Here is a 71,754-nt window from a genome sequence, read left to right as displayed (position 1 = left end):
AAGAGAGAGTTTTTAGAGAGAGAATGAGGAAGATGTGTATAAATATTTTGGTTGTATCATAAAAATATGGGGTGATTACACGTACTCTACTTGTGTTGTATGAGTGGAGAGTGTATTGTCTAGAGATGGTATACTATCATTTAATTTTAATTTTTGTATTTTTTTATATAAAAGAAATTAATATACTACAAACTTTTTCCGTTTTTTTTTTAATCGTTGAGAGTTACGGAGTATTACTAAACATGTTAAACGTGTCAATTGAGTCTAAGTTGGCCGGTCAATGTAATTACTTGTGAAGTTGTAATAGTAGTGTTATAACTTTTCACGAGCTTAGCATTGGTCAAGGCAAGCCCTTAGCGGTTGTTGGTTAATTTGGTCAACTTAGCAGTTTCTACAAGGTCTAACAATAAGTCTGTAACGATTGTTAGTTCATGATTATAATGTATATAATATTTTTATATTTGTTTATAGGAAAAATATATTGGAAATCAATAAAGGTTGAAAGTTAGAATTAAACATGTCAGTTAAGTCTGAGCTGGCCAGTCAATGTAATTACTCCAACTAAAAACGTTTTAACTTTTCACAACCTTAGCATTGGTAAAGGCGAGTATTTGGTTTTGCCGAGTCAAATTTGTTCAACTTATCAGTTGCTAGTAAGTCCACAGTAATTCAGTAACGATTCAATATACCACATATCCTATAATATCTCTCTTTTCATAATATAATTTACTATATTTTTATTCTCCGTAATTGTTTGTAGAAAAAATACCGTTAAATATAAAGGTTGACTTTTAAAAAATCAAATGTTAACTAATAAAAAATATGTGTGACATTTAGGAGATAATTTGTCAAATTTGTATGAGAATATCCCAAAATCTTATTTGCAATATTTTATTTTCAAGGGTACGTATAGCGCAAATACACTATCTTCTCGTGTATATTGTACGACTTTTCTTTATTTGTAATGTATTTTGTTGTCAAAAAAAGTAATATATTTATGGGGTGTATTAAGAATAAAATTATCATAAAAGTGGTAAATTTATATTTCCCGAAACCAATACTCCGTAAGTAGGATGTGATTATAGATCAAGAATATCATTGAATTGTGACTCAAAACTCAATGCACACGTTTAATCCAATAGCCGAATCGGTGCATATATCATTTCTCTCAAGGATTTCAATTATATCATATCATCAAAATAAATATCTCAAGAGTCAAAATAAGCAAACATGGCATCGTTTCGATTGTTGATCTCATCAATCTTGTCCCTATCTTATTTTGACATCCTATATATACTTGATTTGCAAACTAACAAAACAAATTTGTTTAATTTGTAATTAGCTTTACTTAATTAATTAAAATAAAATGTAAATCCCTTTATGTTACAAAAGCAACATATTTGAACATTAAACAAACACAAGCGCGCAACATTAATCAATAACTTAACTTTGCAAGAGATATATTTCGATCATCTCTATTATTGAATATTTGAATGCAAGTGATTACTTAGAAGGGAAAAACCTACATATACGATCAAACCATGTTATACTGTGTGCATCAAATGCATATGATAGGTTGCCCCAACTTAACTAGATGCGTGTTATAAGAAAGTAAGAATAATACTCGTTTGCTTATTAATTATTTATCATTGTCAATGTGATTTTTCTTACAAGTATCATTTTATAAATCTTTATTTAGAAAGCATACATCAATTGTTATGATCAACTTTATGCACATTACATACCACCATTTTAGTAGTCACTGCACAATTATCGTTGTATTGGACCTATAGATATCACAAATTCACAAGTGAATGAAACACAAAATGGACACAATGTGAACTATTAGTTTCAATTCTCGTGGTGTAAAGGGGGTCACAAAAAATAGTAACGTTGATAGGATACACCAATGAGTCTTGATGATTATCACTCAACCCATTCAACTACGTTCTTCTCAACTTAAACACGTTTATACTGCTTATATATATCTACTTTAATTCATATAACAACTAAGGTGTGTGTTTATATACACTATACATTGTATCACATTATACACTTTAGTTACACAAATACACAATCTTATCTGATTTTGTATGTAATTTTGTGAAACTATCTTTAAACCATATTACAATTTTAACATCATTAGAAAGTAACTATTAGATGCAAATTATTTGTTTCATGACATCATTCAAATACAGTTACAAAAAAAGTGATTGATTGATAATCTAATAATAAAAACAATATGAAAGTGGAGTATAGATCATTGGAACGTGTCACTTGTTAACATTTTGAAGTTGATAAATTAACAAGGCAAACTCTTTCAAGTTCCCACTCAATTGTCTTATTACATTACAAGAAAGGGGTCACAAATTTACATACTATGCTATATTATTAAATTATTGCTATACTATACTAGCAATACGATTTACTAGGGAGTTTGTATCTAATTATTTAATTAGAGTTAATTAATTAAGTAATCTTAAAATCACTGCGGTAAAATCTAATTAATAGAACTTAGGAAGAGTCAAAAAAGTTGCATTGGGCACCTTATACTAGACAAAACAGGGTCATCATTATACTAAGCAAGCTTACAACATGGAATTTAGCGGTCCAAGATGCTTATGTTAAAATGTAATACTACTAATTTTCAGTCAAATTAGAACCCTGTTACCTTGCTTAAAGCTGCATTATTAAATAATTAATTTACGTTGTTAATTTAATTTTCTTTTGGAGTGTTGCTAACATCAAGTTGTAACTAGTGTACGTCTAAGCATGCTTATGTTGTAAACAAGAATTACTTTGTCTACATTTATATAAAGGAACCAATCATATGGTAATAGTGACGATTAATTAGGGATAAATGATCATTAATTAATTGCATGGCAAACAAGTTTATTTAGTTAATTATATGGTTAGATTTTCAATAGTGGGGATAACTTAGAAAAAGTTTAATTAAATTGAGGTAGGTTTAAGAGGGGGAAAAAGAAAGTAAAAAATTGAATTGTTTATTGGTTAAATAAGAAATTATAAGATAATTTTTTTTTTTGGTGTCAAAGTAGGTAATATCATACTTCTTCATTGCATTTGTTATAATAATGATGTTTAAATCTAGAATTTTATGGAAAACTGTATTAGAACAATGATTTAAACCATGTAATTATATTCTCAATATGATTATTTCTAGCATTGACTTAGATAGTACCAATTATAAGAGCATCCTAGAAATTACTCCAAAAGTTTTTGTGATAAAAATAATTTAATCCGTTGAAAATAATAATTTATAAGCGATTAAGTATAACAAATTGAGAGATCAATGTGGATGTATTAATTAGTTTCGAACTATGTTGAAATTATGAAAATTATGTCAAAGTGATCAAAATTGTTGGGAGTTTTAGTGATTTTACATATGTTTTGTCACGAGTCATCACCAAATTAGCAATTGGAGAATGAAGTGGAGGTTGTGATTATGCACAAAATCCATTAAATATCATTCATTCTAAGATAATCAGTGGCGGAGCCACATTAGAACAAGGGGGGACAGTTGTCCCCCCATTTTCGGAAAAAAAGTTTTTTTTAAAAAAAAAAAAAATCAAGAAAATACAGTAAAAGGCTATAAATAACATATACTTACAGTAGATATCACAATATTGAATATGGTTTGGTGGTTGAGTCCTTAGTAAGGCTGTGGCTTTTTTGTTTTTTTTTTCCCCTACTTCTTGTTTTTTTTATTACATACTCTAATTTTCAACAACCTTTTTAATTTGATTTTTTATTTCCTATTTCTTGTTTTAGGATTTTTAATGTTATTTCTTATTTCCTACTTCTTGTTTTTAATTATCGCTTTAACTAAGTGTGCTTAAACTCAATTTTTTTTTTACATTTCTAATAAATAGATTACTATTAATTAATTGTTTGTAACTGTGTTTTAACGAAATACATATTAATAATATGATTGATTTGAAAAAGTTGAGTTTATTTTTTCGAATGTAACTCAAACCCTGGCCCTTCATAGCTACCATCAATTTGTTTTAACGATAATTATTTGACTTTTTATTTATCAATTATGTGATTACATAACAGGATTTACAAATATAAATTTATTCATTTTTGTTGGATAATTTTCTTAATATACAATAAAACTTTTTTACCCCTCTTTTTCCATATAGAAATAATTGGCATATGTGATTTCAAATAAATATTAAACAATTTAGGTTATCAATTTTTTTCTTGAGATTTTTGCCGAAACTTTAACCTCCAAAATTTGTCCCCCCGAATTATAAATCCTGGCTCCGCCACTGAAGATAATGAATTCTTAAATTATCCAATAATTTTGATATATAAGCCTCAATGAATCCTATGAAATATATGATGTAATGACGATAATAGTAGCTCACAGAGAATTGTTGCTTCTCTTAATTAAATTTGTTTAGCTAGACAATTATAGCATAAATTAAACTTAGTACTATAATATGAGATCCTAATGAGCTCTGTTATCAAACAGTAAACAACAAGTAGCTAGGTTACAAATATCTTACAGGCTTACACATTTTACTTGATTTTTACTCAAATAGAATTATTATTACTAATTAAAACTAAATTATACTGTTAGCAGCTTTCTTTTACTTATTATTGAAACCTTTTGACTAGCTCATAATATAGTTTGTTATTTGTTACATGATGATACAATATTTTCACAAATATATTTCTGGTTTTTGTATTGGTTTTAATTAAATTTATTCTATACTTGTTATATTTATAAGAATTGATTTGTGTTAATTAAAACTTTTATATCACATGTTGAACCTTCTTTTAGTAAGATAAGGTGATCGGACAAATTATCAAGTAGTGATCAAACAATGCAAGGTTTACCAATCCTACCATAGTACCATAATATGGCTTGCTTATTCCTATTTAATTTTATTATTCTCAACCCTCTCCCATACGATTTTTACTAAAACCGGATGTTATATTATTACAAAAACCATCCAAATTAAGTTGATAATTGAGATAATTCCTTTCCTCTTGACAATTATATATCCACTTTAGCCCTTCATTGTTTTGCCTAATATTCCCGTTTCCTTTTATGGTGTTCCAAAATAAGTTAATGGACATTGAATTCACAAACACATAAGGAGACAATCAAGTGATTACTAGATTCACGACCCTCTTTACTACTGATGAATCCTCATGTTTGTGAAATCACATTTCATCCATTCATTTCTACTCAAATACATAATGATCACTAGATACATAACGAGTATTAATGTACTTATCCTCTCAAACAAGAATTTTGCTGCATATACATCAATATATGTCTAGTAGGAATTACCTTGAACTAAAGGAATAACATTATTGTTACCTTGTTCAACCTCAAGGGTTTCCTCAACTCTCAACCCCCCACTACACAATTATACATGTATATATGATTATATGGTGGTCCAAGAAAGAATATATGTTCGACCTTAATTAGTATAAAATGGAATTTTACTATTTTCCATCACCTTGCATGAACATATGAACGACCTTTTTACATTGAAAATAAGAACATACATTACGTGTTTTAAAGCTGTAAAAGCTTACTCAACATCAATATTCATGATATATTACATGCTTTCAAGCAACCTTACACAGTTGGCCTAGTAAAGATCCATATTCATCGTACTCATACTTCAGTATGTACGTGAAACATCGTACGTCGTATAGTATCAAAACATATACCTCGTATTTATTGTAATATTCCTTGTTAATCTTAATTAGCGTGAATAAATATGTCTAACTAAAAGAATATCCTGTAAGATTCCTTTCACTACTTAAACATTAGACCAACCATATTATGGACGGAGACACGGAGTATAATTGTTATTAAAAATTATAGTATTTGTGAATCAGATTCTTGACCAGTTGTGAGCAAGAAAGAGGTACCAGTAAGATAATTTCTATTTCCAATTAGGTTATGATGTAAGCAAGCCAAGTCTTAGGGCTTCTCTTCAGCTTAATTTCAATTGAGTTCAATTTCAATCAATTCAGTTCAGTCCCGTTTCTAATTTCTTTCTCTTATAAACAATTCAGTTCAGCTCAGATCAACTCAACTCAATTCAGTAAATTATAACAGACCCTTATTTGATAGAGCAGTAAACACTAAGGTAATTAGGCCCTGTTCTCATCAGATTATTTTCAGTTCAGTTCAGTATTGCTCTAATAAGTAAATAAAGTTCAGTTCAGTTCAACTCCTAATTTTCTTCTCGCATAAAATACTCATTTCAGTTCAGTTCAGCTCATAATTTGTTTCTCTCATAAAATATTCATTTCAGTTTAGTTCAGCTCTAATAAATTCAGTCTAGCTCATTTCAATCAATGAGAATAGGCCCTTACTCGTATACTCGTTATGTTATACGAGTAATATACGACTCAGAATTTGGATAGTATAAGAGCAAAATGCATGCCAGTAAGGTTTACAAACAAATTTGTGTGTGGTCTAAGTCAAGACTTGAAATCAAATGATGAGATAAGAAAAATCTGAAAATACAGTAACTAAAATCGATTTTTTGCATGAAAAAGAGAGGATTCTGTACCTCCTTATTTGACAAAGAGAATCACAAAGGAGAGGAGTGCACTTTTAACTTTTCAAGCTTTTGGGGGTGCCTCTTTTCAGTCTTTTTGTTTAATTCATTTTTATATTTTAAATATCCAAAGTACAAAATTTTCTTCTCTAATTTTCAGTAAGACTTGATTCGATGATGATAGTTTTGATTATGAAGCTTATATGTGTGAAATACCACAGTTCCATCTATACCATGCATTTCAATTCTTTTAGTAGTTCATTGTACAAAATGAAATACCGTTGTCTCTTTTACTTGATCTAATTTTGAGATAGAATGAACACAACAAACACTACTTCTCACCCCGGCCTCATACATTCGATTACTCTCACGTACTGTCCACGATCAATGTATGATTTTTTTTGCACATCTTCTTCCTAGTTAGGATTGAGTATTACGGAGTACCTAAAAGGCTAAAATTCGTAATTAATTAAACTTATTCTCCGTAATAAAAAGGTTAATTATATATATTTTTTTGGATCAAACATTATTTGCATATGTTCATAACTCAACCTATAATAGTCCAATTTAAGAGATTATTATTGCAAAAGAAACAATGCAAGTAAAATTGTCAACTACAGTAAAACATAATCATATTGTATACAACTTTTTGTAGTCTTGATTATGCATGGACCAACAAGTTCATCAGCATAAATAGTAATTGTTTGAACTTTTTTCTAATAATCTTCGATCATTTTTTTTGGAATCTGCGATCTATTGCAGCAAACAGCAATACCCATGCATATTACTTCGTAGAATATATATTTTGTATTTAAGTATCTAATAGGGAGTTTACTTACTTAATTACATCGTAGAAAACAGAAATTAATCGAAATTTTTTCTAATTATGGAATATGCTGGTATATTTCTGACCATCCAGTCTTTTTTTTTTTTGGTTACATACTGCTTACTTACTGTATGTATCACATTTTATATTCTAGATTAGTCTATTACTCTAATGTAATAGCGTTATTAGCTCGGGTTTATCAATTTAATTAAGGTAATCACGTAAGATATATCCCTAGTTAGCTTGCACGTCCTCACATTTTCAATTATATAGTAAATCTTATTTATTTCTACCTTAAATTTAGTATTTTGACATAAAATTGTAGATTTCGAAGTCTCATCTTCTTGTAGTACCAATTATCAATCATTTTTTAAACCTGAAAATTTGTGTTTTAGCTCATTAATTTTGTCTTAAGAAGCAAGCATAAGTGTGCTTAAGGAACCTCAGAGAATCTGAGAGGGATGTCAAGAAATTAATAGTCAATTTCTAGTGTTTATCAACGACAATTACATCGTAAAACATGACTAATAAGGCAAGAATCATACTAGCTACCAATCTTAAATATATTACATAGATTTTGCTAATGAAAGATCCAAATTAAATTAATTATGCACGTATATATATAATTATAGATGATACTTCTACTATATATATACTATAGTACGTCCAATGCTACGAAGTATAATTTTAATATTTTTATACTACTAGTTATCGTATCTATGCTATGTATGGCAGCTATGCTAAAGGTCTTTTTCATACATTCATCGTACATTATAACATTAATTATTGGTATTTGTTATCATTTGTATTTTAAAATAATAAAAGCTACTCCATAAGAATTGTAGATCACCAATTAATTATATAAGGTAAAGACATAGATCTATCCAAGATTTAGACAATGAATTAAAGAGGCGTGTATGTCCCATTTGAATGTTATTATAGTAATCTAATCTAATTTTATGCATATATCTACATAGTTAGATCACTCATAAATCAACACTCAACAATCTAATATTTCTTCAAACAATCGAATTTGAGTTTATTGCGTAAATAAATAGTCACATACATATTTTAATTGCTAATTTTGAATTTCATCATCACATCATAACTAAAACAAATTGAATCATGGCATATTCAATGGTATTGTTAATTGAGTGATGCCTTAGAAAAAAGGGATTTATCTAATTAGTGTCATGATGATAAACATAGCACTAATTAAATAATTTCAACTATTATTAGCTAGAGGTAATTAAAGCTAATTAAGTCATTTGACTATATCTTACTTACAATGCAATCATGCCCTTGAACACAAGCAAAGTACTACAATGTATGTAGTTTTACCGTTTTAAAGTAGCAAATAAATCTTTTGATTCTTAAGCAAATTGAGTTCTTGGAACACATTATTAGCATTTGTTTTACCATCTCAAGACCTAATTTTACTTAACATTAATCCAAGTGAAAATGGACCACAATGCAAGTAATTTAACTTATATTATAATTTATTTTATTTTATTTTTGCTTATTTTTATTATTATGAATACTAATTATTTTATACAAGTATGAACTTAGAGACATTGGATACTTTACCAAGCATTCAACTTCATCAACGTGCTTAAAATTTTGTGGATTTGTGACTTAAAAAAAGAAAAAAGCTTTTTTAAAGGGATATATTTACATTTGGCACAAAATTCAAACCCTTTTTATAGCTAATATTCCTTGAAATCCACCTTTTATCTTCACACCATCCGTTTCTTTACTTTGTTTTTGCAGTTGGTATATATTTTTGCACAAAAATTATCTTAGAAATGCATGCATATTATATAGTTTTATATGAATTTAAATCCTCAAAGTTTCAACTTCACCCTTTTTTAAGAGCATAAACACGAGTGAGTTGGGTTGGTTGGCCCCTCGCTCTGGTCTTATTAAGACGTACTTTAGCTTTTTGGTCTAAAAGATGATCATCATAACTAGGAATAGTAATTAATTAGTTACTCACTCACTCGTAATTGGTTTTTTTTTTCCTTTAAACTTTGAAGGATTAGTAGATCATTCAACATGATCATGTCATTAAACTCTAACGAACAAATTAGTAAATCACCTATTTCTTTGAAATTGTAGATGCTTGATTAGTAATTAGGTCCCTAGTGAATTAGTTCATTTCACCTTCTATAATCGATGCCTCATTATTGAGAAATTCAACATCACATATAGATAACATGAGTAAGTAGTCATAGATATACTCCAAAGTAGTTAATGCATATCCAAAAAAAAAATAAGGTTTGTGGTTGATTTTACGGGTATACCCTACAATAATTGAGTGATGATAAATGGTATGGAGTATGACCGAGATTAGATGGCTCAACTATTACAAAGGATTTTTGAGTAAACTCACATCGGTTGTACAAGTTTAATTTGGATGTATAAGATGACTTAATTAATTCTAGATGAAGAAATTGAGTACACCTAAAAATACTTCCATAGTGTTCTATGATTGACCAAAACCATAATAAGACACGTAATTGACCAAATAAGAAATACTAATTGTGAGCTACTCCAAATAATCTTCACCATACAATTCCACTCCACAAGACAAAACACCTTATACTTTTGTAAGCATAGGTTTCATACTCATAAGTTTGAGATCCGAGCTCACTACATTACAGAGTGTCAAGCAATAAAATTAACCTTTATTTTTTTCCCTTTTTAGTAACCCAATTATACAAATAAAAATTTGAATATATCCTTTTTTTTTTTTTTTACTTTCAATTAATTATTAGAGTAATTAACACAATGCAACAAGTAGAGTACTATATTATTTACAAGTCCAATGTTAGACCACCCCACCAAGTCATGTGTTTTGCATGTGACCCACTTCTTTAGCTTAATTAGCTTTCTCTATCATAATATCGTTTTCACTCAGGAATGCCAGAAGAATCCTATTCCAATCCTCACTCACCCAAACTACCTCCTTCCCCTTCGTGTGTCCGTGAATTTATTTATTGTTGGGGTGTTACCATATCATTATTATTATTACTATTATTCATTCTGCAATAGTATTTATTATGTTACTCATGCATATATGTGTAATTAATAACCTACTAGACTTTTTATCATATACGAGTAGTTGTGTTTGTATATTGCACAAAGTATATACAGTAATTAATTAATATGTACTCCGTACAACATATAAGTATATTGTTTATCATAATACAAATCATCCAATAGATTAAATATTAAAGTTTAGTGTTGAGATCGTCAATTTAGCTTGTAAATTTCCTTATTTTCTTTCTTTAATAGGTAAATTAAAGTTTAGCGTTGAGATCGTCAAGACTGCCCTGATTTTTTGTGTCTATTTTTCTTTAGCAAAAATTGGCTTTAGTTACTTATTAATCTCAAGTGTTGTTACTAATTGTGTGTATAATTTTCATTATCTCATGCATGTTGACCTGTTGTTTGTTTGCTCAATTCTTGTGTTTGGACTTTAGAATACTTTTAATTTATGGTTCACAAGTGATACAAATGCATTTATTGCTTTACGTTGCATGGAAATTATGATTGATGAGGACTCTCCAGCTTGTTCTATATAGTAGCTAGCTCCCACAAGCATATTTCGATACATAACAAAAAAAACAATACCTTATTGTAGATATAGCTACAAAATATAATGATTTAAACGATATCTAATGTAAGACACACCTTAAATTATTATAGGAGTAAATATGTAAAATGTATTGTTCCTAAATATTTTTATAGGATTCTTTTCCAATGTTGAATTGTAAATGGTTTGATTGTAATTGATTGTCATATTCTTTGGTGATATTGCGATTTTTCCATATTTCAAAATTTCAACCACCATATTGGATGTTTCCAGGAGGATCGGATTAAAAGAATATAGTTTTTTTTTTTTTTTTTTTTTTTTTTTTTTTTTTTTTGTGAAGAGGATTAAAAGATTTTTAATTAATCAATACTATATGCTAAAGTAATCACCAAGATTATTACAAAAATACACGTGTCGTGTCCATCATAAATATTTCCCGCCAAAGTTTTTCACTGATATACTTAAAAAAAAAAAAAAAAAAAAAACTAAATTATAGAACAATAATTTTTTCAAGGGGAAAATGAAATATTAAATGTATACCTAATCTATAAACAAATACTTAAGCTAAGATATATCCATATGGACCATATATGTACTACAGAGTAGTATTGAAATGATTTTTCCCCTCTCTAAGATAAATGAGTTTTGTTAATCTTTTTTAGGATTAAGGCTTGTTCACATTTACCGAACTGAACTGAGCTAAACTGAAATGAACTGAACTGAACTGATTGGAGCTGAACTGAACTAATTGGAGCTGAACTGAACTGAGCTGAAATGAATATTTTATGAGAGAGGGAAATTAAGAGCTGGACTGAACTGAACTGAATTGAATGAACTAAACTCAATCGAACTAAACTCAATCGAACTAAAATTAAGTAAATGTGAACAGGCTCTTAGTAAGAGTTACAACAAGAATTAATAAATTGGAAAAGAAATTCTCAAGAATTGACTAAATTGATAAATCCAGCTATATAAAAGATCGTTACAAAATATAGTGTTTTATAAAATATTGTGACTCTGTGAGTATATGTATATTTTTATGACATTTTATCAATCTCAATATACTTAAATAAAATCCCCAAAATGAAAAATCCGTACGTGATTGACAAATAGTTTCCAATGTACATGAATTTATGATGTGTTGTTTGACTTGATCAAAATAATTTGAGAATTGAGAGTTGAATTTAAGCGATTGACTATTAGGCAGGCCATAACTGTCTTCATCGAGTCCATCACATAAATTTCACATGTACTACTATTTCACTACATTGCAAACACAAAATCCAAATTCCATCTCACACATTTGTCTCTATTTTTATTTCTACCACATTAACCTTTTTAGATCTCGTACCAACTACTAACATAATACTTCGTACAAATAATATTTTCTTTGTTTTATTTAATGTCATCATTCTGCTTTCGATTTATAATGTTTTTTTTTACATAGTACATTTATATTTACTAGCCTCTAATACATAAACTTAACCATTAATTATGATCTTTATTTATATACGAAGTATATGTTAAAATTATACTCGTTATAATTGACATTTTGAATAGCAATTTTGAGTCAAACGAATCTTGTATAATTATATAGTATATACTATGTATAAATAACTTATAACTATATAAGTTCCATATGCAGTCAAACAAATGTTACATATATACAATTCTAACTTTGATCACATGAACAATAAAGTGAACCAACATTAATATAAATATCATATTTTATTACTTAAATAAAATCCATAATTTTATATCGTAAAAAAAATCAATTTAATAAAACATCCGAAATAATTATATATTTTCAATAATATAAATAACGATGGTCAAAATTAAGTACATGGTTAGTGCAAATATCTGGACTTTGTGATCATCCACCCTAATTTATCAATTGAATGATGGTCCACTCTTATCCTAGTTTAACATAAATACGTACACAATACTAAATGACAATTAAAACAATAAAAAATTCCACTAAAAAGAAATAATTATCTAAGGTGTTTTGAGTCCTAGTGTTGGGCTAAGTAAGCAAGCAAGCTCGACCGTGGTTACCACCTGTGGTCCGCCACGAAAACAAGTCATATTCCAGAACATCCGCCGTACTATCTTCATTGTCTTTCTAATTAATTAATAAGTTAATTAGTTAATATAGTACCACTTAAATATTTAATTAGAACACATGTCCGACGTGGATGTTAATTAGGCCCACTAATAATACTATCTAATGGGGCATTGTTGCATAATCGTGGTTTGCTAATACATTACTATATACTAATTAATTAAGCAAATTAATTTATGATTGCAACAAGGTAATTGGGCAGGCAAAAGCAGCTTGTTTTATGGTTAAGCTAACCCCCAAAAAATACAAAAAAAAAAAAAGGGTTTTGTGTTTGTGCTTTAGGGTGTTCAATTTAGGGCCTACCACCATGAGACAAAGGTTTTACAATTCAGAAAATAGAAGTTATTATCTAATTTATTTGACAATAATTATATGGCAAGGTCAAATTTCAATACCTAATTTCTTAAATGCATTGTCCATATAAGTGATATAACTATATTGTACTATATAACTATATAAGTATAATATATATAAATGTTTTAAGTAATTGAAACACTTTTGAGTTTTGAGAATGCAATGATTTGGTTAAAAGTTATATAATTGTTGTTTAGTGAGGGAGTGATACTGCTGCTGAATTCATGAGTCATGGATCATGCTTCCTTATTGGTTATGCTTTCTTATACAGTTGGCTAGATCTAAGTTAGTGGTTAATGACTTGAAATTACTCACCTCAAAGAAAAGTATTGGCTTAAATATGTCCACCTTGCATGTGAAGTTGATATCCATGATTTTTGGTGCCATAAATCTATCTAGACCTTGCAATATAATTGAGTCTTTGGGTCCGATCATCTGGATCAGATGGATCATTTTGAGTCTGATCTGTGTTCAATTGAGTTTTTGAGTGGGTGGCATTAGATTATTTAGATTATTTATCGAGTTTGATTAAGTTTTACGGAGTATGAATTAGAAAGTCAAATCGGTGGAGATTTTAAATCTACACTGAATCTAGTTATATTTGATTTAATCTTTTTAGTTCGAGTGAATCTTTGTATATTTACAATTTATTTGGGTAGAAAAAAGGGAAAGGAAAAGAAGGGAGGGAAGAATGATGAGTTTCCCTTTCAAATCTCCCCGTTGTTGGAGAGGTCAAGTTCTTATAATTTAATCTATTCATTTCTCTTTCCTCCAATTCAATTAACCGAGCAATCAGTCAACATCGTTCCCGAACCTCTCCTTTACTCTTCCTTTTACATTTGTTATCCAAATAAAAGATAATGCATCCCTTCATTGTCCTTCCCTTCCCTTTCCTCCATTTCTTGCAATCCAAACAAAGTGTTCGACCGAGTAGGGGGAAGTCATCAAGCTAAGTGCATAGGATACCAGAGTATCTAAGGACATCTTCCATTTATTAGTGATAAGATTGATAACAAGGATTCCCCCGCAATGCAATATGGGTAATTGGGTATGACAAGTTGACAACTATTGTTATTAACGCATTAGATAATTCTTTTTGTACTTTTTTAAACAACAATTATCAATGGTAACTACTACAATTGGTAGACATGGTTCTAGAAACCTAGTTTTGAGTATGTTTGGTCATTATAATTTATTTACTAAGGGCCTATTACAATTACTGAATTGAGTTGAACTGAATTGATTGGAGCTGAATTGAACTGATTGGAGCAGAACTGAACTGAATTGAGCTAAAATGAATATTTTATGAGAGAGAGAAATTAGGAGCTCAACTAAATTAAACTGATTGGAGTTGAACTGAACTGATTAGAGCTGAACTGAACTGAAATTAAGTCAAATACAGTAAAAACATTTTATAATTTAATTAATTTTTAGGTTGGGAAAATAACTACATTGTCAACAAATAAGAAAGAAAGACAATTTCATATCTCTATATCTCTTTGAGCTCTCTAAAAAGATCTTCACCAAACTGTAAAAAAGATTGTGATTGTAATTCATATCAGCTGATACTACGTATGATTTTATCTTGGATTTATTACCAATAAAGTTTTTAATATATTTTTTTTTGACACAATAAAGTTTTAAAATTAATAATATGATAACTATTGGAATTATCATAAGCAAAAACAATAGTATGGTGTATATCCTAGTGAGGTTGTACGAAGAATATTACCTAATTTATTGTAAGCTGGTGAAAATTCGTCTCACTCATAAAGTTGTAGAAGATACACAATCGACATACTAGCAAACTTAGATCACAATATCTTTTATCCTTGTGAGCTACGTGCTCAAGTGCCCCGTTAACTTTAAATCTTTAATTGGATCCGATATACATTTTTAGGATGATCAACTCGAATTAAGTTAATATACTGATAGATATATGACTATACGAGTATCGATCTTTGAAACAATTCTATACTCTGTATATCTTTATAGCGTGAATCATACTATACACTCGAGTGTAACTACTCAACATTATTCAAGAGCCACACTTTGCTATACACAAGACAACACACCCCATCGAGCTTGTTATACATTTGAAGCTCGTGCACATCATGAACCAGTGACACGTCCATTGACCCTCGTACAGTCGTACTTACACCTGATCGTAGATTGGACGATCATGTCCATTGACCCTTCGTGCAGTCATATTTACACCCAAGCGTAGATTGGACAATTCGTGTATGCGAGTATGCAACTATGCTTCTCATGCTTATTGAACCCTTGGGAATCCTTTGTACTGTATATATGTACTCAAAAACTCATTGATGAATTTCATGCCCCCAACCCAGAAAAGAAAGGATTACCTATCTAGCTGGATTCTGGACCAGCCCAAACCAAAGGTAGCACACATTCACATTTACACACATATACAATTAAATTTAATTAATTCAATCAAATCATAAAATAATCAAACATTAGATTGTATAGTACAATAAAGTAAAAGTAAAGCAAATGACACAAAAACCTTAAAGACAGAGAAATGGTATCACCTCTCTGTTCTTCCACTTCTAGACCCTTCTTTTCCTCCTTCTCCTCGGTGGTACGATCCTCTACAGCAAGGTGTAGGTTTCCAATCGTAGGCGCTATCTGTGTTCTCACTTTAGGCTTCTCCAATTTCTACCCTCCTTCTTCCAAAACGGGTTTAGCTCACTCTCTCTCCTTCTCTTTCATTCGGTACTCACTTTCTCTCTCCTCTCAATTTTTTCCCCAATTTTTTGAATTTTTTTTGAGTTTGATTATTTGGAAATTATGTTGTATGATCAATTTTTAGGGTTTTATTAATGATGGTGTTGTTGTTTTCAGATCAAAGGAACAATCAAGAAGCTTTAATTCTATAAAAATGGCGGCAACGAGCAATACTGTGCCTAGCATTGTTGTTTATGTCACTGTTCCTAACAAAGAAGCAGGTTTATTTTCTTGTTCATGAAACCCTTGATTTTTTCGATTGTCGTTTTCGTCGAAGAATGAGATGTTTTATTGATTTGCATATGCAATTGTTATAGTAGAATGCGCATTTTTAGTTAATAGTGTGAATGTGTGATAATGAATGGTGTTTATGTTGTCAATTACATATATTTGGAGTTGAAATTATGAATTAACAACATTTTATAAGTATAATAATGCTACATTGTTGATTAAAATAATTTCTATTTTAGTCGCGGATAGTTGGATGTTTGGAGAGTGATATTTTCTTTATTCGATTTCAATATCCTCTCCGTTGTCAAAGAATTGTGTCTAAAAGATTGTACTCGAGTACTCGACTGTCAAATATTTTTTAAGTAAAGTGATAAGGCTATTGGTATGAAGGTATATATTAGAGATTGAGAACATTATAATTGAAAGCAGTTTGATATGAGATTATGAGTAACGATTAATGTTTTTAAAAATTTAATCACTATATAGAGAAGTCAGTAATTGAATTTGATCTTTAAAGCCAAAGGTAGCTGTTATTCAAGAATGTAGGTAATATGTTTTATGTAGTATGTTGTTAAGGAGTATATGTTTGTCTGTATTGATCCCCTTGATGTGCAAACTGTCTTAGTAGCGTACATGTAGATTGCGGAAGTGTATGCTTGCTAAGATGATCTGGACTTTTACCGTTGAATTAACATCTTAAAGGAAGCTGTTTTTGGTGTTTTTATGTAGAAGGTTGCTATGTGGGTGATGCTTTGCCTTAGAACATAGCAGGGATTCGTTGTTTTAATGATTAATTAACGGGATACCAAATTTACATGCAGGAAAAAAGCTGGCAGCAAGCATTGTTAAGGAGAGACTTGCAGCATGTGTTAATCGTGTACCAGGTGTGTTTGCTTGCATTCTCAGCTCAATTCATCCTAAGCTAAAAGCTACTGACATTCAAACCAATTGTGTCAACCATCTGAACCCGTAATCATGTCAAGGACATGTACTTGATGGTTTTAAGTTACTTTTCCCTCCGATTTGCTGTATACAATTATTAGTATGATACTATTTGTTGACTTGTGAGAGTAAGTTTGCTGTAATTTATTTACAATTATAGGATCTATGCCTTATCTATCGTTTCTCAAGCAAGCATCAAGCCCTTAAAGAAGCCATGTTTTATAATGTATAAGCTTTCTAGGAAGTGAAACTATAGGCATCATGTTTCCTTTGTCATCATGTTTCCCTTTTTTGGCTCTAGTAGTGCTTATATTACAAGGATCTATGTCTAAATTGGTTAAAAAAAGTTGATGCCATGGGCTATGATGATCATCACAAAAGACAATAAATCATTACTGTTAAAGTATAGTTACAAGGAAAAATTGAAAAGAATAATCCCACCTTTGCTCAATCTGCTCAAAACAAGCCAACCTTTGAATATTCTAGGAACGAGCCAACCTTTGCCCCCTATTTTCTCAAAACAAGCCTTTGACCAGTTTTATAATTAGGTAATCGGTTTTAGAAGGTGACTTGCTATGTGTCATCTTCTAATTGGTTAATAACTTAGATAATTAAAAAAAAAGAGAACCACCTCCTTCCTCCTGACTCAGCCCCCACCACCACCATAGCTACCCCCTTTCCCGCCAGCCGACCTATCACCAGCAATCAACAAAGCCGCACAACCATCGAGCCTTGACCAATTAACCACAGCAGCCCCACATCGACCACCGCTTCCAGCAGCCCCCCATCAAATCACCACGCTCGTAGCAACAGCTTGCCACCAACCCACCACTAGCAATCAACAAAGCCATACAACCCCAACAATCACTAAGCTTCGACCGCAACCAGCAGCCCCACACCGACCTCCAACCACCGCACCTAGCAGGCTAGAAGCCGCAACAAAAACCATCAAAATCACAACAACTATTTTGCTAGGAAGCAATTAAACCATCAAAATAGGGATGAATTTCTGAATCCTCCTATAAATGACGATATGGCGTCGTTTAATAACCATCGGAAGTCAAGTGATGCGTTAATGGCTTAGTGATTTCAATTGGGTGGGGCGCAATGCTGGTGAGGATGATTTCGGTAATGGGGGTTTAGGTTTCAAGGATGTTTCAAGGGTGGGGGTGTTTGGTTTAAGGTGGTCGAGCAAGGGTTGATTTAGGGTGGCTCTTCTATTTTAGGGTGTTGTGATTAATTGAGGCTGATGGTGGTCGGAGATGAAAGGTGACGGTGGTGGTCAATGCTGTAATTTGGTGGTGTATTGTTGCTGAGAAGGTGGTGCGGTGACTTTGGTTGCGGTGAGGAGTGGTGTGAGGAGCAGGGTTGGTTTTGTTGGTGGTGGCAGGGAATGCAGATGGAAGAGGGTGGTGAGGTGGAGGAGAAAGATTTTTTTTAAAAAAAGAAAAAAAATTAACCGATTCAATAGGTCATAGGTAAAAAGGCTCATTTTGAGAAAATAGAGGGCAAAGGTGGGCTCGTTCCTAGAATATGCAAAGGTTAGCTCGTTTTGAGCAGATCGACGAAAGGTGGGATTATTTATTTCAATTTTTCCTAGTTATAATTGCTGTTCTGTAGTTATATGAAATTATACTCCTTTGATCTCATATGGAGAGGTCCATATTCACTCTGTGCACAAATTTAGGGGATGAAATATTGACCAAAGATGTGACGAGAAGTGAGATGTGGAATGGCTTAGTGAAGATGGGACTCAATATAGCGAACAAAATTGTCAACATAGGATACTTACATTTTCGTTTGGACAAGGGGATTAATTTTCAATGATCATAGATTGATAATACAGTTTTAAGTAAGGAAGTTTACAATGGACAAATGAACTGCACCTACCTAGAAGAGCTAAGTAAGTTTTCTTCCTTTGTGTCGTGGAAAGTTGTACTACTTGAGAATTCTGTATCCTACATTTAGCCTGATTTATAGATCTTGGAAGTCATCAACTGATCAGTACGCCAACTTATTTGTAGCTGTTGTTCTTGCATCATTATGTGCATCACATATTACACTCACACAGCCTTATGTAATTTAATTGGAATTGGCTATTTGTGGTTGGAATTTGTTATGATCTTTACCTACTGTGTAAGCTTATAAACTTTAATACAAGCTTGCCAAGGGGTTTGGAGTTGGAAGTCCTTTAATACCAGGGTTCAAGTCATGTGGGGGGGGGGGGGGGGGGGGGTGGTTTCCACGTGAGTAAATGGACTGCTACTGACCCAAAAATTTGTGTGTTTGCAGGTGTTGAGTCTGTTTATGAATGGAATGGAGAGGTAAAGGTCATATCCAATGTATAGAAGTTGAAATTGAAATTTAGCACTTCACGCATGTTTCAGAAGGAATATGCTGCTCCTGTCTCATTTGAAAATCAGTATTTTCTTTGCATTCACCTTTTGTGTCATTCTTATTTAGCACGAATTGATAATACATTGATGCATCTTCAATTCATCATGAGGTGCATTGATACTTGCCCATATATTACTGAGATGTGCCATGTGTGAACCATGGAAGTATCAACGGCTTTGCCATTAAGCTTACATGATTATTTTGTATGCAGATACAAACTGATTCAGAGGAGCTACTTATAATCAAAACCAGGGAATCCCTGCTAGATGCTCTGACAGAGCATGTTAAAGTGAACCATGACTATGAGTAAGTTACCTAGCTCATCATTTTTTCTTTCGTTACATTATAGCCTATTGCTATCACCATCCATGATGAAAGTATGTCAAAATACTGAATATTAAGGGTTGCTTTAAATAATCATGATCCAATGTTCCCTGGATACGTGTTGTTTTATCATCAATCAGGATATTTAGGAAAGATGAGAATTAGAAATTCCTTTTGTTTTGTACGTTTGTTTGATACCTGATATGCGAGATTTCGAGCACCTGACTATGGTTGTTGCCTACTTACCTGTGATTATTCATCGTATTCTTAATTTTAGGCTCTGAAGGACATTATTTTTTAATTTATTATTTGAGCAGGGTACCTGAAGTGATAGCTATGCCCATTACTGGTGGAAATGCTCCATATCTTGAATGGCTCAAGAACAGTACAAGGGACTGAATCTCAGTATTAGTGCCAAAACTGTAACTCAATGATGGTTCTTTCGGTCTTGTAAATCAAAAAAATTCCCCGTTGACTGGTTATTGTGACTTTTTAAACCTTATTATGTGGATAAATAAATGAAAACTTTGAAAATATGGAATTGATTATCAAGCCATCTTAATGTATGAACTTCCCTTGCTTGTAATTTCCTTTTGATTAGCTGGTATATTGATATGTAGATATGTTGTTAAGATTGCAGACCTTGCAGTCATGGCACTGCTGTGCCCGAGTCTACAAGGTAATTCTGAGTTTGGTGGGATTATGTGGATGCTGTGCAAACTTAGCCAATTTTTTTAGCACTGAGCTTTGCACCTGTGCTGCTGTGCACATGGCTTATCTCAAGGTCGTGTCAACTGACTTTTCCATTTATTAAGATTAAAATGTCGAGCAATAACTTTCAGGAATGACTGTATATGGCTTATAGTGATGTAATAACAAGGAAGCTACTCCGTATAGTTTATTTTTGGAAGTGAAGCTTTAATCGATTATTGTGGAGTAGAAATTTTTTAACTGAAAGTTTGATTACATTTGTTTGAGCAAAACTTGGAGAACAAAAACCTTCTTATGCTGTGATGCTGCAGCTCATTAGGACATTTGGTTTTAGCTGTTTATTATGCCTAAGAATTTCTTGGAGTAGGGCTGCCGAGCGTACTTATGGAATTATGGACAATGGTATCAATTTGTCTAAGAAAGCTCCTGTGTCTTAGGAGAATGTATGCCTTCTAAAGTCTGCAGTTTGGCATAAATGTAAAGATTTTCATAAATGGAAAAAGCAGCTGTCATGAATTTACTTTGGGCTTTAGCTCGGACAAGCCGTGGGTGAGATGGGTTCAATGGTTTATCCAAGGTCAATTCCTCAGCAACTGTGAAGTGGATGCTATATTAGGGTCTTGGATAGAAGCATGCTGCTGATCAGTTGGAGGGGGATGGGATAATTTAGTCTAGGGGTATTAGTATTCTATCCTTTAACATGTTCCCAATATCAGTGGTATTGTTGGCTCTTCTGAACAGGTTGACAGCAGAAAAGGCGGACTTGGCGGAATGTTCTTCTCCCTTATCTTCTGCAGGCCTTATGATGCTGCTACAAAAATGCTTAGCATTTTTTTTAGTGTTCTTATGCAGCTGTTATTGTGTGGAGCTGTCCGAGTATTCTAAATGTAAGCAAGCAGGTTTACGGCTTATTGAGAGCAAGCTCTTAATTTCTATTCAAGCTAGTATACACAAAGATCTGATCATCTGATGTCCAAAGTGTATCATGCTTGTTTCCAGCGAAACCAAAATATCTTCAGTGGTCAATATGTTACACTTACTAGCGCAGCAGTGCGATGTTCTTTTTTCGGGTGGCTTGCAAAGGTATTGAACCTGTGGTGCAGCTGTTAGTTTATTAAGCTGTTTTAAGCCTGTTGGTTTAGGAGTCCCTAAAGCTTGACTCAGGGGCGTTCTTTTAGGGCCATGAAAATGAAGAATCCTCTGCTTAACCCTTCCTACAAGGTTGAGGAGGTAAACTCTAGCGCCATCTTATTTGTATGATGTACGATCTCAATCTTTATTTTGATATAATATGACTTGCCAAAAAAAAAAAAAAAGTGTTGAATAATTAAATTCACAATTGCTGTTATCAAATAATGTAATTAGAAGAGTACAAAAAATGTTATATTCCACCAAAATTAAGGGCTAGTTTAAAAGTATATTGCAAAAAAGAAAGCAACTCCATCCATGGTAGCTTGAATATGAGGTATTAATTCGGATATTTGGGTTGGTTTGGATGGATTGGGTTGGGTTGAGTCTATTTAAAAGTTGAATTATGCTAAATTATTGTATCTATACGAGTCGAAATTTGAATCGATTTTTTTCTAGGTCAAATTGAGTTGGCGAATTAGTTTTTGACACCTCATTAAATGGGTAGAAGTTCGGTACTTCACATTATTTGTCATCTTACTCACATAAAACATTGATGCATTAAAACTATAGCTTGTTACATTTTACTTTATTTTTTTTACTTCGTAGTAATATTGGCAAGTTGAAAAATTCGGCGGAACTATGCCAACATAATATCTTCATAAGCTTGTATGCATGACCATAAAAAGGGAGACATTTTATTTTTGAAGGAAAAAAATACTAACATATAAAATAAGTTAGATAGTTTTGAGCCTAGAGGATGTCAAAAATATTGAGTTTAGTCGGGTTACCTTTTACCCATTATGCATTATATGAAGTATTAATTGTATTTGAAGAAACACATTTGAATAAATAAAACAAACAAGTGATTAAAAGTTAAATTTAACAATGCGAATACAAAACGGCCATACTTCTAGTTTAATTATCTTCTCCCTAAAAATGACAAAATGCAACTACTAAACAAGTTACTCCTAAAATGCATTATTATACTCCTTACTTGTATATAATTAATGCCCCTTCCATTAAATTAAATTACCTAGATGCATGGTTGAGTACTTATGATGTGAATTGGATGAGAATGCAGGATTGCCAAACTAAAGTTGTCATATTATCTTTACATAAACGGAGGTTACACGAGTTAGGTTTGTATTAATGTTAGCATTCAACCCATTGATATAAATGAGGCTCTCTCTTTAATTTAGAGGTAATCATGATGAGTCCGACTTAATTTTTCAGGCTTTATAGGTAGAAAAATCTTATCCTAAGTCGAGCTAATCAATTATACTATGCTTAATTAACAACCTCTGTTAATTTACTCGCACTTTTAATCACTTGTAATTTGGGCTGCTCAATTGCTCATGTAAAAGAGGTTGTTGCTAATCTTGCTATGTGTTATGGTTTGCAACTCATGCTTTATCTCAAACTCTCACATATCTAAGGTTGTTGTACTGTTGTTAGTCATTCCACATAAGGTCTTGCACTCGTGCTCCTGGAAATTGATTTTGACATATTACTAATTAATTTTAGCACACCGTTTATGTGAGAAGTGCATAGAAAAATGTGCTCTCATATAAAGATGTGCTAAAATCATTTCCCTTTGCTCCTACTCTATACATTTCGTAATACTTCGTACTCACAACTATTTGAGTTTTGCACTATTCATATGTTACTTTGACTATATATTTTTTTTACCAATATGTCCTCCGTATTATATATTGCCATGTAAAATACTTTTGATAAGTTTTTAACCGTCATAGTGTTACTATTATCATAAAACGGAGAGAGTAATTTTTTTAATTTATGTGATAGTGATGATGACTGGGATAAAAAAAACACCATTATCTATCCAAATAAAATTTGCATGAATTTGTTCTCTCAAAGTGGTGGATCGTTTGTTCGTTTCCTCTACGGAGTAACACAGTCAAAGAGTCAAAATGCGTTTTCCAATTTATAACAAGTTCCAAAATTCTGTTACTCCAAATTTTTCTACAAGCTCCAAAATTTAATAAAATCCCCTCAACATTTTACAAGTACTCCTCCGTATTTCTTGTTCATCATATTGTTTGTTGGTTCTCTCTCCTCCTACTCGCTCTCCCAAAGTAAACCTTCAATCTTTACTCTTTTTATTATTATTTCCACCATTTTCTTCATCATTTTAATTGTGTTGTTAATTTAATTAATTATAACATTTATACATATACTATGATCACTATATTTTACCAAATTAAATCTGAATAACATTAATCTAACAAAATTTGGGTGTATAATATTTACTTCATATTGACACTTTCAGATACTACCACTTCTTCGCCGCCACTCACCACCCCTTTTCAGGTAACCTAATTTTATATGATCAATTTTCAATTAATAAATTGTTCATTTTTTTTTTTTTATGCCTTTTTTATATGCACGATTAGTATTATATTTCATATAATTGGGAATATTTCTTTATCATCAGTAAATTTAGTGTTGATGCCATTGAAGATTTATAAGAGAATGTTATAATTGAATTCACATTGTTTTGTCTCTTGAATTTAACAATGATCATAAACTGCATAAGGTAGATTTAGACGTAGATCATCTCGTTGTGATGATTCGAGCAATTTATTTATATATATATAACCATTTGAGCTATCCCTCATTGGCTTATCAATATTGTGCTGTTTTCATTTAATTTTTTTGGGATTCAAGAGTTAAGGCTAATTCCTCTGAATTTTGATAGAAAGCTACTGTTTTATTTTTGACTAATATATACTATTTATTTTTAAGACTTTTTTGTATGATAAACTAATAATTTGTGAAATCCCTAATTGTGAAAAAAATAGTTGAAATTTTTTAACTGTGAAATTGCTAGATTTGAATTTTTACAATTTCCTAAACATTATATTTGGAATTGAAATTTAGAATTCAAAATTAAATAGATTTTGTCAGTATCCATATGCAACAAGGGTGATTTAAGCTAGTTCTTCAGTCAAGTCCTCATTTAGGAACTCGTTATTTTTGCTGGTAAAGGTTACAAACTTGTCACTCTTTCCGATTTACATGCCCTTATTTAAGAATTGTGTGTGGTTGTATTTGTTGTTCTTCATTTGTATTTATTTTTCTAAGTATTAGGAGAATTTCTCGTGTTTGTAGCAATGCAACAATGTATGCATGTTGTCATCATAGCAACTGCTGTGATATGGGGCTAGGAAGAAGTGATCTTCAAGGGAACTTTAGTTGGTGTAGATCAATAGCGGCCTGTAAACACAATGCTAGGAAAGGGACTGATATATGTACCTGCTCAGGGTCCTAGTGACTAGTGAGCAATTGATCAGTGGCAAGTAGCACTATGGTTTTGTCATTGCCCATGGATTTGTTTATGCTTATCTTGGTTTGATTTATGTAGATTGCAATGAAAATATATGCAATTTTTTCGTTTATAAACTCAAGTGTCCTTAATATTCATTTTTTTTTGTCTACAGAGTGGCTGAAAAAAAAAACCAGAAGTCCATGTCTTCAAATGGCAGGTCAAATGACCCAGAAGAATCATTCATGGCGGAAGTTAATAACTTTTTTGACACTGCGCCTCCTCTCAAAGATCGTTTGGTCATAAGCCAAAAGTTAAAGGAATTTATTGAGCACAACTCTCATGCATCCGGTGAGTTACTGTATGTTTATTGATAAAAATGTGTTTATCATGGTTACAACTTTAGTTATTAAGCATCACAATTTTCTTATAGGAAATGAAGCCTCCAAGAGAAAGATTGTATGTATAACTTCTGGTGGCACGACTGTTCCCCTTGAGCAAAGATGCGTTCGCTATATTGATAACTTCAGTTCAGGCTTTCGAGGAGCTGCATCTACAGAGTAATGGCTTGTGCCATACTGTAATTAGTGCTTTTGAAAGGTTTTCTATTTGTTAGTGGTGAGTGGTGACAATATGTTTAGCTTTCAGGTACTTTCTCAAGGCTGGATATGCTGTTATCTTTCTCAACCGGAGGTAACTATTCAAAATTTTCATGCAATCTATCTTAAGTTATACTATATTGAAGCTATTGTGTGATGATTGGTCCAGAGGAACCTGCCAGCCATACTGTAGATCTCTTCCTGATGACCCGATGCTTGAATGTTTTGAATCAACTAATGAATCAGTACAAGGTTAGCCTCTCCCCACCTATAGTATTTATCACTGTTGTCTGACTCTGTAGTGGTTCCTTTTTTTTTTTTTTTCGGCCAAAAAATCAAGAAAGATATTTATTAGTGGGAAATTAGTTTCTGGTTGTCTGACATCTTAAAACCTGATTTGGGCCATATGATCAACAAGAAAAATTACAGCCCTCTAGATATGCTTTTCCCTGTGGACCTACCGATATGTGTTCATAACACCGGCAAACTAGCTTCCTGAGAAGACTGAAGATTCCTGGAAAAAACATAATATCTGAATTAATATCATCAAAACTTGTTAGAAATTGGAATCATCATCCTAATGACCTTATCTAGCTGCCCTTTACCACAGAAGAAACTTGCATTGAGAAAGAAATCCTAAAGCCAAAGAAATGGGATCTTACAGTTTCTGTGGTCGTCTAAGAAGTAAAGCTGGTATTTTTTGTTGACAGGATGATTCTTAAAATCTTTGACAAATTCCAAGCTGAATTCTGTTGTTATTAGATAACTTTCACCTTTTTTCTAGGTGCCATGGGGGTTTGGGGAGAGGAGGAGGAAGAGGGGGGGGGGGGGGGATCAACTTTTAGCACAAATGCGTTATTATTTAATCAGTCCTTGTCCAACTTTTTCTGTAGAATAAATGCTCCTTTACGTGCTTATAATACTCGTTACTTCTCTGACATCCATTCAGTGCGATCACATGCTGAGGCAATAAGGAAGGCAATCTCCAATCACCATGCAGTATGGACCCCTATATCTTTGTTATATATCAGTGTTTTGCATATATTCTGTTAAATCTTCATTTTTTCCTTCTGTTTGTAATCCTTTAGAGAAAAGATTGAGATTATTGATTGTTATTTTGGGTTATGAATGGCAGGCGGTGGAATCTGGGGTCTTGTTAAAGCTTCAGTTCACTACCATTTTTGAATATCTCCAGGTTAGCTTCCCTAATTATAATCTTTTGCCTTCTATAATCTTCAGGTTATGTACGTCTCATATGAGCGTTCAAGGATATACGGAGCTAGTGTTTGGTTTTTGATTTATTTATTATTTTTTAAATGATTAGTACCTGAAATATCTTAGATTTGTATTTTTTTTTAAGAACTTGGAGGGAGGGAAAGGATGAGTTTTGTTCATCTGCTCAGCACTTTGTCCCAGCTGTGCTAGTTGTTGTCCGTGGATCTTCATTTTCTTTTTGGGATAATGGAATTTGCTGCAACTGTGTGCCATGTTAAACAATCCCTTAGGTTGCAAACCAACATCCAGGTTTACTTTACGTCTTCTGGTTTGAAGATGATAGCAACACATTGGCGTGATAATGTACATGAACATTGGTAGTTTTTGACTCATTACTTTTATTAATATGGTACGGGGAATGATTGTTTGGACTATAATTCTACTTTGCATATTTCATTTCACGTCTGTTTGTGTCATTTGATAGACATTTTGAAAATTTGATTCTTAACTCACGGGGTGGCCATAGAGCTTTATGAAGTGGCAATTTTTCCAAGTAGCAAGTTCTATTATAATTTTCTGCCATAAAATTTTGTAGCATCCAGTAAATGCCTACCTATTTTTGGCTCAGACATTCCTGCATAACTGAATTGCTCTTGTTTTTAAAACAGTTGCTGCAGATGATTGCGGGTGCACTAAGGGATCTTGGGCCACGTGTTATGTTCTATCTTGCTGCTGCTGTCTCAGATTTCTATGTCCCTTGGGAGAGCATGGTACGTACCAGTGTTGTGAGCTATTAAAGTTTCTTTGTTTGTTATTGATCTTTGTAGTTGGAAATCTTCTTTGAAAAATACCTTACTGATCATACAATTCATTGAATAGCCTATCTGAATCCCCCTTTTTTTTTTTAAAAAAAAATACAAATAAAATAAGTGTTTGCAATCTTTATTAAAAATCGGCATCTTCCCCACCCTATCATAAATAGGAAAAAGAACATGCAAAAATATTTATACTACCCTTTCCACGGGCTAAGGCTCTTCGATCTCATATAATTGCTTCAATACTATTATCATGGTTTAGACTTCGCACTTTGACTAAGATTCCATGCATAGATAGTACTCGTAGGAAAGAAACTAAAATTCCATTCTTGACTGTCATGTTATTATAATTGTTCACATATAGGAACTAGAAACTATAACAAAAAAATGAGATACTTGAGTAGATAACTGAAACAAATCAAATCACTTATATCCCCTTGGTACTAGTTCCATTATACTACAATTACTTGAAATCACATCCCATTTGTCTGAGTCAAAGCATTTGTTGCTTTGTCTGTTGTGTGTATAAAGTCTTGAATGCAAAGGAAGTTTTGTAACAAATTATTATTACAGAGTATTTCCTTTTTTCATCCATTGCTCAGCAAATTCAATTTGCAGGCAGAACATAAGATTCAGTCTGCGGCAGGACCCCTGGATATGCGTCTTGCTCAAGTACCAAAGATGCTCTCTGTGCTTAGAAAGGACTGGGCTCCTCTGGCATATTTCATATCCTTTAAGGTTAGTCTTGTTTGCATATATTATACATTCAGCAAATATTATACTTCAGTAGTTTTTGCAAACTTGTCTGTCCAGTTTTGTGATAAGGGGTAACAGGTTAGTGGCAGAAAGAAAATGATGTTAGACAAGTGGGTTGTGGGGATTCATTAGCTTTGGGTATGGGCAATTAGGTAGAATAATTTGTGTAGGGCCGTCAATTGTCCTTCGCCTGTTTTAGTCTGCAAGTAGGAAGTTTGTAAGGCTGTGTTAGTCTTTGCTTGTTTTGGTGTGGATGTAGGAACTTCTATAGGACCATGTGACTAGTTATTTCTTCTGTTGACTGAAGTGTTTTTTAAGTTGATCAAGAGAACTTTACTTGACCCATATATTTGGATACAATTGACATAGAACTAAGTACATAGAAATTCAAAAATGAAATAAATTGGAAAAATTGCCCGGAATAACCCCACCTTTGGGGCGTCCGATTATTTAAAAATAACCCAAAGGTGGGATTATTTTTAGCGGATGCCCCAAAGGTGGGATTATTTTTAGCAGAAGCCCCAAAGGTGGGATAATTTTTCCGAATAAATTTAGGTGTGTACAACTTAAGAGATACTCCATAGAATTATTGTGTCAAGTTGAGACTTACCCAGAATTTGGAAATTGTTTAGATACATTGAACTTTTTTGCGAAGTGCTTGAGTTATGCCACTAAGTTACATTGGTTGTGTGGGTCTTTTGGAAGGAATTCTTGCGAGATTACAAAGAGTGTTATGAATTATGACAAAATTTTAATCCTAAAGTTGAATTGTAATAGATTGTGTGCTTGTTGATTATCATAGATATGACTATATGAGAACCAAGGTCAATAGGATGATTGGACCATGTTAGGGTATTCTAGCTTGATTTTTCTTATTTTTTTTGCATTGTAGTTTCTTCTTTAATGTTTGGAGAAAGATTTTCTCTCGAAAAGCATTTTTATCTCACCCTCAAAATATGAGGCTTACCACTCAACTATTATAAGATCGATGATATATTGCTATGTGGTTTGTATGTGCTAGGAATATCTAACTTTTTCATAGTATGCGTCTTGTATGATATTCTGCTTTGTATAAGAAGCTTCTTGCATCTTACTGTTTGATACTGAGCATAAATTTGGATTCAATCCTACTGTTTTAAGGGTTTTTTTTTTTTTTTTTTTCCTTCCCCTTTTGATACTCGAGCAGTTAGAAACAGATTCTCTGATTCTTTTGGACAAAGCCTCTTCAGCACTTAATAAGTACAATATGCATGCTGTGGTAGCAAATGAACTTGCTAATCGCAAAGAAGAGGTCACAGTTGTCACTCCTCATGGGAAAACTTGTATTCGACGTGAGGCCTGGACTGATGTAGAGATTCCACTCATTGAGCTTCTTGCAGAGATGCATTCTGCCCATATTGAGGGTACCTTGCAAAGTTAAGCAGCATATCATATCAATGATCATTGATAAATATGCTAATCCCCTCAAATTTCAGCTTCAATAATGTAACAATTTTTCCATCTGGTCATAAGCTATGACCTTTGAATATTGTTGTTGTACCCAGATAGTCTTGTAATGAAAGTGTTTATCTATGAACACGATCCTGTTGTTTGTGGTAGCATTTAGAGGAATAAAGCAAAGACGATAGTGCCATTATTCGTTCTTTCAAATCTATGTTCGATTAAGATCCAAAGAAGTATCTCTTACTGACATAAAGCATTATGCTGGCATAGACTAGAATTTGTTATATACACCGGGGTGTACCATACACCCGGAGTCATTTGCTCATTCAATCCACAAATAAACAAGTAATATTTTTACTCATTTGTTAATTGAATGAACAAATGACTTCGGGTGTACGGTACATCCGGGTGTACATAATAGGCTCTTATATACTTTAGTAGGATGAATGACAGGTATGGAATTAAACTTGATTTTCATGAAAAAAAAAAAGAAAAAAAAAAAAAAAAAAAGAAAGAAAGAAAAGTTGTACTGTGAGGGTCTTGCGATTTGCGTAATGGAATTTATGGCTGCTAAAAATGAGAAAAATCTACTCTGACTGTTATTCACTTATTCTTCACAGAATTATCACAACTTGGTTACATTACAGCAAGTAGTTAATAGTTGTATCTATGTACTACTTTTCAAGTCAACAAAAGTCAGCAAGTCACCTCAAACAAAAGTACACTTGAAAAAAATTGCATTTTCTAACATATAATTATTATCCACAACCACATAAATGAGGTAATCAAACTCCCTCAACTCCTCATCCCACCATGGAGTTGTTTCAGTTTTCAATCTTCCTAATTTTACTTTCCATTTTCCTCTTTTTCTTACCTTATAACGCTCATGCTCAATCGCCGTTTCTCATTAACTGCGGCTCCTCTAACAACGTCACCACCACTGCCGGCCAGACATTTGTTGGAGACGAAAAAACAAACACTGTCCGCCTCTCTGGTCATGGCAGCAAAACTGACACAGACAGCAACCAGCCAGAAGCCTTATACCAAACTGCCAGAGTTTTTAAAAAAACAGCAAGCTATGACTTTGATATCTCACAATTTGAGACTTATTTTGTGCGCTTGCATTTCTGTGCTTTTGATTCTTCACTTGCTGATGCAAAGTTCAATGTCTCGGCGTCAGGGCATATGTTGCTTACTGATTTCAGTCCTGCAGGAAAAACTGATGCAAATTGCACGAGGAATTCCACGGAATTTATCCTTAAAATAACTGATGTTAAGTTCAGAATTTACTTTGTGCCTAGTCATTCGTCGTCTATAGCTTTTGTTAATGCTATAGAAATCTTCCCCACGTCTTCAAACATCACAGAGGATACAGGCCCTCGGGTAACACCTGCAGGAAGCTTGGGAGATGACGGGGGTCAAAAATCGAAAGTTCTTGAAACAATTTATAGGATTAACGTTGGGGATATAGAGGTTGAAGCATCAAGTTCCAGCCTTTGGAGAAGTTGGATGCCAGATGATCAGTACCTCATCAACAAGGGTGACGCAGAAAATGCACCTGCTAAGATCGATAGTGTTAACTATGCTTCCGGTCCCGGTCAAGCCACCATTGATGATGCTCCACCAGAAGTGTATGGGACGGCGAAAATACCTAAAAAATCTCTCAGCATGGTTAACAACCTTACTTGGAAGTTCAATGTGAGCAAAGGCAAACAATACTTTGTTCGAGTGCATTTCTATGATATCATAAGTCCTGCGTCTAGTCCATATAATTTTAGCTTGTACATGTATAGTAATTTCAATCAGGTGATAGATCCATTAGAAATCGCCGCAGCAGATCATCCTTTTTACAAGGATTATCTTGTTGAGCCAGATGATCTTGGATATCTGAACATTAGTGTAGGACCAAACAATGTGTCAGTTGATAAGAAGTATCTATTCCTAAATGGACTGGAAATTATGCAGGTGCTGAATGAAACTGCCATAGAGCCCCGAATTGATGGTAGTCCGTCTCATCTAGCTCTTGTAGCCAGCTTGGTTGCATCTGCAGTAGCCATTTTAATTGTTCTAGCAGCTGTTGCTTTCTGGTATCAACAGAAAAAGAAGAGGCAAAAGTCTAAAGAAGTATCCGAGTGGGTTCCCATGTATGGCGCGTTCAGTTCTCACAACAGGATCTCAGACGGAACATCTTCCCATGCCTCCACTTTTCAGAACCTGCAGTTGGGTTTGAAGATACCCTTTGTTGAAATTCGGCAGATAACAAACAATTTTGCAGAGAATTTGATCATTGGTGAAGGCGGGTTTGGGAAGGTATACAAAGGAACTCTGAGAAGTGGGCTCAAAGTTGCAGTGAAGCGAGGCAGTCCTGATCATGGCCAGGGAATGTCAGAATTTCAGACGGAGATTATGATTCTGTCATCAATTCGCCACCGCCATCTTGTTTCCTTAATTGGTTATTGTTATGAAAATGGTGAGATGATACTGGTTTATGAGTACATGGAAAAAGGGACTCTAAGATATCACCTTTATGAATCGGAGAACATTTCCGCTTCTTCTGCCAAAGGGATGCTGTCTTGGAAACAAAGGTTAGAGATCTGCATAGGGGCTGCCAAGGGTCTTCAGTACCTCCACACTGGTACAAACAAGGGAATCATTCATCGAGATGTCAAGTCGACTAATATACTGCTTGATGAGAATTATGTGGCTAAAGTTGCAGACTTTGGGCTATCAAGATCAGGATACCTGGAGGAAACTCATGTCAGTATATCAGATGTGAAGGGAACTCTTGGCTACCTAGATCCTGAGTACATTATATGCCTGCAGCTGACAGAAAAATCTGATGTGTACGCTTTTGGGGTGGTTCTTTTCGAAGTTCTTTGTGCAAGAGCTGTTATAGATCAGTCACTTCCAAAAGAGCAAATCAGTTTACCTGATTGGGCAACTGCTTGCTTGGAGGAGGGACAGATTGAGAAGATAATCGATCCATTAATTGCAAATGAAATCGAGCCTAATTCCTTGAAGCAATTCTGTGAGACAGCTGAGAAATGTTTAAAAAAAGATGCATCAGAAAGACCTCCAATGTCAGATGTATGTTGGAGTTTGGAATACACCCTACAACTTCAGAAAGCGGCTGCTGAAGGAGTGCTGCTAGATGATACCACCACAGATGTTTCCCTGAACATGCCATTACCTGCTGTTCATCGTTTTCCTTCTCAGAACATAAGTGATTTTGACCTTGAGTTATCTTACACTGGTACTGGAGAAGTATTCTCTCAGTTGACCTATGACGATGCCACTGGGAGATGATATGAAATTGATTTAGGTTGGTTAAATTTTCTCTCAGTCAGTAGTAATTGTTGCTGCTTAAGTAAAAGCAGCAAATCTCAAGTTTTTTTTTCTAGTCTTCTTTTCGCGCTTGCTTCTGGTATTTTTGTGCAGACACATTGCTGTAATTTCATTTCAAGTTATCTTTCTAGAAATATAATGCTCACAACATGTTCATAAAATTTGCTTTTCCACTAATTTATAAAGTAGAGCTAGGACTTTAGGTTCGCAACTGGTTTTATATGATCAAAATCTAATAAAAGTTACTATGAATGTGAAGTACATTATTACTACTAGATATGATGAATGAGTCATATTAAGATTATTCGAGTCTGAGCCATGTTTCCGGTATCCTCTCATTAACATCAAGTCAGGTTCAATTTTGATCTGAGATTGCCGACTATGATTGCCAGACATAAGATTTCATTCCAAGTATGAAGCTCATTGTGATAAGGATGGAAAGAGGCAAATAGTGAAAATGATGAACACAGTACATAATTACTTGCACTATCTGCTTTGCAGTATTAATATTCAAATCTAGGCTGATAATAAATATGTTACACAAAAACTTGTACTACTTACATAGATTTGACACTTTCCCTTGCACATCCTTTTCTAAGGCTGAAAGAAAAGAAGGGTCTGTAAGAGATACTTTTCGGTCAGGGCATGGGACCTGACCGTGGAGGAAGGGAGTTAATGGCCAACCGTGCTTTATTGTTTTTATGAAAATGACAACCATCAAAGACTGAAGGCTAAAAGACCTTCACACAATTTTCTTTAAAACATAGCAAGAAGATAGTACTATACAACTTTTCAAGTCAACTGAAGTCACCCTTGAAGCCAGTTTTTGGATATTTCTTCTACACTTGCACTTATTCTCAAATAATTACCACTCATAATGCAACTTCACCTCTCAGAGTAAGACGAATAGACGATCAAACTCTATCATCACACCATGATTTTGCTTCACTTCCACACTGCTGCTTCATTTTTCTCCATCTTTCAATTGTTTCTTCCCCTCCTCTTCTCCTCACTTTGCACTGCAGAGGACTACTTCATCAACTGTGGCTCCTCTGACAACGCCATCGCCACTGCCGGCCAAACATTTATCGGAGATGAACGAAACAAAGCAGTCCACTTCTATCGTCATAAAAATCATGCTGTTTCTTCAGCAGACCCGCCTGAACCCTTGTACCAGACAGCAAGAGTTTTCAAAAAAACCATCAACCTATGACTTTGTCATCACACAAAATGGTACTTATTTTGTGCGCCTTCATTTCTGTCCCTTCTCTTCTTCGCTTGCTGATGCAAAATTCCATGTCTCGGCATCAGGGCATTTGCTGCTAACTGAGCTCAGTATTGCAGGGAAAAATGCTAAAAATTGTTCAAGCAATACAAAGGAGTTCATCCTCAATATAAATGATGTTAAAGATAAGTTCAAAATTTACTTTGTGCCTACTTCATCGTCTATAGCTTTTGTTAATGCTATAGAAATCGTCTTCTCTATAAATTCAAACATCACAGAAGATACAGGCCCTCGTGTAACACCTGCAGGAAGCTTGGGAAATTACAACAGTCAGCAATCGAAAGTTCTCGAAACACTCTACAGGATTAATGTTGGGGGTCCAAAGATTAATGGATCAAGTTCCACCCTTTGGAGAAGTTGGATGCCAGATGATCAGTATCTCATCAACAAGGGTGATGCAGAGAATAAAACTAAAGGGACTATTGACAACGGTCCGGGTCAAACAACCAATGATTTTGCTCCATTGGATGTTTATGAGACAGCAAAAATACCGAAAAATTCTTCTAGTTCTGGAATAATTCCCAACCTTACTTGGCAGTTCAGTGCAAACAAAGGAAATCGGTACTTTATTCGCGTTCATTTCTGTGACATTTTAAGCCCTTCTGCAGGAGAGTATCGATTTAACCTTTACATTTACAGTAATTATAGTCAGGTGATGGATATGTCGAGCACCAGACAGTTTCCTTTTTATAAGGACTATGTTGTTGAGTCTGATGCTCTAGGATTTATAAACATCAGTGTAGGACCAAGACCAAACGATACATTCCCTGATAAGACTTTCTTTTTTCTGAATGGGTTGGAAATTATGCAGATAATGAATGTAACAGATTCAGAACCCTCAGTAACTAATGATTCCCACTTAGTATTCATACTCAGTGCTTCTGCAGTTTTCCTGATTTTAGTTTTGGCAGCTGTTTTTGTTTTCATTATTCATCAGAAAAGGAAGAGAAAGAAGCAAGCTGAAGCATTCGAGTGGGGAAATTTGCTGCTGAATAGTACAACAAGTTCTCACAACAGGGCTTCAGATGGGTCAACTTCCCATACATCAACTCATCAGAACCTGCAGTTGGGTTTAGTTATACCTTTGATTGAGATTCGACGAGTCACAAACAATTTTGATGCAAGTTTGATCATTGGTGAAGGTGGGTTTGGAAAGGTGTACAAAGGCACAATAAAAAACGGGCTGAAAGTGGCAGTGAAGCGCGGCAGTTCTGATCATGGTCAAGGAATAGCAGAATTTGAGACAGAGATTATGATTCTATCAAAGATTCGCCACCGCCATCTTGTTTCCTTGATTGGTTACTGCTGTGAAAATGGTGAGATGATACTGGTGTATGAGTTCATGGAAAAAGGGACCCTCAGATATCACCTGTATGACTCGAAACATAGTCCTGCTTCGTCTACTCATGGGGTGCTGTCTTGGAATCAGAGGCTTAAGATCTGCATAGAGGCTGCCAAGGGTCTTCAGTACCTCCACGTTGGTACAAACAAGGGAATCATTCATCGAGATGTCAAGTCTACGAATATATTGCTAGATGAAAATTACGTTGCTAAGGTTGCTGATTTCGGGCTGTCAAGATCAGGATATCTGGAACAAACTCATGTCAGTATATCAGATGTGAAGGGAACTCTTGGCTATCTAGATCCTGAGTACATCACATGCCTGCAACTGACTGAAAAATCTGATGTTTACGCTTTTGGGGTGGTTCTGTTTGAAGTTCTTTGTGCAAGACCTGTAATAGATCAATCAGTTCCAAAAGAGCAAATCAGTTTACCTGATTGGGCAATTGCTTGCTTTGAGGAGGGACAGCTTGAGAAGATAATCGATCCGTGTATTGCAGGTGAAATCGAAGCTAATTCCTTGATGAAATTCTTTGAGGTAGCACAAAAATGTTTGAAAAGAGATTCAGCAGAGAGACCTCCTATGTCAGATGTATGCTGGGGTCTGGAGTACGCCCTGCAGCTTCAGAAAGCGGCTACTGAAAAAGTTCTGCAGGATGACAGCACCACTGATGCTTCCTTTAACATGTCTTTTCCTGCTGTTCAGCGTTTCCCTTCTCAGAGTATTGCTGATAATGGCTATGAATTTGAATCATCAAACACTGGTACTGGAGAAGTATTTTCACAGTTGACAGTCAACGAAGGCACCGGGAGATAATATCAACTTGTTCAAGGTGATTGTGTTTACTTGCAGAATTCCAATTCAGTTCGTAACAAATGAATTATATATGTTGTTATATCCATTTCCTTTTGTGATGGAATGAGTTATGTTGTACTAGTTTAATTTTCTTTTGTACAATTTTAGGAACTTCGGTTGTTGCAGACAAAAGAATGTACTTTTGCCTTGTAATATTCATAAATAAACTGCTAACACAATCATTGCTTGAGATTCGATATTTCTTAACAGTAACAGAAAATACCCTTTTAGAGTCAAGCATAGATCAGTCTCCTAATGTAGCAATTAAACTATACAAATTTCGGTAGATATTTACAAGCACGTCCGACAGCTTAGCTTAGGCTCTCTCAGGCTAAGTTGAATCATCTAGTACTGTTTCGGGTGAAAACAATGGGACCTTGCCGAAGGTCCGCTGAAATGGAGAAGGCTGGATTCGGTCCAAGTTATGTTGGGCCGAAGATTTCCTGCACAGTAAACACACGTAAACTAGCCTCGGGGGTGTTGCCGAGGAAGGCCCCTCCGATGCTAAAGTCAGTACAATGTGTAAGAAGAAGACACTATGCAAGAGAGTTTGTTGCTTGAGGCTTTTTTGGAATATCTCAGAATATATGAATGAACATATGAATCTATGAATGAATCCGAATCCCCCTTTGAATGTATCAATATGATGGCTTTTATACCTCATCATACATGGAGAGGTTGGGCCTTAGCCCAATTGGCTTGCTTTGTGGGCTGACCTTTGACTTTAGCACAATTGGAGAGTTGAACCTTGACCTTGGGCTTTTAATTGGATCATTTAGTGCTTAGGCCCAATTGGACTAAATTGGACCCAAACAACTTGCCCCCCAGACCCGATTTGGAAGGATGACGGGTCGGGTTTGATTTAATTCAGAAAAGGAGGGAAGTAAATGATTTAATTAACCCAAAAATTTGAATTTAAACCGTAATTAATGAGATAACAACGGTTAATGATTGTGGAAGTTGGACGGATAATGGGCAGTTTAATCACAAGATCATGTGTTTAACGGTTACTTAGTGGAGTACTTAAGAGAAATTAAAACGCAGACTCCTCGTATCCCGTACCTGGAGATATAAACAGAGGCGCGTCATCTCTCCTCACTTATTCACCAACACAAACCCAGAATTCTCGAGAGAGAAACCAAGAACCCGCATCAAAACTTCGCAAATTCCCCGAGCATTAAGCTTAGAAACTGAGACTTGCCACTACGAACTCGTAAATCGGCAACTTTCGCTTCGGATTAAGGTAAATTCCTTTGATTTCAGTTTATTTTTCTTCGAATTCGAACTCCTTCCCCTTTTCTTTCGACTTTTTTCTTCGAAATAATCAATGGCAAGAGGAGTTAGAGGTAGAGCCCGTGCTCCAAGAAGAGCAAGGCCGATTCCCGATCATAGGAACAGGATTGGGACCTGGAATGGACAAAGGCCAGAGTCTGATCCTGCTGAAGGGATTAGGGCGACTCCCCTTTCCTCGGCTCCTCCTCAGAGAACGGAGGAGCCGAGCGCTTCTGGACGGGATGATGAAGTTCCCGCTGTCCTTTGGGATATCCTCCCCGGGTTTTCAGAATGGGAGAATGCCGAAGTTGCTTCGGCCATGATAAAAAACCGCCCCTACCCATGGTGGGTGGAGAATGCCGATCAATATCGATTTGCCGAGCAAATTGAGTTGCATTACGGAATTTTTGAAGCTGATGGGTATTGGTGTCGAATGCCCTCAGCATCCGATAGAATCCATCGTCCACCCCCGGGGTATGTGGGGGTGTACACAAGACAGCTTCAGTACGGGCTGAGGTTCCCTTTGGACGTATTCGTCCGAGACTTGCTGATCCATTACAACATCTCTCTATGTCAGTTAACTCCCACCAGCATCCGAAGGGTGATGACATACTTATGGGTCTGCAAGTTCTTCAAGTACGTGCCGAACCTGCACTGCTTCAAAAAGCTCCATCGGCTAGTGCCAAATATTCAAAGTGGGCACGGAAGCCATGGTTCTGGGTGGTACCGGATTGAGTCCCGGCCCCAATACCTAACCATGTGGCCAAACGACTCTTCAGACAAGGACTGGAGAGGTCAATGGATTTGGGTTAGGGCACCCACAGATCCGGGCCACCCTTGCGTCTTCAGCGCTCCCCGGTACCTCGCTGAGCCTGATCCCGAAATGGGAAGTCTAGGTCCCCCCGCAGATAACGGGGCGGATCCGAACCTGGATCAGCAACATATCTTCGGCAAGCTGCCGAACCGGGGGGGCAGTGGCCGAATGCAGCATATCCCGGAGACATGGCTCCCCGATACGCATTACGTTTTCCAAGAGAACATGCTAGCAGCTGTTGGCCTCAGCCGAAAGTTTAAGGATGGTAAGCTTCTTCGGCTGGGGCCGAGGCTTTTTAACTATCTCTTTTTCTTCTCTCGCTTCGCTTTTTTATGCTGTTCCAACCTATCTGAGCTAACCTTTCCCCTTTCCTTTTTTCAGAGCGGGACGAGACCAACGTTGGCATTAACTACGCTCGTCTTGGTGTCAACCGAGAACGAGTTGTAACTGAACGGGCCCCGTCTATCACTGAGCCGAGGAATAGGGAAGTTCATCTAGACTCTTCCCACTTCCAAATTGAGGCTGTTGCTCTGTATCAGAGGCAGAAGCCTTGGTGGAAGAAGAGAGACCCCTGGTTTCAGCTGCTGGACGAAGAAGCTGAAGCTGCCCGCACAGCCGAAGAGGTTGCACGGGTTCTCGAAGCTTGCGAAGGAGGAGAAGGGTCCTCCAGAGCTGCTGAAGCCGAAGCTGCAGCTAGAGCAGCTGAAGAAGACGAGGCTTTGCTGAAGACCTCGGTGAGCTTTCAGACTTAACTTTTTCTTTTTTCTTTTCTTCTTCTTTTTTTTTTTTTTAACTCACATTCTTCCTCCCCACTGTCTGTTACAGTCTGAAGAGAGTAACAGACACAGAGAAGGCAAAGCTCCTGTTCGTCCCGAAGACCAAATACAAGGAGAGTCTTCAGACTCAGATATGGACGAGCAGCCCCTTCTGAAAAGGCGCCGAAGAATGGCCATCATCGGCCCTCATGACTTTCAGAGGAGGCCGATGACCATCGGCGTTGCAATAAGGGAACCCGAGGAAGGCAATGGATCGCCGAGGGTTCCCCGGCCACCACCCCAATCACCTCAAAAGACCCCTCCGCCACCTCCTGAGATGGAGGTGGATCAGAAAACTCCCGAATCTAAGGGAGGGGTCCAAGAAGAAATTAGGGAGAGTGCTGCTGAGCACGAAAACAAGGATGCCGTGATGTCCAGTGCTGAGGGATTCACGGCAGACATCGCAAGAGAGGTTGAGGCTTTCGTCCTCACCCTTGAAGAAGAGGAGGTCATAGTAATTGACTCCTCTGAGAAGGATGATGCTGAGCCATCCAAAGCTAATCAAGCTCCATCGTCATCCTTCCCTTCTTTCCAGACTCTGCAATCTGGAGAAATGGGTTTCTCGGCCCCCCGAATTCCAATCCCAGACCACATCTGGGACCTTATATGGGGTCAGAACCGAGAAGGAGCTGCAGCCTACTTCGGCGATTTTGCTGGCATGTCCGAAGTAGATAGGGCAAGGATCTGGTCGCTGAAGGCCACTGCTGGGATGGGCGAATCCAGCAGATCAGTTCCTGACCCAGCCAGGTCTAACCAACTGCTGATGATGCAGGTAATTTTCCTTGTCTTCATTTCCTCTGAAATTCAGCTCTATATATTTTTTTTTTTTTTTTTTTTTTTTTTGTCTTCCTGTTTTCAGTTCGTGCACAATCAGACTCTCACTGTAGAGCTGATAGATACCCTACAAGATAGGGTAGACGCTGCTGTGCACGACAAGAAGGTAGCTGAAGAAGAATTAAAGCTTGCTAAGCTGAAGCAAGCAGCAGCTGAAGAGAAGCAGCAGAAGGGTGAGGAGTATGAGAAAAGAGCTGCTGAAGCCCTCAAAACCTTCTGCGACGCTATGGAGAAGGAAGTTTTTCCCCCACTGATGGAAGGGGAAAAATTCCTCCAGGAGCATATGGGAGTGGACGTCTCCAAATTCAAGGCTGCTGTTGAGAGCCGAATTCAGGAAGGAGCTGCTGCACAAGCTGAAGTGCAGCAACGTCTAGAGGCTCTTGAAGCCAGCCGAATGGCTGCTGAAGAGCTGCTCCAGGCCAAAGATGTCCAACTCTCAGAGGCTGCTGCTGCTGCCGAAGCCCAAAGAGCTAAACTCCATGAGGCTGAGGATCAACTGATGACCCAGAAAGTCGAAGTGGCCCAAGCTCAGACAAAGGCTTCCCGAGTTCAGCAGGAGCTGAATGAGCTGAAAGGTTCCTCCTCCAAGCTCGCTGATGAGCTGAAGAAATCCAAGGAAGACTTGGAGGAGACCCAGAAGAAGCTGGCTGATGCTGAGGCTCTACTCAAAGTCCGTGTCTATACCCAAGAGGAATATGAGATGGGTTTCAGAAACGGGTTCCGAGTATGCCGAAGAGTCTGCCTTCATGCTGAACCGAAGCTGGACTGGTCTAAGTGTGCTGAATGGGTCCAGAATCCCGAAGACCCTCATATGAAGTATGCAACTCCAGCCGAAGCTGAAATCCTTAAGGCTGAGGAAGCCGAAGAGGAAGCTGAGAGAATGGAGTTGGAAGCTGAACAGAGGGAAAGGGAGGCTCGGCAGAGTGCAAAGCCCGCTTCTTCTGCTGCTGGGGCTGAGGCCACCATGGGGCTCAACGCTGATCAGTCTGATCCTCAGGCTGAAGCATAGGAACTCGGGCAGTCGTCTTCAGAATCTTGCGGTTCATCATGTGCTTAACTTTAGACTTGCCGCTTTCTGAATTTTTTGCCTTGTTTTTTGCTTCAGCTTGCCTTGTCGTACAGCAGTTTTATTTTTTTTTGCTTATGTACGTATTTCGGCAGCTGTTATTTTTCCGCTTGTGGGCGGCTGCCGATACAGTTTAATTGAACTTGTAGCTCAATTTCTGAGCATGAATTATATATCTGATGTTCTTTTCTTCAGTTGCTTTGTTTTTGAATGCTTTACTGTTTCTGTTTCTTCAATTCTGCCGTACATACTTGCACTGAGAGTGCTTCTTGCCCCCCAGAAATTGAAGTATGACTTCAGCGGAATAAGCAATTTCTTCACTTCTTCAAAATGGGTATCCGAAACACAGGGCCAACTGAAGGCAATGCTTCTGGGATACAAGTCTTACTGAAGATTGACTTCATCTGAAAGTTGGATATCCGAAACACAGGGCCAACTGAAGGCAATGCTTTGGATATTAGCTTTCTGGGATACAAGGCTCAGTTAAGGCAATATCCCAGAATTGTCCATGGACTAATGTCTTTGGAGAACAAGTCTTACTGAAGTTTGACTTCAGCTGAAAGACCAGTGTTCTTTAAAAAGACGCATATCCGAAACACAGGGCCAACTTAAGGCAATGTTTCGGACAATGGCTCTCTGGGATACAAGGCTCAGTTAAGGCAATATCCCTGAATTGTCCATGGACTCATGTCTTTGGAGAACAAGTCTTACTGAAGTTTGACTTCAGCTGAAAGACCAGTGTTCTTTAAAAAGACGAGTTTTGTCAGCAATCTGAAACCCAGTTACCCGAAGGCGAAGGTTTCAGACGAGGCTGATATAAAAATTTTTCAACTGTTGCTGTTATCCTTGATTTTCTGTCTATCTTTGAAAAATGGATACCCGAAACACGGGGCCAACTTAAGGCAATGTTTCGGATAATGGCTCTCTGGGATACAAGGCTCAGTTAAGGCAATATCCCAGAATTGTCCATGGACTCATGTCTTTGGAGAACAAGTCTTACTGAAGTTTGACCTCAGCTGAAAGACCAGTGTTCTTTAAAAAGACGAGTTTTGTCAGCAATCTGAAACCCAGTTACCCGAAGGCGAAGGTTTCAGACGAGGCTGAATAAAAAACCCTTAAAGAGTAGATAGAACAAAGAAAATTTTGAAAGGATAAAAAGTTGTAAACATTTATATAAATGGCGGCTCCAAGGCCTTTCATTAGTTCAAAATGTACTTACAAAGATTTTTCTGCCCCGAAGGGTTTACACATGGTATTTTTTCAGTACATCAGCGTTCCAGTGATTTTTCAACTCAGTTCCATCCAACTGCCGAAGTCGGTATGTCCCTGGCTGAAGCTCATCATAAATTTCATAAGGTCCTTCCCATGCAGCTGAGAGTTTCCCATGGATTCGGCCTTTCTGAACTGCAGCAGCATTCCGAAGGACAAGGTCTCCAATTTTGAGAGGCCTTGCATGGACCCTTCGGTTATAAAATTTGCTGATTCTCTGCTTATAGGCGGCCATTCTATCTCGGGCTGAGTCTCTTACTTCGTCGAGGAAATCAAGAGATTCCCTCATCAGTCGCTCATTCTCAGCCGAGAAGTGGTGCACTCGAAGGCTCTCAGAGCCAATTTCCACTGGAAGGACGGCTTCGGCACCATACACCAGTTCAAAAGGTGAGTGGCCCGTTGCCTCTTTTTCAGTTGTCCGAAGGGACCAAAGGGTTCCAGGGAGCTCCTCTAGCCATTTGGACTCTTGATCTTCCACCCTCTTCTTGAGGGCATTTAAGATCTGTTTATTTGCAGCCTCGGCTTGTCTGTTACTTTGCGGGTGGCATACCGCTGAATATGCCAGTCTGATGCCGAACTGATCTGTATACCACTTCAGCGGTAAGTTATCAAATTGCCTCCCATGATCGAAGACAAATACTCTCGGGATGCCAAAGCGAGTGATGATATTCTGCCAGATAAATTTTCTGACAGTTTGCTCTGTAATGTTCGAGGCTGCTTCGGCCTCGATCCATTTACTGAAGTACTCGACACCAACTATCAGCCATTTTTTCTGGTACACAGCCTCTGGAAATGGTCCCAGTATATCCAGTCCCCATTGGGCAAACGGGAGTGGATTAAGGATCGGCTGAAGATCCCTTGCTGGCTGATGGATAACTGGAGCATATTTTTGACATTTTTCGCATTTCCGAACCAGCTCCTTAGCATCTGCGATCATGGTGGGCCAGTAATATCCAGCCCTCAATGCCTTGTGGGCTAAGGTTCTTCCCCCAATGTGGTTCCCACAAATGCCGAGGTGAATCTCCCGTAGGATATAATCTGCATCTGTTGGTCCCACGCATTTCAGCAATGGGGCTGAGAAGGACTTTTTCAGAAGTTCCCCCCCTGAAGACAATGAACCTGGAACTGGTTCTCTTCATCTTGGAGGCCAAAGCTTTATCCTCAGGAGTTTCTCCCCGAAGCTTGAAAGCTAGGATGGGGTCCATCCAACTAGGCTCTGGGTCAGCGCAACACACTTCAGGTGCTTCGTCGACACTTCTCTCTCGACGCACTTCTACATATACAGATCTGTTCAGCTCGGTAAAAGATGAACTAGCAAGTTTGGAGAGTGCATCGGCTTGAGTATTCTGACCCCTTGGGATCAGCTGAACCTCAAAAGTTTTCAGCTCTGCAATGACTGATTTGATCTTGGCAAGATAAGCTATCATGGAGGGCTCTTTGGCCTCGTAGCTGCCACTGATCTGATATGCAACTAGCTGAGAGTCTGTTTTTAAGCAGACATGATCGGCTTCCAAGGAGATGCACAATTTTAGGCCGGCGATTGCTGCCTCATACTCTGCTTCATTGTTCGAGGCCTTAAAAGAAAACTTTAGTGCATACTCAAAGGATTTGCCTTCGGGAGAAGTTATCACTACTCCTGCCCCCGAACCGTTTTCGGTGGAAGACCCATCCGTAAACACGGTCCAGACTTTCTTTTCACTGTCTAGCGCTTCTTGGTATGAGCATTCGGCCAAGAAATCCGCTAGGGCTTGAGCCTTAATGGCAGCCCTCGGACGGTAGCTGATGCTGAATTCGGTGAGCTCAAAAGCCCACTTGGCTAGCCTACCAGATTTTTCAACCTTGCCGAGAACTTTTTCCAACGGCTGATCAGTTAAGACCACTATCTGATGGCAATCAAAATAGGGCCTCAGCTTCCGAGCAGCTACTACTACCGCGAAAGCAACTTTCTCGAGTAGAGGATAGCGAGTCTCGGCATCCGTCAGTGTATGACTGACGAAGTAGATCGGTTGCTGACTCTTACTCTCTTCCTTCAGCAATACTGCGCTGATGGTGGCTGGGCTAACGGCCACATATAGGTACAAAGTTTCTCCTTCAGCTGGGCTAGCCAGCGTTGGGAGTTGAGCCAGATGCTCCCGAAGCTGTTTAAAGGCGTCTTTTTGCTCTTCCTCCCAAACGAGCTCTTTTGTTTTCGGGAGTTTTAGGGCTTTGAAGAAAGGTAACCCCTTATCCGAAGCTCTGGAAATGAACCTCGAGAGGGCTGCCATTCTTCCAGTGAGCCGCTGAACATCCCGCTTCGTTTTCGGCTCAGGAAGGTCGAGCGCCACTTTGACTTTAGAGGGATTGGCATCAATCCCCCTTTTGCTGACCATGAACCCCAGGAATTTCCCTGACTTCACGCCGAAGACACACTTCTTCGGATTCAGCTTCATTTGATGCTTTCTCAAGGTGGCGAAAGTTTCAGCCAGGTCCTTTACATGGTCCTCTAGTTTTTTGCTTTTGACGATCGAATCGTCAACATAGACTTCCATGTTTCGGCCCTTTTGATCGGCGAAAACTTGATCCACCAGCCTTTGATAGGTTGCCCCCGCATTTTTCAATCCGAAGGGCATCATTTTGTAATTGTACACCCCAGCGTTCGTGACGAATGCTGTCTTGGCTCGATCGTCGGGGTGCATAAAGATCTGATGATACCCCGAGAATGCGTCCATGAAGCTAAGCAAGGCATGGCCACTTGTCGAATCGACTAGCTGATCGATTCTCGGCAAGGGATAGAAATCCTTTGGACAAGCCTTATTTAGGTCCGTGAAGTCAACGCACATCCTCCAGGTACCATTGGGCTTCTGAACCATCACCACATTTGCCAACCATTCTGGATATTGGCAAGGTTCAATGAATCCTGCCTCCAATAATTTTTTGACCTCGGCTGCGATGTCTCGGTTCTTATTGGCGGAGTAATTCCGCTTCTTTTGCTTAACTGGTCGACACGTCGGGTCAACATTAAGCTTATGGGAGATGAGGTCTGAACTTATCCCGGGCATATCAGCTGCCGAGAAAGCAAACACATCTCTGTTATCCCGAAGGAGCTGAATAAGTTCGCAACGGGTGTTCGGATCAAGGTCCATCCCGATTGTTACACATTTCTCAGCGTCTCCTTCGGCCAACTCAACTGTTTCAGTCTGTTGGTCCATGTCCATTGCTGATGGATTGGACTCTTCATTATCTGGCCTGCTGCCAATGTCAGCAGGTGTCCCAGTCTTTTTGTTCTTCGGCTGGCTCTCTGAGTCTTGCGGCTCAGCTGAGGAGCTAGCCTTTTCCCTTTCGGGCCCTTTACCTCTGGGTACAGATCCTTGGGCCGAAGCACTTAGGCCTTTCGGCTTTTTTGTGCTTGGCTCTCTTTCTTTTTCTTTCTCCTCCTCATCCTTGTCGTCATCTGGGCGACTACTGGATGGCTTGAGGTAGTTGCACCTTCGGGCGTCCTTTTGGTTGCCCTGTATCCTTTCGGGGAAGCCGGCGTCTGAGACGTAAATCATCAGCTGATGATAAGTTGAGACGACCCCTTGGATCTCGTGAATTATGGGTCTCCCCAAAATCACGTTGTACACTGAAGGAGCGTCGATGACCAAAAATTCAATCATGACGTTCCGGGCTGCCTCATCGCAACCGATGGTGACAGGAAGTGTCACCTTCCCATCTGGATAAGTTGAAGCCCCATTGAACCCGGATACCGGATAGGGTACCGGCGTAAGGTGCTTGGGCTTCAGCTTAATTTGATTGTAGGCCTTTCGGAACAGAATGTTTGCTCCACTTCCACCGTCAAGAAGGACCTTACTGACGTCGTGGTTGGCCACCGTGGCGATGATCACCAACGGATCCTCGTGAGGGAACGTAATCCCCCGGCAGTCGGCGGCTGTGAACGTCATGTTCGCCACCGGCGACTGGGGAGATTGAATGTCAGCGTTGTTCACCTGGCGAGTCAAAGCTCTAAGGTGGCGCTTGTGCTCCCTCCGAGAGTATATTCCTCCCGAGATAACATTGATCGGAGGGAATTTCCCCTCCGGCTTTTTACTGTTTTTCCGGGGGAAATCAAGGTCCTGCCGAGGGTCCTTTGCTGACCTCTCGGATTCTTTTTTCTCGCGGTGATCCGCGATGTATTTTTTCAAGTATCCCTTCCGGACCATGTCCTCTATCTGGTCCTTCAGTTGGATACACTCCTCAGTGTTGTGGCCCGAAGACTCGTGGAACTCACACCACTGATTTTTATTTTTTCGCTGATACCACTCTGGGAGTGGTCTCGGCTTTCGGTAACTCTGCTCCTCCTTCGTCACACTGTAAATTTTGGCGCGTGGAAGAGAGAGCGGAGTGTAGGACTCGTATCTGCCTGTGTATGAGGCAAATCTTTCCTTCTTTGGGTCGTTGGCCAAAGATTGCTCCGGGGCCTTTGACTTTCCCTTTGCCTTATGGCCTTGGCCTTCAGACAAGGGTATTTGCCTCTGTTTCCCTCCCCCGGATTGAGGTTGGGTTTTCGCTTTGTTCCATTCTTCGGCTCGGATGAACTTATCCGAAGCACTAAGAGCTTCCTCCAAAGTCTGCGGGGTATGCATGACCATGAAGTCTAGGAACTTTCCTGGCTGAAGGCCATTCTGCATTGCGAAAACGGCTAGCCCCTGGTCCAGCTGGGAGACGCTTGATGACTCGTTACTGAAACGGGTCAGGTAGTCTCGGAGGCTTTCGGTTTCCCCCTGTTGCAGACTCATGAGCTCTGCGGTAGTCTTCTCTCGGCGGTTTGCCGTGGAAAACTTGCTCCTGAACTTGGAGGACAGATCATCCCACCCTGTTACGGAGCCTTGCCTTACTCCCTTGGAGATCCACGCTTGCGCGACCCCCTTGAGAGTGGTTGGGAAATATTTGCACCAAGTCGCCTCGGATCTGGGGCAAAGATGCATATGAGTCTCATACGAGGCCACGTGGTCCTTCGGATCCGTGGTCCCGTCATATGTGATGTGCGAAGGGATTTTAACCGTGGGTACGCGCTCTTCCAGTATCCATTGCTCGAATGGTGAACTAGCGGGTAGCATAACGGCCTTGCCCTTGTTCCTGGCCGAAGGGACCGCGCTCCGCCCTCTTAGAGAGGTAGGAGTGGTTTTCGTCCCTGGCTGGGAAGTCTGGGCCTCGGCTGCAGGGAACGAGAGGCGACTACGCACGCTCGGTTCCTGGCCGCCGAGTCGGTCAAGGACGCTTCTGCGAACAGTCTCAGGTTCTCGGTGAGTAGATTCTGGCCGAGAAGCTGAGCTGCTGCTCTTATGCGCTTCTGGTCTTGAGGATGAGGATCCTTTTAAAAATTGAGGGTTCTTTTTCCTCTGTTTTTCATTTTTCCAAGAATCCTCCTCCCACTCTTCCAGTTCCCGGAAGGAAGGAAGTTTCCCACCATCATGGTCTAACTTCCTCCGCTGATGCCGGGTATGCGGAGGAGTTCGATCACGAGGTGGTGGCATATTTTGTGCCCTCATCGCCTCCATGAGTACTGCCAGCGCTCTTGCCACCTCTTCCGAGCTGGGCCCCGTCAAAGGGGTCCTCGGCCGAGTGTGGGAATGAGGGCGCGCAGCCGATGGTTGGCTTTGGGACACTGAATATGTCCTATGATCGGACTGACCCCTGCTAGACCGAGAGTGGCCCGGCCTATATTGAGAGTCATGAATTACGGGAGATAGGGAATCCTCCTTGCATGATCCTCCCCCCGAGCCGGCACCCTTGGGAGAGTTCCGGTCCGGCGAGGGCGATGGTGTAGGGGTTTTAGGCTTTTCGCCCGCTCCTTGACGGAGGCTTTTGCTCTTGCGGTTCTTAGCCATTGCTGCTAAGATAATTGCAAGATGATCTTGGTTAGGAATTTGGCTTAAAGATTTTTGAAAGTCTTCCCCACAGACGGCGCCAAATTGTTTCGGGTGAAAACAATGGGACCTTGCCGAAGGTCCGCTGAAATGGAGAAGGCTGGATTCGGTCCAAGTTATGTTGGGCCGAAGATTTCCTGCACAGTAAACACACGTAAACTAGCCTCGGGGGTGTTGCCGAGGAAGGCCCCTCCGATGCTAAAGTCAGTACAATGTGTAAGAAGAAGACACTATGCAAGAGAGTTTGTTGCTTGAGGCTTTTTTGGAATATCTCAGAATATATGAATGAACATATGAATCTATGAATGAATCCGAATCCCCCTTTGAATGTATCAATATGATGGCTTTTATACCTCATCATACATGGAGAGGTTGGGCCTTAGCCCAATTGGCTTGCTTTGTGGGCTGACCTTTGACTTTAGCACAATTGGAGAGTTGAACCTTGACCTTGGGCTTTTAATTGGATCATTTAGTGCTTAGGCCCAATTGGACTAAATTGGACCCAAACAAGTACCATTGTGTAATCCATGGTGTACTGTCATCTTCCAGATTGATATCGAATTGTAAAACATCGATGTCTAACTGCAGCGCCGCCTTAGAATAGTCCACACACCTCTCAAACAGTGCACATCATTTGCTTAAATTCCACCCCACTTGATGCCAATGCCAGCAGATAAAATTTAGCCAGTTTGGCAAGAGAGTGATGTACGCATCTTAGAAAGGCTACATTTATGATCACCGTACAATCAAAGTGCTAAAATTGTAGCCAACTATTCTAATCTATATATCAAGAATAACATCATAAATAAATACTACATATGGCTAAACAAATCGAAATCTCCATTGCATCAAACCAATAGCAGTATGTTTAATTTGTACTGTACTATTTCCCATGATCAATTGAACTTCCTACTCTCCCTTGTAAAAAGCAACTCACAAGACTAAGGTATAGTCCTCCTTGAGTGTTAATATCAACGTCACTCTCTCCATCCCCCCCCCCCCCGGTACGAGTCCATCTCACTTTAATATGCTACATTTCTTTTCACATCTCTTATGAAGTAATTAAGGGTGTGTTTTATTCACCTTATTTTCACTCTTATTAACTTAACATATTTGAATATATCTTAATATAATTGAACTTATTATAATATATTTTATTTGTAATTTGAACTTGGGTAACCCTTATTAAAACTTATTTTTCCTAAATTGAATTTATCTGAACTTATCTACTTGAAATAAGTGAAAACAAGGTTAATAGAATAGGCCCTAAATTGAATCCCCCCCCCTCCCCCTCAAATTACAATACCTAATTTTTGAATTAGACACATGGTATCATAATCCAATATTCCAATGTGTGTTCTCAACAAGTGTATGTTATGATTTCCCGAGTAGAATAATATCTAATAATTCTAGCTAAATATGGTTTGTTAGTGTTGAGTAATGTAGAGTATGTGACAATTTTCATGATTGCTTTTCTTAATTATAGGTGAAGGTGTTTAATTAAGTGTAGCAAGTAATTAGAAGCAAATAACCTTGGTATAGAGGGAACAAACTCAGTAAAGAGGAAGCAAATAAAACAGCCTTTAGCCGTCCGATCTGCCGCCCGGTCTGGGTGGTGGTCACCCGATCGGGCGCGCGAGGGTAGTTCTGGGACAAAGGTCTGCCGCCCGGTCAGGGCCACCACCGCCCGACCGGGCGCGAGAATAGTTTTGTCAGTTTGCGGCAGTTACTTCGTATTTCTTCATAAGCTATTTGCTTGGTTTGGTTGTTTTGTCAGTTACTTTTGTAACTTTTGGCAGTCACTTTGTGACTTTTTGCTTGATAAAATTTGCTTATATATATGTAATGTGAGCATATGATGAAAAGGGAGAAACTAATTAAAAAAAGTGGTTTTGTATTTCTCATACAAAACTGGAAGAAAATATGCAGTTTATTTTCTTTGATATATTTTGCAAACTCTATATTTATCATCATCACAAATCACATACACTTATCTACATTGAATTGTAATCATCCTACTTGTGATTGCAATTGTTCTTCGTTGTATCTCCTAAGTAAACTTTCGTGAAACCCGGTTGTAGTATAGGGTCGGAATTATACTTTTGGGAAAGTGATCCCGTTCACGCCTCGAAGATTTTACTAGTTTAATTTTATTTGCTTTCTTTGTGACCCTTGTTAAACACAAAATCCCCAACAGTTAGAGTGGGATGAGAAAGTATTATTCATTTATACTCCCCCCGTCACTAAATTACATTCCTGTTTCTAGCATTTATACCTCACATAATAGAAGAAAATAAGAATGTAATTTAGGGACGGAGGGAGTAACAAATAACAATCACAATTATTAGTATAGAGTGTTCGTTACTATTTACATTGTTACTAATCCAACAATATATTATTTAATATTGAGTAAGTAACATTCACTTTTATACATTAGTTAAGGAAAAAAATTAAGTCAAAATTAATATATAAATAGTGTCAAAATCCAAGTAATGCATTTAAAATAAAACAGAAGAAGTAAAACAATACTCTTTATTAATGATGTTCTTATTTCTCAAGGTCAACATCCTCTAAAACAAGTTAAAGTATGTAATTGCATATTTTCAATATGATGTCATTTATTATAAAATTAAGACGAAGAGACAATGTAGGAAATTGATATTTAAAACAGTAAACTCTCAAATAGAATTTTTTTTTATTATTGATGTTTGTTTGATGATAAATCTTGAAAAAAATCTTTCAAGATCCTACTTCTTCTATATTCTATCCCATTATATAATTTTTACTATATTTTTTTTCTTAGGAATTAGATAAAATAAATTCCTCCCGACAAAATAAAAGGAAAGTGAATTCCTTTTACATAATATTGTCCTAATAAAAGTGGATAAGTCTTGTAGTAAAATTAAGATATAATACTTCGCGTCGCTAAATAAAAGGAAAGTAAATTAATTCCTTTTACTTAATCTTGTCCTAATAAAAGTGGATAAGTCTTGTAGTAAAATTATTAAGATACAAATTCTTTATTAAAAAAAATAATACTCCATATTTACTTCGTAAAATAAAAGGAAAGTAAATTCCTAATACGAAGTAAATTGTACTGGTAGTTACTTGGAGTACAAGTACAGTTGAGTTATTTCAATTGTTCTTATAAAAAACGAGTTCATATTTTTCTTCAACCTCCACAAAACTCTTAAGGGTTCGTTGAAATTCTTGAACGAAGTTTCATTTGATCGTTATGGAAGAAAACAAAAAATTAGTAGTAGATAGGTTTGAAGAGCTTCATAAACTTGGTATCGAAATACCTTGTAGCCATGACTCGTGTTCTTCCTCTAGGAAACTCGGAGTTAGACTAATCTTCGATTACTATGAAACCGTAGTTTATTATCATACTAATGGTCGACGAAAGTTGAGTATCCGAAAACTACCTAAGAAGAAAGCTCTCTCTATTAACCCATTTTGTATTTCGTGTAGGTTAGGTATTGCTAAGAATTTCTTAAATAATAAATACACGAGTGTTGGTAGTGATGACCGTTGGTTCGAGAAAGGGTTAGCTGCTTTAGGCGACAAGGTATGGAATATAGTAGAATCTCTAACGCAGCAAGGACAAGTTATGGAAGGTGAGATTAGTTTTGCAAAGCAGGTTCAAGTTCGTGATCGTAGGCTTTTTCGTATGGCTTCTAATCACCGAGTTTGTAATGAAGAGGAGTTTGAGGCGTGTGTTGCAGCCGGCAATGGTGTTTTAGAGGAGGAAATACCGGTTATCAAGGGGTTAGAAAGGCTTAGTATTGATGATGGCGATGATGATAATGAGCTTTTGAAAAGAGAGGATACGTGTGGTATATGTCTACAAGATTTGAAAACTATGGATATCAAGAAGGGCGAAGATCTTAAGGGTGGTACTGATGATATTGGTATAAAAAAGTGGTCGAAATCTCTTGTGAAGTTACCTTGCCATCATGTGTTTCATGAGCCTTGTGTGCTTAGATGGCTTCATGAAAACCATGTTTGTCCTTTTTGCCGAAATCCAATTGATGAATGATGTATATGTTTTGATTAGATTTACAATGTAGTAGGGTTTAAAGTCTTTTATTATTTAGGTAAATCCATATTTGAGTTTATTCGTAAGCGTTGTTATTTCAATACTAATTTTTATAACGATGAAGTAGTGAAGTACTTTGATAAGAATCGTATGCTTTAATTTGTGTTCAAGAAACAATAACTTAATGCAATTACATACTTTTATTTTGATCAGTTTCATATATGAATTTGGTCAACAACAAATCAACCATTGATATTGTTTCGGGTGAAAACAATGGGACCTTGCCGAAGGTCCGCTGAAACAGAGAAGACTGGATTCGGTCCAAGTTATGCTGGGCCGAAGGTTTCCTGCACAGTAAACACACGTAAACTAGCCTCGGGGGTGTTGCCGAGGAAGGCCCCTCCGATGCTAAAATCAGTACAGTGTGTAGTAAGAGAACACTATGCAAGAGAATTAGTTGCTTGAGGCTTTGCTTGAATATATGAGAGTATATGAATCTATGAATGAATATGAATGTATGAATATTGATAGCTTTTATACCTCTTCATACATGGAGAGGTTGGGCCTTAGCCCAATTGGCTTGCTTTGAGGGCTGACCTTTGACTTTAGCACAATTGGAGAGTTGAACCTTGACCTTGGACTTTTAATTGGATCATTTAATGCCTAGGCCCAATTGGACTAAATTGGACCCAAACAACTTGCCCCTCAGACCCGATTTGGAAGGATGACGGGTCGGGTTTGATTTAATTCAGAAAAGGAGGGAAGTAAATGATTTAATTAATCCAAAAATTTGAATTTAAACCGTAATTAATGAGATAACAACGGTTAAGGCGGATAATTGTGGAAGTTGGACGGATAATGGGCAGTTTAATCACAAGATCGTGTGTTTAACGGTTACTTAGTGGGGTATTTTAAGAGAAATTGAAACGCGGACTCCTCGTATCCCATTCCTGGAGATATAAACAGAGGCGCGTCATCTCACCTCACTTATTCACCAACACAAACCCAGAATTCTCGAGAGAAACCAAGAACCCGCATCAAAACTTCGCAAATTCCCCGAGCATTAAGCTTAGAAACTGAGACTTGCCACTACGAACTCGTAAATCGGCAACTTTCGCTTCAGATTAAGGTAAATTCCTTTGATTTCAGTTTATTTTTCTTCGAATTCGAACTCCTTCCTTTTTTTTCTCGACTTTTTTCTTCGAAATAATCAATGGCAAGAGGAGTTAGAGGTAGAGCCCGTGCTCCAAGAAGAGCAAGGCCAATTCCCGATCCTAGGAACAGGATTGGGACCTGGAATGGACAAAGGCCAGAGTCTGACCCTGCTGAAGGGATTAGGGCGACTCCAATTTCCTCGGCTCCTCCTCAGAGAACGGAGGGGCCGAGCGCTTCTGGACGGGACGATGAAGTTCCCGCTGTCCTTTGGGATATCCTCCCCGGGTTTTCAGAGTGGGAGAATGCCGAAGTAGCTTCGGCCATGATAAAGAACCGCCCCTACTCATGGTGGGTGGAGAATGCCGAACAATATCGGTTTGCCGAGCAAATTGAGTTGCATTACGGCATTTTTGAAGCTGATGGGTATTGGTGCCGAATGCCCGCGGCATCCGATAGAATCCATCGTCCACCCCCGGGGTATGTAGGGGTGTACACAAGACAGCTTCAGTACGGGCTGAGGTTCCCTTTGGACGTATTCGTCCGAGACTTGCTGATCCATTACAATATCTCCCTATGCCAGTTAACGCCCACCAGCATCCGAAGGGTGATGACATACTTATGGGTCTGCAAGTTCTTCAAGTATGTGCCGAACCTGCACTGCTTCAAAAAGCTTCATCGGCTAGTGCCAAATATTCAAAGTGGGCACGGAAGCCATGGTTCTGGGTGGTACCGGATTGAGTCCCGGCCCCAGTACCTAACCATGTGGCCGAACGACTCTTCAGACAAGGACTGGAGAGGTCAATGGATTTGGGTTAGGGCACCCACAAATCCGGGCCACCCTTGCGTCTTCAGCGCTCCCCGGTACCTTGCTGAGCCTGATCCCGACATGGGAAGTCTAGGTCCCCCGCAGACAACGGGCCGGATCCGAACCTTGATCAACAACATATCTTCGGCAAGCTGCCGAACCGGGGGGGCAGCGGCCGAATGCAGCATATCCCGGAGACTTGGCTCCCCGATACGCATTATGTTTTCCAAGAGAACATGCTAGCAGCTGTTGGCCTCAGCCGAAAGTTTAAGGATGGTAAGCTTCTTCGGCTGGGGCCGAGGCTTTTTAATTATCTCTTTTTCTTCTCTCATTTCGCTTTTTATGCTGTGCCAACCTATCTGAACTGACCTTTCCCCTTTTCTTTTTCAGAGCGGGACGAGACCAACGTTGGCATTAACTACGCTCGTCTTGGTGTCAACCGAGAACGAGTTGTAACTGAACGGGCCCCGTCTATCACTGAACCGAGGCATAGGGAAGTTCATCTAGACTCTTCCCACTTCCAAATTGAGGATGTTGCTCTGTATCAGAGGCAGAAGCCTTGGTGGAAGAAGAGAGACCCCTGGTTTCAGCTGCTGGACGAAGAAGCTGAAGCTGCCCGTACAGCCGAAGAGGTTGCACGGGTTCTCGAAGCTTGCGAAGGAGGAGAAGGGTCCTCCAGAGCTGCTGAAGAAGAAGCTGCAGCTAGGGCAGCTGAAGAAGACGAGGCTTTGCTGAAGACCTCGGTGAGCTTTCGGACTTAACTTTGTCTTCTTCTCTTTTTTTTTTTTTTTGTACTCACATTCCTCCTCCCCCCTGTCTGTTACAGTCTGAAGAGAGTAACAGACACAGAGAAGGGAAAGCCCCTGTTCGTCCCGAAGACCAAATACAAGAAGAGTCTTCAGACTCAGATATGGACGAGCAGCCCCTTCAGAAAAGGCGCCGAAGGATGGCCATCATCGGGCCGCATGACTTTCAGCGGAGGCCGATGACCATCGGCGTTGCAATAAGGGAACCCGAGGAAGGCAATGGATCGCCGAGGGTTCCCCGGCCACAACCTCAATCACCTCAAAAGACCCCTCCGCCACCTTTTGAGATGGAGGTGGATCAAAAAACTCCCGAATCAAAGGGAGGGGTCCAAGAAGAAATTCAGGAGAGTGCTGAGGGTTTCACGGCGGACATCGCAAGAGAGGTTGAGGCTTTCGTCCTCACCCCTGAAGAAGAGGAGGTCATAGTAATTGATTCCTCTGAGAAGGATGATGCTGAGCCATCCAAAGCTAAACAAGCTCCATCGTCATCCTTTCCCTCTTTCTAGACTCTGCAATCTGGAGAAATGGGTTTCTCGGCCCCCCGAATTCCAATCCCAGATCACATCTGGGACCTCATATGGGGTCAGAACCGTGAAGGTGCTGCAGCCTACTTCGGCGATTTTGCTGGCATGTCCGAAGTAAATAGGGCAAGAATCTGGTCGCTGAAGGCCACTGCTGGGATGGGCGAATCCAGCAGATCAGTTCCTGACCCAGCCAGGTCTAACCAATTGCTGATGATGCAGGTGATTTTCCTTGCCTTTATTTCCTGTAAAATTCAGCTCTATTTTTATTTACCTTTATTATTTTTTTAACTTGTGCTCCTGTTTTCAGTTTGTGCACAATCAGACTCTCACTGTAGAGCTGATAGATACCCTACAAGATAGGGTAGACGCTACTGAGCACGAAAAGAAGGTAGCTGAAGAGGAATTAAAGCTTGCTAAGCTGAAGCAAGCAGCAGCTGAAGAGAAGCAGCAGAAGGGTGAGGAGTACGAGAAAAAAGCTGCTGAAGCCCTCAAAACCTTCTGCGACGCTATGGAGAAGGAAATTTTTCCCCCACTGATGGAAGGGGAAAAATTCCTCCAGGAGCACATGGGAGTGGACGTCTCCAAGTTCAAGGCTGCCGTTGTGAGCCGTATTCAGGAAGGAGCTGCTGCACAAGCTGAAGTGCAGCAACGAATAGAAGCTCTTGAAGCCAGCCGAATGGCTGCTGAAGAGCTGCTCCAGGCCAGGGATGTCCAACTCTCAGAGGCTGCTGCTGCTGCTGAAGCTCAGAGAGCTAAACTCCATGAGGCTGAGGATCAACTGATGGCCAAAAAAGTTGAAGTGGCCCAGGCTCAGACAAAGGCTTCCCAAGTTCAGCAGGAGCTGAATGAGCTGAAAGGTTCCTCCTCCAAGCTCGCCGATGCGCTGAAGAAATCCAAGGAAGACTTGGAGGAGACCCAGAAGAAGCTGGCTGATGCTGAGGCTCTACTCAAAGTCCGTGTCTATACCCAGGAAGAATATGAAATGGGTTTCAGAAACGGGTTCAGAGTATGCCGAAGAGTCTGCCTTCATGCTGAGCCGAAGCTGGACTGGTCCAAATGTGCTGAATGGGTCCAGAATCCCGAAGACCCTCATATGAAGTATGCAACTCCAGTCAAAGCTGAAATTCTTAAGGCTGAGGAAGCCGAAGAGGAAGCTGAGAGAATGGAGTTGGAGGCTGAACAGAGGGAAAGGGAGGCTCGGCAGAGTGCAAAGCCTGCTTCTTCTGCTGCTAGGGCTGAGGCCACCATGGGGCTCAACAACGCTGATCAGTCTGATCCTCGGGCTGAAGAATAGGAACTCGGGCAGTCGTCTTCAGAATCTTGCGGTTCATCATGCGCTTAACTTTAGACTTGCCGCTTTCTGAATTTTTTGCCTTGTTTTTTGCTTCAGCTTGCCTTGTCGTACAACAGTTTATTTTTTTGCTTATGTACGTATTTCGGCAGCTGTTATTTTCCGCTGGTGGGCGGCTGCCGATACAGTTTAATTGAACTTGTAGCTCAATTTCTGAGCATGAATTTTTAATTTGATGCTCTTTTCTTCAGCTGCTTTGTTTTTGAATGCTTTACTGTTTCTTTCATTCTGCCGAACATAAACTTGCACTGATAGTGCTTCTTGCCCCCCCAGAAATTGAAGTATGGCTTCAGCTGAATAAACAATTTCTTCACTTCTTTAAAATGGGTATCCGAAACACAGGGCCTACTGAAGGCAGTGCTTCTGGAATACAAGTCTTACTGAAGATTGACTTCAGCTGAAAAATGGATATCCGAAACACAGGGCCAACTGAAGGCAATGCTTCGGATATTAGCTTTCTGGGATACAAGGCTCAGTTAAGGCAATATCCCAGAATTGTCCATAGACTCATGACTTTGGAGAACAAATCTTACTGAAGTTGGACTTCAGCTGAAAGACCTGTGTTCTTTTAAAAGATGCATATCCGAAACACAGGGCCAACTGAAGGCAATGTTTCGGATAATGGCTTTCTGGGATACAAGGCTCAGTTAAGGCAATATCCCAGAATTGTCCATGGACTCATGTCTTTGGAGAACAAGTCTTACTGAAGTTGGAATTCAGCTGAAAGACCAATGTTCTTTAAAAAGACGAGTTTTGTCAGCAATCTGAAACCCAGTTACCCGAAGGCGAAGGTTTCAGACGAGGCTGATTAAAAAATTTTCAATTGTTGTTTTTATCCTTGATTTTCTGTCTATCTTTGAAAAATGGATACCCGAAACACAGGGCCAACTTAAGGCAATGTTTCGGATAATGGCTCTCTGGGATACAAGGCTCAGTTAAGGCAATATCCCAGAATTGTCCATGGACTCATGTCTTTGGAGAACAAGTCTTACTGAAGTTTGACTTTAGCTGAAAGACCAGTGTTCTTTAAAAAGACGAGTTTTGTCAGCAATCTGAAACCCAGTTACCCGAAGGCGAAGGTTTCAGACGAGGCTGAATAAAAAACCCTTAAAGAGTAGATAGAACAAAGAAAATTTTGAAAGGATAAAAAGTTGTAAACATTTATATAAATGGCGGCTCCAAGGCCTTTTATTAGTTCAAAATGTACTTACAAAGATTGTTCTGCCCCGAAGGGTTTACACATGATATTTTTTCAGTACATCAGCGTTCTAGTGATTTTTCAACTCAGTTCCATCCAACTGCCGAAGTCGGTATGTCCCTGGCTGAAGCTCATCATAGATCTCATAAGGTCCTTCCCATGCAGCTGAGAGTTTCCCATGGATTCGGCCTTTCTGAACTGCAGCAGCATTCCGAAGGACAAGGTCTCCAATTTTGAGAGGCCTTGCATGGACCCTTCGGTTATAAAATTTGCTGATTCTCTACTTATAGGCGGCCATTCTGTCTCGGGCTGAGTCTCTTACTTCGTCGAGGAAATCGAGAGATTCCCTCATCAGTCGCTCATTCTCAGCCGAGAAGTGGTGCACTCGAAGGCTCTCAGAGCCAATTTCCACTGGAAGGACGGCTTCGGCACCATACACCAGTTCAAAAGGTGAGTGGCCCGTTGCCTATTTTTCAGTTGTCCGAAGGGACCAAAGGGTTCCAGGGAGCTCCTCCAGCCACTTGGACTTTTGATCTTCCACCCTCTTCTTGAGGGCATTTAAGATCTGTTTATTTGCAGCTTCGGCTTGTCCGTTACTTTGCGGGTGGCATACCGCTGAATATGCCAGTTTGATGCCGAACTGATCTGTATACCGCTTCAGCGGTAAGTTATCAAATTGCCTCCCATGATCGAAGACAAATACTCTCGGGATGCCAAATCGAGTGATGATATTCTGCCAGATAAATTTTCTGACAGTTTGCTCTGTAATGTTCGAGGCTGCTTCGGCCTCGATCCATTTACTGAAGTAGTCGACACCAACTATCAGCCATTTTTTCTGGTACACAGCCTCTGGAAATGGTCCCAGTATATCCAGTCCCCATTGGGCAAACGGGAGTGAATTGAGGATCGGCTGAAGATCCCTTGTTGGCCGATGGATAACTGGAGCGTATTTTTGACATTTTTCGCATTTCCGAACCAGCTCCTTAGCATCTGCGATCATGGTGGGCCAGTAATATCCAGCCCTCAATGCCTTGTGGGCTAAGGTCCTTCCCCCAATGTGGTTCCCACAGATGCCGAGGTGAATCTCCCGTAGGATATAATCTGCATCTGTTGGTCCCACGCATTTCAGCAATGGGGCTGAGAAGGACTTTTTCAGAAGTTCCCCCCTGAAGACAATGAACCTAGAGCTGGTTCTCTTCATCTTGGAGGCCAAAGCTTTATCTTCGGGAGTCTCTCCCCGAAGCTTGAAAGCTAGGATGGGGTCCATCCAGCTAGGCTCTGGGTCAGCGCAGCACACTTCAGGTGCTTCGTCGACACTTCTCTCTCGACGCACTTCTACATATACAGATCTGTTCAGCTCGGTGAGAGATGAACTGGCAAGTTTGGAGAGTGCATCGGCTTGAGTATTCTGACCCCTTGGGATCAGCTGAACCTCAAAAGTTTTCAGCTCTGCAATGGCTGATTTGATCTTGGCAAGATAAGCTATCATGGAGGGCTCTTTGGCCTCGTAGCTGCCACTGATCTGATATGCAACTAGCTGAGAATCTGTTTTTAGGCAGACATGATCGGCTTCCAGGGAGATGCACAATTCTAGGCCGGCGATTGCTGCCTCATACTCGGCTTCATTGTTCGAGGCCTTAAAAGAAAACTTTAGTGCATACTCAAAGGATTTGCCTTCGGGAGAAGTTATCACCACTCCTGCCCCCGAACCGTTTTCGGTGGAAGATCCATCCGTAAACACGGTCCAGACTTTCTTTTCACTGTCTAGCGCTTCTTGGTATGAGCATTCGGCCAAGAAATCCGCTAGAGCTTGAGCCTTAATGGCTGCCCTCGGACGGTAGTTGATGCTGAATTCGGTGAGCTCAAAAGCCCACTTGGCTAGCCTACCAGATTTTTCAACCTTGCCGAGAACTTTTTCCAACGACTGATCAGTTAAGACCACTATCTGATGGCAATCAAAATAGGGCCTCAGCTTCCGAGCAACTACTACTACCGCGAAAGCAACTTTCTCGAGTAGAGGATAGCGAGTCTCGGCATTCGTTAGTGTATGACTAACGAAGTAGATTGGTTGCTGACTTTTACTTTCTTCCTTCAACAATACTGCGCTGATGGTGGCTGGGCTAACGGCCACATATAGGTACAAAGTTTCTCCTTCACCTGGGTAGCCAGCGTTGGGAGTTGAGCCAGATGCTCCCGAAGCTGTTTAAAGGCGTCTTTTTGCTCTTCCTCCCAAATGAGCTCTTTTGTTTTCGGGAGTTTCAGGGCTTTGAAGAAAGGTAACCCCTTATCCGAAGCTCTGGAAATGAACCTCGAGAGGGCTGCCATTCTTCCGGTGAGCCGCTGAACATCCCGCTTCGTTTTCGGCTCAGGAAGGTCGAGCGCCGCTTTGACTTTAGAGGGATTGGCATCAATCCCCCTTTTGCTGACTATGAACCCAAGGAATTTCCCTGACTTCACACCGAAGACACACTTCTTCGGATTCAGCTTCATTTGATGCTTTCTCAAGGTGGCGAAAGTTTCAGCCAGGTCCTTTACATGGTCCTCTGGTTTTTTGCTTTTGACGATTGAATCGTCAACATAGACTTCCATGTTTCGGCCCTTTTGATCGGCGAAAACTTGATCCACCAGCCTTTGATAGGTTGCCCCCGCATTTTTCAATCCGAAGGGCATCATTTTGTAATTGTACACCCCAGCGTTCGTGACGAATGCTGTCTTTGCTCGATCGTCGGGGTGCATAAAGATCTGATGATACCCCGAGAATGCGTCCATGAAACTAAGCAAGGCATGGCCACTTGTCGAATCGACTAGCTGATCGATCCTCGGCAAGGGATAGAAATCCTTTGGACAAGCCTTATTTAGGTCCGTGAAGTCAACGCACATCCTCCAGGTACCATTGGGCTTCTGAACCATCACCACATTTGCCAGCCATTCTGGATATTGGCAAGGTTCGATGAATCTTGCCTCCAACAATTTTTTGACCTCGGCTGCGATGTCTCGGTTCTTATTGGCGGAGTAATTCCGCTTCTTTTGCTTAACTGGTCGACACGTTGGGTCAACATTAAGCTTATGGGAGATGAGGTCTGAACTTATCCCGGGCATATCAGCTGCCGAGAAAGCAAACACATCTCTGTTGTCCCGAAGGAGCTGAATAAGTTCACAATGGGTGTTCGGATCAAGGTCCATCCCGATTGTTACACATTTCTCAACATCTCCTTCGGCCAACTCAACTGTTTCAGTCTGTTGGTCCATGTCCATTGCTGATGGACTGGACTCTTCATAATCTGGCCTGCTGCCAATGTCGGCAGGTGTCCCAGTCTTTTTGTTCTTCGGCTGGCTCTCTGAGTCTTGCGGCTCAGCTGAAGAGCTAGCCTTTTCCCTTTCGGGCCCTTTACCTCTGGGTACAGATCCTTGGGCCGAAGCACTTAGGCCTTTCGGCTTTTTTGTGCTCGGCTCTCTTTCTTTTTCTTTCTCCTCCTCATCCTTGTCATCTGGGCGACTACTGGATGGTTTGAGGTAGTTGCACCTTCGGGCGTCCTTTTGGTTGCCCTGTATCCTTTCGGGGAAGCCGGCGTCTGAGACGTAGATCATCAACTGATGATAAGTTGAGACGACCCCTTGGATCTCATGAATTATGGGTCTCCCCAAAATCACGTTGTACACTGAAGGAGCGTCAATGACCAAAAATTCAATCATGACGTTCCTGCCTGCCTCATCGCAGCCGATGGTGATAGGAAGTGTCACCTTCCCATCTGGATAAGTTGAAGCCCCATTGAACCCGGATACCGGGTAGGGTACCGGCGTAAGGTGCTTGGGCTTCAGCTTGATTTGATTGTAGGCCTTTCGGAACAGAATGTTTGCTCCACTGCCACCGTCAACAAGGACCTTACTGACGTCGTGGTTGGCCACTGTGGCGATGATCACCAACGGATCCTCGTGAGGGAACGTAATCCCCCGACAGTCGGCGGCTGTGAACGTCATGTTCGGCACCGGCGACTGGGGAGATTGAATGTCAGCGTTGTTTACCTGGTGAGTCAAAGCTCTAAGGTGTCGCTTGTGCTCCCTCCGAGAGTATATTACTCTCGAGATAACATTGATCGGAGGGAATTTCCCCTCCGGCTTTTTACTGTTTTTCCGGGGGAAGTCGAGGTCTTGCCGAGAGTCCTTTGCTGACTTCTCGGATTCTTTTTTCTCGCGGTGATCCGCGATGTATTTTTTCAAGTATCCCTTCCGGACCATGTCCTCTATCTGGTCCTTCAGTTGGATACACTCCTCAGTGTTGTGTCCCGAAGACTCGTGGAACTCGCACCACTGATTTTTATTTTTTCGCTGATACCACTCTGGGAGTGGTCTCGGCTTTCGGTAATTCTGCTCCTCCTTCGTCACGCTGTAAATTTTGGCGCGTGGAAGAGAGAGCGGAGTGTAGGACTCGTATCTGCCTGTGTATGAGGCAGATCTTTCCTTCTTTGGGTCGCTGGCCAAAGATTGCTCCGAGGCCTTTGACTTTCCCTTTGCCTTATGGCCTTGGCCTTCTGACAAGGGTATTTGCCTTTGTTTCCCTCCCCCAAATTGAGGTTGGGTTTTCGCTTTGTTCCATTCTTCGGCTCGGATGAACTTATCCGAGGCATTCAGAGCTTCCTCCAAGGTCTGCGGGGTATGCATGACCATGAAGTCTAGGAACTTTTCGGGCTGAAGGCCATTCTGCATTGCAAAAACGGCTAGCCCCTGGTCCAGCTGAGAGACGCTGGATGACTCGTTACTGAAACGGGTCAGATAGTCTCGGAGGCTTTCGGTTTCCCCCTGTTGTAGACTCATGAGCTCTGCAGTAGTCTTCTCTCGGCGGTTTGCCGTGGAAAACTTGCTCCTGAACTTGGAGGACAAGTCATCCCACCCTGTTATGGAGCCTTGCCTTACTCCCTTGGAGATCCACGCTTGCGCGACCCCCTTGAGAGTGGTTGAGAAATATTTGCACCAAGTCGCCTCGGATCTGGGGCAAAGATGCATATGAGTCTCAAACGAGGCCACGTGATCCTTCGGATCCGAGGTCCCGTCATATGTGATGTGCGACGGTATTTTAACCGTGGGTACGCGCTCTTCCAGTATCCATTGCTCGAATGGTGAACTGGCGGGTAGCATAACGGCCTTGCCCTTGTTCCTGGCCGAAGGGACCGCGCTTCGCCCTCTTAGAGAGGTAGGAGTGGTTTTCGTCCCTGGCTGGGAAGTCTGGGCCTCGGCTGCAGGGAACGAGAGGCGACTGCGCACGCTCGGTTCCTTGCCGCCGAGTCGGTCAAGGACGCTTCGGCGAACAGTCTCAGGTTCTCGGTGAGTAGATTCTGGCCGAGAAGCTGAGCTGCTGCTCTTATGCGCTTCTGGTCTTGAGGATGAGGATCCTTTTAAAAATTGAGGATTCTTTTTCCTCCCTTTTTCATTTTTCCAGGAATCCTCTTCCCACTCTTCCAGTTCCCGGAAGGAAGGAAGCTTCCCACCATCATGGTCTAACTTCCTCCGCTGATGTCGGGTATGCGGAGGAGTTCGATCACGAGGTGGTGGCATATTTTGTGCCCTCATTGCCTCCATGAGCACTGCCAGCGCTCTTGCCACCTCTTCCGAGCTGGGCCCCGTCAAAGGGGTCCTCGGCCGAGTATGGGAATGAGGGCGCGCAGCCGATGGTTGGCTTTGGGGCACTGAATGTGTCCTATGATCGGACTCACCCCTGCTAGACCGAGAGTTACTCGGTCTATAATGAGAGTCATGAATTACGGGAGAAAGGGAATCCTCCTTGTATGATCCTCCCCCCGAGCCGGCACCCTTGGGAGAGTTCCGGTCCGGCGAGGGTGATGGTGTAGGGGTTTTAGGCTTTTCGCCCGCTCCTTGACGGAGGCTTTTGCTCTTGCGGTTCTTAGCCATTGCTACTAAGATAATTTCAAGATGATCTTGGTTAGAAATTTGGCTTAAAGATTTTTGAAAGTCCTCCCCACAGACGGCGCCAAATTATTTCGGGTGAAAACAATGGGACCTTGCCGAAGGTCCGCTGAAACGGAGAAGACTGGATTCGGTCCAAGTTATGCTGGGCCGAAGGTTTCCTGCACAGTAAACACACGTAAACTAGCCTCGGGGGTGTTGCCGAGGAAGGCCCCTCCGATGCTAAAGTCAGTACAGTGTGTAGTAAGAGAACACTATGCAAGAGAATTAGTTGCTTGAGGCTTTGCTTGAATATATGAGAGTATATGAATCTATGAATGAATATGAATGTATGAATATTGATGGCTTTTATACCTCTTCATACATGGAGAGGTTGGGCCTTAGCCCAATTGGCTTGCTTTGAGGGCTGACCTTTGACTTTAGCACAATTGGAGAGTTGAACCTTGACCTTGGGCTTTTAATTGGATCATTTAATGCCTAGGCCCAATTGGACTAAATTGGACCCAAACAGATATGATCAGGAGTTTATAATTTATGATTTATATTTTATATTCATAAGAATTGAGTTAAAATTTTAGGGTCATCGATCCAATATTGCAAGTCAACTGGGCTTTAGTACAATATGACTTTACTAGAAATTAACGAACTGCAATGCAGTAAGCCCGCTAGACTTTCTACAGTGGACTCTTAAGATAATGGCCCATAACATCCCTTGCTCCTTTAAATCCAAGTCTTGACGAGGTATTCACAAGGGTCCGTTGTGTATTGCAACTTTGCGAGAATGTCAACTAGATTATTTGGTAATTTTTTTTGACACAGGTAATATACGGAGTATTAAACAAGGTATTATTAAAATAATTAGAAAAAATATATATACGAAGTATATATATACTCACATGATTGTATTTTTCTTGCATATTAATGACAAAAAATTGAAAAGTAATGTATGTGAATAGTAATTATTGTGCAAAATATAAAAAAAGAAAAAAAAAAGAAATATCTATATTATAATTACAAAGTCATTTAATAAGGTTTCTTCAAAACTTCAATCCTCAACTCTCAAGTTTAGGGGTTTATTTTTTTATTTTAATTTTTAAATTTTTAATAACCTCCCATTAGTTGAGTAACTTTCATCATTTTTTTGAAATAACTTCCATCTTTCCTATTATTTTTTCTTTTTAAATATACATGTTACATGTATATTGTACGTGTTTCGGGTATTTTTTGGATTTCCTGGGATACTGGTCACGCTCTTCTGGCAATGAGTCGGTCCAACCTGCAAAATAACGAATATTCCGATCAACGGAATATTCCCCTCCGACGATCAAGTCAGTGATCAGAACGGAAAAGGCTAGAGAGAGAAAGTAGATAGAAGTTGGAGCTATTTAATGCTCTGTTGTTTTTCAATTGTCTGAATCTCCCCCCGTCATAAATGATTGGGGTATTTATAAGGGTGGGACTCGTGCCCCTCTCTAGGGTTTATACCCTAGATTTGTGTGACGTGATTGGCTGCGCAATCAGCGAATGCCACGTGCTACTCTGGAGACGCCGTTTTGCAACTTTCATTGATATCTCTCGGGATTTGGGCCCTGACGTTGTTAGGGCTTTTTTAGCGTGCTAATTTTAAAGAAGGAACATATTGCCTAAACGCATGGCATCTTCCCATGGTGACACATGTCACCCTATAACTGGGCCACGTGTCACTATGGGATTGGCCTGAGACCTTAAGGACTCTGGATTGCGTGGCATCTTCCCGTGGTGACATGTGTCACCCTATAACTGGGCCACGTGTCACTATGGGATTGGTTCATGTATACGAGGTATTTTTACCCTCAAAGGGGATGGCTCGTACGCCTACAGGTCGACTCTTCTGACCTCGAATAGCCTTGGTGCGTACAAATGTATTAGAGTTTTGTCAACTTTCTGTCCGCCTGACAATTTAAGGGCGAACGCCTGTCTATTCAAATGGCGCGGACAAAGGTAGGCCGTCTGATTTTTGCGACCGTCTTGCCATTTCGGTGAGAGCTTTAGTTCTGCCAAATTCCCTTTGGACGCGCCGTTTATTAGGTCATCCTTTCCGCCTAATTTAACGGAGTTACTCCTTGTCCCTCCAAATTCTAGGTCACTTTTTCAAATTGTAACCGTTCAGCTAAGTTAGGCGGGAAAGATGAATTTACTATCTTACCCCCATAAATTTTCCCTATATATACAAGGGGTTTGACTTCATTTTGGCACTTTGGAACTTTACATTTTCTAGAGAGAAGTCAGAGCTTCTAGAGAGAGAAAGTGCGTTTTCCTTTGAATCTTCAAGAGCTCCGTCGTGCATTTGAGTTTTCCGGTGACATTTGTTGAATTTTCCGATCAATCTTCAAGGCTTTCAAGTTTTCAACACGTACAGAGGTAGGCCGCCTGTTTTTCTTTTCCTTGCCTTTTTATTTCTTTGTTTATTTAAAAGCTGGCTCAACACTCGGCTTCGACCGTTTCTCCTCATGAGGCCGGCCGTTCGCCTGGGACTGAGGAGTCTAGAGTGGACGGAGACGAGTTGTCTCCTTCATGGAGTGGGTTCATTTCTAGTGCGTACCAACTCACATCCACCCATTCTTCTTTGTCCCTGCAGTCGAACATGGCACGGACGATGCAAACGCACGATCGTCATAGAGACCCCTAGGCCTCCTTATGACCCAAATAATGTTAACATTGAGACCCCTTCTACCACTCCTACGACTGCTTCCACGGGCACTCACTGCTCGGCCGTGGGGGTAACTTCCTCGTTCGAGGAGCGCTAAAGAACCCAAGGCGCTTCTACTGCAAGGGGAACGTCCGGGCGAACTCCGGGGTTGAGGTTCCCCTAATATGCCAGCTCGGTCATGGATGGGGCAGAGTTGCTACTCTGTGAAGGACCTCCTTCTTCTTCTCTTGCGGACGTTGATACGTCTGTCCCCACTCCCTCAGAACTTTATCTCTGATATGGCAGGTCGGACAGACTGAGAATGGGGGTTTTAATTAACGAACCGTCTGACCTGCCCCCTCGCAGAGCAACTCCTTCGGGGAGTCAGGCAGACGGTGCCAAAGACAAAGGCAAAAGGCCGCTTGAAGATATTGTCTCTCCCCGAGGCGACCATAGTTCTAGGAGCCGCAGCTCAGCGGAGGCAGCCAACCTGGACAGGGTGCTGTCTTCCGAGTTTGGGAGCGCTCCTCAACGAGAGGAGGATGAAGCAGAAAATGCGGCCGAGGGTGGCGCGGCGGCCGCAGAGGGCGAAGAGGCGGCCGAGGAGGATGTTGCCAATGTTGAAAACTTCAAGGATCCGTACGCCTGCACGGTGGGTAGCACAGCCTTGGGCTAACTGAACTACAAATTTGAGGATTACAAGGCATTCCTCCACCTTGGGGAGGGATTCGAGATTCAGCCCCCAAGGAAGTCCCGTGTCGTGGCCGCTTGGGAAGAAGAGAGGTCGCGCCAAAGATCCTTCAGCGTCTACAGGGCGGCCTTAGACGTTGGACTGCGCTTCCCCCTCCATCCTTTCGTCCGCACAATCTTGGACGAGTATGACATAGCCCTCTTCCAGTTGATGCCAAACAGCTGGTTGAACATTTTTGGATACTTGGTGACGTGCATCTGCAAAGGCTTCAAGCCAGACTTTGCAGTTTTCTGTGAGATGCACTCACTGACTAAGCTAGACGCGGATACGGACGGCTGGTTCATCTTGAGCACCACTAGAGATTACATGATGGTGGTGGACCGCGTCTCTAAGTGGCGTGACTGGAAGCACCGATTCTACCGTATCAAAACTAAGGACGTTGCATTTAACTTGCGAATGAATCAGTTCAATGCTGAGCCAATTCAACTTGGACGCGGGGACCTCAAGCCCGATAAGCCACCCGTCCACCCCAGCCAGGAGTACCAGCTTGAATATTTCAAAGTCAAGCGGGTGAAAAGGGGAGGCAAAACTGAGCGCGTTCTAAGTAACTGGGTCCCTTTATCCAGCTGGCTGCGGGATCCCACTTTTATGTCCGCCTATGGCCTGTACAAGAACCTGCCCCAAGGAGGACGCATGGACACATATTCTTACAAATACGCAGATTATTTGAACTTGAAGAATTTTCTAACACTTTTTCCTTTTCTCTTTCAGCTGAGGCGTACAAGATGCTTGACCAGGAGCAGAAAGGGAAGGTCAACATGTACGAGATTGACTTGGCTCGGTACAAGGCTCGCCAGAGGCTGTACGAGCAAACTAAAGGAGTAAGTAAACCCATCTAGCTTTCTTCCTCTCGTCCGTGCATGTATTACGGAAGAGATCTTCTTCCTAACTTTGCTCGGCCTATCAATTATATTATCTTGTTCTCTTTTTACTAACTTTTGTCTCTACAGCTGGCCACTACAACCCCCAGGTCCAAACGGAAGCAGTCGTCCCCTGCGTCCAAGACGGACCAGGACGGCAAGGCGTCCAAACAAAGGAAGACGGTTGCGTCCAAGACCACTTCCACTTCTGCGGCTAAGACGACGTCGCGGACTGCCTCTAAGCAGTCCAAAGGAGAACAACCCCGGCTGAGCGATAGCGGGGCCTCCAAGTCCATAGATCCGGCCGCCATGCCGGGTCATGTTGGGTCCGAGAAATCGGACGATAGGGGTAAGTCGACCCCGGAAAAACCGACCGTGCCTGAATTGACTCTGCCCGTTCAAAGAGTGAAGAAAGCTGATTAGCTGGAGGTCACTTAGTCGGCCGGAGACCAGCCTGGCCAGACGGGAGAAGAGGGTGACGAACCTGCGCCGCCTCCGCCCTTCACTTTCAACCTTCCTACCCCTCCAAGCTTCTATGACGGTCAGTCCAAGTAACTTTGGACTTTCTATTTCGTTTCTTCTCTTTTGTTTACTGAACTTACATTAAATTCTTTGGGTCCGCATACAAATATTGCAGAGGAGCTACACATGAAGACGCCCAGCCAGTCCCTTACTAGGGCGGACAGAAAGGCTATGCGGGAAGCCATGGCCAGAGTCGTCCCAGCTGAGCAGCGAGATAAGCCGCGGGGGATACATGAGGGCTTCCTCGGCCCCATGATCAATTGCAGCGCTGAGGTAACTTTTACCCTCAAATGCACTTAGTCAATTTTTTGCTCTCACTTTGCTAACATATTTACCCTGTACACAGCTCTTCCTGCGGCTGAATGCCTTCCTGGAATGGAAGGACAAGGAGAACGAGCGGCTGAAGCATGCCTGGGCCCAGATTCAGAAGACCCAGGATGCCATTACTGGGGAAGTGGTCGTCCAGCGCCGCTATTTTGAAACCCAAATCAACGCGCTGTCCGACAAGGCGGCGCGGCAGGCGGAAGATTTGGTGAAGCTGGGCGAGGCCCTTCAGCAAGAGTCCGTGGCCAGAGATGCCATGAGACAGGAGAGGGACCAGGCCCTGCTGGACGGCCAGCGCTGGAGGGAAGGGTTCGAGGCCTCCGAGAAGCTTCAGAGTGATGTGGCCTTGGCCCAAAAACACTTGAAGGAGGCCTTGGACGAGTCGGACGCTCTGAGGGCCGAGGTGGAAAGTTTAAAGAAGTCCTTTGAGGACTTAACTCTCCAATTGCAAACACCTCGGGCCCCCAGTACGGATGAGGTGGTCCTCATTGAGCAGAATGCTGAGGACAGGCTGAAGAGCCACTTCTTTGAGGCTTTTGTGCTTATGGTGGACGAGGGAGAGGCGGCCTATTATCAGGAACGCTTCACCAAGCGTCTTAACTTTGTCTGCCTCAGAGAAGAGGCTAAGAAGGTCGGGCAGCCTTCACCTGAGCTAGACGTCACGCCAACTACCTCAGAGGAGGAGGAAATCGAAGAAGTGGCGGCCAGCAAAGACGGTGAGGCTGAGAGCAAGGAGGCGCCTGCTGATGACGCTTCCCCTGCCATCGTTCAAGAGCTCGGCCCAGGCCAGAGTCTAGCCGCCCCATGTTTTCAGCTTTATTATTCTGTCTTTGTTAATCATTTATGTATATTTTTCTTGACTTTTTCAACCGCCTTTTGAGCGGCCCTTTTATTAATTTAGCTTCCAAATTTTGCTTCATACTTTGCACATTTTATACTTAACAAGTTTTTGCATAGTTTTTGCATTTTCGTACGCGTACTATTCACGTTTTTGTATCTCGTACAATTGGGGGGTATGCCCCTTTATTCGGCGTTCGCCTAGTCCATATCTTGGGTGCTTTGATTGACTTGGTAGAACTTATACCTTAGGTGGTATGACTTCTAACAAGTTAATCAAATCATAGTAATGATTGCCCTTGGACTAGGTGATACGCCGAATCAACACATTGTTTGGCCGTTTAATTGACTTTATGTGAGTTTGTCCGTTGAAACTATCGCTCGGACGCACTCAGAAAATTCCAAGTATGATCTCAACTCAAAATTTTCATGTTTGGCTGGGCTGGAATGCCTAGGTATGCCCTTGCCCCATTATATGGGTTTCACAGGGTACCTTACCTTTTCCTTCCGCCTTAATTAAGGGCGGACGTATTCATATGAATCGGAATCAAGTTTCCCGTTCTTATTTTATTTAATTTATTTTTGTTCTGCGACCAGGTTGCTATGTTGCAAGCAACCTACTCGCAAATTTCACGCAGTATATCCGTATAAGTTATGACTGTGCATATAAGCATAAATTAAATGGAAAAATAATTATAACAATGTTTGACTTTTCAATAATTTGTCAACATTACATTGTTGTGGCCGTACGGCTTACATTGATCGGTCAACAAACCTAGTGATGAGTCTATTTTATATATATTTTTATTCCCTGTCCCACGGTCATATTTGTGCTTATTTGAGCTCTGCGGAGCTATTTTTATTACTAATATATGTTTTCTAGTGTTTTTGTAGAGTTGGTATTATTTTGTAGGAATTTGCAGATTAATGTCAATTCCCGAACTTATTGAGCCACTATGAAAATATTAGAGACGATCGTACCTTATGACGAGTATTTGAAGCCCAAGGTCGAGCTAATTAATTTGGTTCGGTGATTAAGGGCTCGGTTTGTTTGGAGTACTAATTTTGTTGCAAGTCCAAGATAAATTAAGAAGAAGAAGAAAATTTCAGCCCAAATTTTCTGGCCCAAACGAAGAACCAAGTACTGCTGGGCGT

At 39.8% G+C, this 71,754-nt stretch overlaps 5 protein-coding genes across 5 annotated transcripts in view; 4 read left to right on the top strand and 1 right to left on the bottom strand.

The window, feature by feature from the left end:
• Positions 1–397, bottom strand: part of LOC110706676 (cyclin-D4-1-like) — a 3,551-nt gene extending 3,154 nt beyond the window's left edge. Inside the window, exon 1 of the mRNA XM_021884631.1 lies at positions 1–397. This exon is cut by the window's left edge and continues 759 nt beyond it. The gene's annotated coding sequence lies outside the window, so the exon portion shown is untranslated.
• A 15,547-nt stretch (positions 398–15,944) lies between these two features.
• Positions 15,945–20,688, top strand: LOC110706675 (protein CutA, chloroplastic-like). Its single transcript, XM_021884630.1, has 6 exons — positions 15,945–16,196; positions 16,326–16,429; positions 17,261–17,323; positions 19,674–19,705; positions 19,990–20,084; positions 20,420–20,688. Exons 1-6 carry the CDS (start codon positions 16,003–16,005, stop codon positions 20,499–20,501), a joined length of 570 nt encoding a protein of 189 aa, XP_021740322.1. The 5' UTR covers positions 15,945–16,002; the 3' UTR covers positions 20,502–20,688.
• A 3,146-nt stretch (positions 20,689–23,834) lies between these two features.
• On the top strand, positions 23,835–30,193 carry LOC110706674 (phosphopantothenate--cysteine ligase 2-like). The gene is made up of 11 exons (XM_021884629.1): positions 23,835–24,040; positions 24,235–24,275; positions 25,406–25,581; positions 25,664–25,790; positions 25,879–25,923; positions 25,999–26,081; positions 26,779–26,828; positions 26,965–27,024; positions 27,713–27,814; positions 28,478–28,597; positions 29,802–30,193. The coding sequence occupies exons 3-11, from the start codon at positions 25,434–25,436 to the stop codon at positions 30,033–30,035; spliced, it is 969 nt and encodes a 322-aa protein (XP_021740321.1). The 5' UTR covers positions 23,835–24,040; positions 24,235–24,275; positions 25,406–25,433; the 3' UTR covers positions 30,036–30,193.
• A 164-nt stretch (positions 30,194–30,357) lies between these two features.
• Positions 30,358–33,564, top strand: LOC110706673 (probable receptor-like protein kinase At2g23200). Its single transcript, XM_021884628.1, has one exon. It carries the CDS (start codon positions 30,872–30,874, stop codon positions 33,362–33,364), a length of 2,493 nt encoding a protein of 830 aa, XP_021740320.1. The 5' UTR covers positions 30,358–30,871; the 3' UTR covers positions 33,365–33,564.
• An 831-nt stretch (positions 33,565–34,395) lies between these two features.
• Positions 34,396–37,151, top strand: LOC110706672 (probable receptor-like protein kinase At2g23200). The gene is made up of 2 exons (XM_021884627.1): positions 34,396–34,636; positions 34,748–37,151. Exons 1-2 carry the CDS (start codon positions 34,498–34,500, stop codon positions 36,844–36,846), a joined length of 2,238 nt encoding a protein of 745 aa, XP_021740319.1. The 5' UTR covers positions 34,396–34,497; the 3' UTR covers positions 36,847–37,151.
• The last annotated feature ends 34,603 nt before the right edge of the window (positions 37,152–71,754 follow it).

This window comes from Chenopodium quinoa, unplaced genomic scaffold (genome assembly GCF_001683475.1).
Source record: "Chenopodium quinoa cultivar QQ74 unplaced genomic scaffold, ASM168347v1, whole genome shotgun sequence".
In the NCBI taxonomy this organism is placed as follows: Eukaryota; Viridiplantae; Streptophyta; class Magnoliopsida; order Caryophyllales; family Amaranthaceae; genus Chenopodium; species Chenopodium quinoa.
This window is presented reverse-complemented; position numbering and strand designations above follow the sequence as displayed.

Coding starts and splice junctions, on each gene's coding strand:
- LOC110706675 (XM_021884630.1), top strand. CDS start 16,003: ATGGTATCACCTCTCTGTTCTTCCACTTCTAGACCCTTCTTTTCCTCC. Junction 16,197..16,325: donor CTCTCCTTCTCTTTCATTCG/GTACTCACTTTC, acceptor TGTTGTTTTCAG/ATCAAAGGAACAATCAAGAA. Junction 19,706..19,989: donor TTTATGAATGGAATGGAGAG/GTAAAGGTCATA, acceptor TTTTGTATGCAG/ATACAAACTGATTCAGAGGA.
- LOC110706674 (XM_021884629.1), top strand. CDS start 25,434: ATGTCTTCAAATGGCAGGTCAAATGACCCAGAAGAATCATTCATGGCG. Junction 26,829..26,964: donor CAATCTCCAATCACCATGCA/GTATGGACCCCT, acceptor TATGAATGGCAG/GCGGTGGAATCTGGGGTCTT. Junction 28,598..29,801: donor CATATTTCATATCCTTTAAG/GTTAGTCTTGTT, acceptor ATACTCGAGCAG/TTAGAAACAGATTCTCTGAT.
- LOC110706673 (XM_021884628.1), top strand. CDS start 30,872: ATGGAGTTGTTTCAGTTTTCAATCTTCCTAATTTTACTTTCCATTTTC.
- LOC110706672 (XM_021884627.1), top strand. CDS start 34,498: ATGAACGAAACAAAGCAGTCCACTTCTATCGTCATAAAAATCATGCTG. Junction 34,637..34,747: donor CTTTGTCATCACACAAAATG/GTACTTATTTTG, acceptor TCAGTATTGCAG/GGAAAAATGCTAAAAATTGT.